General features: G+C 45.0%; 4 protein-coding genes across 8 annotated transcripts in view; 1 reads left to right on the forward strand and 3 right to left on the reverse strand.

Annotated features, from left to right (window-relative positions):
- The window catches only part of olfml2a (olfactomedin-like 2A), a 16,244-nt gene extending 14,052 nt beyond the window's left edge, over window positions 1–2,192 (forward strand). Inside the window, exon 7 of the mRNA XM_080500180.1 lies at window positions 797–2,192. Coding sequence (XP_080356306.1) covers window positions 797–1,401 — 605 coding nt within the window. The 3' untranslated portion in view covers window positions 1,402–2,192. The remainder of the gene's footprint in view (window positions 1–796) is intronic.
- A 33,887-nt stretch (window positions 2,193–36,079) lies between these two features.
- On the reverse strand, window positions 36,080–42,220 carry LOC308132542 (uncharacterized protein). Of its 2 annotated transcripts, XR_013936704.1 has the most exons (3): window positions 42,102–42,220; window positions 41,126–41,370; window positions 36,080–36,164 (listed from the first exon to the last, which is right to left on the reverse strand). XR_013936704.1 is itself a non-coding variant. In XM_080499684.1 (2 exons), the coding sequence occupies exons 1-2, from the start codon at window positions 42,217–42,219 to the stop codon at window positions 41,222–41,224; spliced, it is 267 nt and encodes an 88-aa protein (XP_080355810.1). In that variant the 5' UTR covers window position 42,220; the 3' UTR covers window positions 40,014–41,221. The 2 variants fall into 2 exon arrangements, 1 of the variants encoding a protein (XP_080355810.1); XM_080499684.1 differs by lacking the exon at window positions 36,080–36,164 and having other exon boundaries at window positions 40,014–41,370.
- Window positions 42,221–48,796: 6,576 nt separating this feature from the next.
- rpl35 (ribosomal protein L35) lies at window positions 48,797–50,681 on the reverse strand. The gene is made up of 4 exons (XM_080499699.1): window positions 50,618–50,681; window positions 49,999–50,135; window positions 49,379–49,460; window positions 48,797–48,987 (listed from the first exon to the last, which is right to left on the reverse strand). The coding sequence occupies exons 1-4, from the start codon at window positions 50,618–50,620 to the stop codon at window positions 48,838–48,840; spliced, it is 372 nt and encodes a 123-aa protein (XP_080355825.1). The 5' UTR covers window positions 50,621–50,681; the 3' UTR covers window positions 48,797–48,837.
- Window positions 50,682–53,420: 2,739 nt separating this feature from the next.
- The window catches only part of golga1 (golgin A1), a 23,264-nt gene continuing 6,301 nt past the window's right edge, over window positions 53,421–70,383 (reverse strand). The window contains exons 3-24 of one of the 4 annotated variants that reach the window (XM_080498800.1): window positions 69,533–69,623; window positions 68,035–68,109; window positions 66,348–66,445; window positions 66,219–66,251; window positions 65,902–66,030; window positions 64,624–64,793; window positions 64,389–64,500; window positions 64,224–64,307; window positions 62,737–62,862; window positions 62,327–62,422; window positions 61,530–61,625; window positions 61,339–61,434; window positions 60,804–60,944; window positions 59,689–59,763; window positions 58,595–58,684; window positions 58,388–58,490; window positions 57,258–57,418; window positions 56,367–56,525; window positions 55,550–55,609; window positions 55,232–55,456; window positions 54,829–54,915; window positions 53,421–53,535 (exon numbers count right to left, since the gene is read on the reverse strand). In XM_080498800.1, coding sequence (XP_080354926.1) covers window positions 53,455–53,535; window positions 54,829–54,915; window positions 55,232–55,456; window positions 55,550–55,609; window positions 56,367–56,525; window positions 57,258–57,418; window positions 58,388–58,490; window positions 58,595–58,684; window positions 59,689–59,763; window positions 60,804–60,944; window positions 61,339–61,434; window positions 61,530–61,625; window positions 62,327–62,422; window positions 62,737–62,862; window positions 64,224–64,307; window positions 64,389–64,500; window positions 64,624–64,793; window positions 65,902–66,030; window positions 66,219–66,251; window positions 66,348–66,445; window positions 68,035–68,109; window positions 69,533–69,623 — 2,388 coding nt within the window. In that variant the 3' untranslated portion in view covers window positions 53,421–53,454. Of the gene's footprint in view, window positions 53,536–54,567; window positions 54,916–55,231; window positions 55,457–55,549; window positions 55,610–56,366; window positions 56,526–57,257; window positions 57,419–58,387; window positions 58,491–58,594; window positions 58,685–59,688; window positions 59,764–60,803; window positions 60,945–61,338; window positions 61,435–61,529; window positions 61,626–62,326; window positions 62,423–62,736; window positions 62,863–64,223; window positions 64,308–64,388; window positions 64,501–64,623; window positions 64,794–65,901; window positions 66,031–66,218; window positions 66,252–66,347; window positions 66,446–68,034; window positions 68,110–69,532; window positions 69,624–70,383 lie in introns of those variants that run through there. The other 3 variants (XM_080498799.1, XM_080498801.1, XM_080498802.1) reach the window with 3 other exon arrangements.

A 70,383-nucleotide genomic window follows, 5' to 3' on the forward strand; every position in this document is an offset into this window, starting at 1 on the left:
AATTTAAGCTTTATGGGGGGTTTATATTAATAAATGTTGATATTTTCGCAAAACCAAACAACTGCTGCCAAAAATGCGTCCAGTCTCAACATGACGGCTATTTAATGAAACCTTCTGGTCGCAAAATACAGTAAATGAACATGAAGCCAAGGAATAGCCGTCATTCTTGGAGCACCATACAGGTTAAAATAAGTCTCTGTATGGAAGTGGAGAAAGAAACGATTGTGATTGTTGTTTAGTCCCCGTAGCTTCGCAGCCGATCCTGATCGTCCATGAACTCTTCACACTGGAGGACAAAAGACCAAGCAATAGGAGGATATATCATCAATCATGATTATTCTCTTGTTTCTTTCCTTCTGTTTAATACCGTGAGGGGAAAAAAATAACTGTGATCGGCCACGACTCTCTTTTTAAAGGTTACCGTCAGAAGAAGTCGACATGCTTTTTGATATGATAGGCAGAGGGGGGGGGGAAACATTCTCTTTCCGTGGAAATAATTGAAGCTTTAATTGTGTTTAAAACAGCCCTAGCAGAGGTAGAAGGAAAAAAAACAAAACAAAATCCCTACTTGGATGTGAGGTTTGATGAGAATAAGTCTTGACGGGTCCTAAATACAGCCGGGCTTACCTTGGATCATGTTGGAGGAGTCACTGGGGATAATAAATACTTCAAGTTGTTGACCTTAACGGAGGCCAGATTGCGTCAGGGGGGTTGGAGCATCGATACGTCCAAAACAACAGAGTGTATTCGCTGGCAGATGACTCACCCCATGGCTCACGTAATGTCCTTGTTGCAGGGCGTTGGAGCAACCTCTTCAAGCTGCCTTACAACTGGATCGGCACCGGCCACGTGGTCTACAACGGGGCTTTCTACTACAACAGGGCCTTCACCAAGAACATCATCAAGTACGACCTGAGGATGCGCTACGTGGCGGCGTGGACGCTGCTGCACGACGTGGTGTACGAGGACACCACGCCCTGGAAGTGGCGGGGCCACTCGGACATCGACTTCGCGGTGGACGAGAGCGGCCTGTGGGTGATCTACCCCTCCATGGACTACGACTACAACCAGCAGGAGCTGATCGTGATCAGCAAGCTGGATCCGGGGGACCTGTCCCTGAAGAAGGAGACCACCTACCGGACGGGCCTCAAGAGGAACTCGTACGGCAACTGCTTCATCATCTGCGGCGTCCTGTACGCCGTCAACGTGTACAACCAGAAGGAGGGCGAGGTGAACTACGCGTACGACACCCACACCTACACCGAAGCCGTCCCGCGCCTGCCCTTCACCAACGAGTACGCCTACACCACGCAGATCGACTACAACCCCAAGGAGAAGGTCCTGTACGCCTGGGACAACGGCCACCAGCTCACGTACCGGGTGCACTTCCTCGACGAGTGAGCCGCCGGGCCGGCTCGGAGACTTGTCCGCCGGCTCGGCACACGTCGGGAAAGGAGATCCTCAGTATTTGACGGCCTTAAGGCGCAGCCTTGTTGGACGAAGCAGGACAAAGGACGAAAAAAAACCTCCACCGGCCTTTCCAGGAGACAATGCATGCTATTCAAACCCGCTGACCTCATAATGTACCAAACAAACATGCCTCAAAAACCAGGTGTCGGGACCGTGGCTGCACGACGCGTCGATGTAGATGAACAGTGGAAATAATCTCACGGGTTGAGTTAAACTTCAAATTGCTTCGGGTTCTCGCGTGAATCGTCAGCTGGCTGGCTCGTTTTGGAGTGCGTTTTGGGGGGGGTCGTCTTCTGCATCACTGTGTTTCTGGGTGAGAGTGGCGTACGCCGGCCAGTCGGGAACTCTTCTAAACAAAAGCTTCCGCCAGCTTCGGATCGTGTTTTTAATATTGTATGTACAGCATGGGCCTACATGTATTTTGAAACAGTGACAGATAGTTTCACTTGGAAAAACAATCCCAACATCCTGTGGCTGATATCCGTTTTGACTTATATCTACTCAGTACAAAAAAATAACAGTACTGACCTTAAAGTTCCAAGAAATGCAAAAACTTTACCATGAAAATGTATTTACATTGTAAAAAAAATACAAAAAACAATCGTAGTTTATTTATTAAGAAGAAAAAAAAAATCCAAATTAAATGTGTCAAACTTAAGATTAAAATTAGAATTAAATAAATAAATGCAACACAGAGACTTTTTCTATTTTTCGAAAACATACACGAATCAGCCATAACATTATGACCACTGACAGTCGCCATGATGAAGCCATTGTCACTGTTTTCCATTCCCTGCGGCCGCGGTGCTCGTTTGCAGTAGCAGCGTTTCAGAAAAGTTGCATTTCCCCCCCTTTTCCAACGGAGATGAAGTCAGAGCATTTAAAAAAAAAAATTCTCTTTTCAGTGGCTCCGAACACTCCGGTCATTCAAACGGACTCCAAAAACGCCACGAAGAGAACGGACGTAATACTGGAGCTACTCTGGGAATCTTTTTCAACACTGCTGTTTTTTTTGTTAATTAGCTAACTGTGGAGCAAATTCGCGGTTTTTAATCTTAAATACCACCATTTCTATCCGTGGCACAATTTCCTCTCTGCCCCTTCAGCATTTAACTCAACCAATGAGATTATTTCTGCCTTTAGAGGAGTTTCTCGTTCTTGTCTGTCAGCCGTAGTTTCACTTGTCCATTCACTCCATCCTGTCACCGAGCACTTTGATCATGAAACTGCGTTCATCGTTATTCCGGCCTCGTAATGCTTCCTGTTGTTTTTATTTTTATTATTATTGTTGTTGTTGTTGATGTTGTTTTGAGGGACGTGTTGAATATAATATGAACTCAAATCCACCAGTGTCTAAGATGTTTGTTTTTTGGTTTTTTTTGTATTTACATGAATTAATTTGAAAGTATCATATAATTCTTTCCATGCATCTTTTTTTCAGTATGCAGCTTTTGTGATTATTAATATTTGCATAACCACTACATTTATTTGTATTTGTTCACTATTTGAACATTTTCAGATCAGTGGAGATTAATAACGTGCAGAGGAGCTCTGCTCAATCGGCCTGATGAAAAACATGAACGTTTTGTTCGGGCTTTTTTTTTTTTTTTAGGGAAATGTAAGTTTTTAAGACTCATAATGAAACACTTACAAAACTTTATTGTTTTGTTTGGATCTTGCACAACACGATCCAAAACCACATTGTTGGATTATCAGGAGTTCATTCGTTCTAATAAAGCAATTTGTCCAAGTCCTTCCACAGAAATAAAGTCGTATAACGTCACGCAGCACTCGAGACATGTCGCGCATGTGTCCGTGCCATGAAATAAAGTTTCCATTACAAGAAAGCGTCTTGTGAGCCTCATTAATCAATCCCAGTGACCCAGTAAATGCCAGGGGATGGCAGGACTGGCCTGGCCTGGCCCAGCTCGTGTTGTGAAGGGATGATGGCCGGTGACTCAGATCTTCTGATTCTGGATAAAATAACTGTCGGGTAAAGGCCGTCACGCTCCGCTGCTCCACGTCAATCCCGGGATACACGAGAAGGAGCGCCGGGGGTCACGTTAATGAAAGGCTCGGCTGCCTGCGTCTTGAGCCCCGGTCACAGTCGCGTAACCAAGTAACCAAATGTTTGGGCGTGGCAGCGTGGCAGCATGTGGTCCTTCATTTATTAACTTCCCCGTTTTTTCCGGCGGATCCGTTACCTCGGCGCTCTTCGTCTCTCACACACGCATAACGAACGGTCATCGGCGAAGCTGGAGCGTGACGCTCGGGGGGGAACGGCCGAGCGCTAATGGCGTGCCCAATCATGAACTCTGTCACGACATGTTGACATGTTGCCGCGGTGGAACAATGAATTCCACGCCGGCTGCGGTGATGAACCCTGACAACTCACATGACCTATGCCGCCGCAGTCCCGGTGCCTCACGGCCCGACACAAAGGCTCTCCTGTGGCTAAACCGGTACTCTACTTCATCCTGTTCACATCAGCAGGGCCTCCTGTTCAACGCCAACCGCGCACTCACCGTGTACCACGCCGCCCTCTTCGTGCCCGGGCCTGCAAAGCCTTTGTTCCCCGTCTTTACGTGCCACTGCGGAGAGCCAGAAGCCGCACCATTGAGCCATATCACTCATGCTGAAGGAGTAATTGGGTTTAGTGTAAGAAGGAGCGCTCCTCGCGGGCCTCCGCTACGCTCCGGCGCTGAGGCCTTCCCCTCGCTCAGTGGGGATCTCCCCCGTTGCACGATCCGCCCACACGTTCCCAGATACAACACCAGGCTCGTCGGGGGGACCTCTTGTGTGTTTGTCTCATTAGTACCGTAAAGGAAAGAAAAACCTCCACATACGGCCAAGAACAGCCGGTGAATAGTGAGGTGTGTGCTCTGGAGTTACTCTGATGATCGTCACCTTCCCAAGGCACATGTACAAATAAATAAAAATAAAATAAATGATGTGTCATAAAGAAGTCCTATAAATCCTTCCTGGGCTTGGTTTGGTTGAAAGGAACAGCTTTGTGGTTTTCACAGGGTTTTAGAGTGTGTCCATAGACTCCAGGGCTGCACGGTATATCACAAATGTATCATGGCGTAATGAAAGGACTAAATGAACTGCAATAAATGGTTTTTCATGCACTGTCAACATATCTGGCCCGTGGGATGGCGTTGAATACGTGATTGGTTCAAATCACAAAATGTATGAGGAGAAAGAGCACTGTCATTCAGAAGTGCTCGTCTTCATCGCAACACAGTTTGCCAGATATTTCGCAGCCCTTATTCGATCTATTGACAAAATATTCCAGCCGTCCAAGACTGGCAGATACCAAAGATCAAGAGTAAAATCCTCCAGAGCAAATGGTTCTCATGCTTCTCACAGACCATACGATGAGGTTATTTTAAAGGGGTCATATTATTCATATTATGTTGGTTGTATTCAAACTTTATTGCTACAAATCCAGCTTTTCTCCCATTTGACTATTGGATCATAGGAGCTGCATTCAGAATCTGCTGTGTCCGTGTGAGCTGGACTGGCTCCACCCACACATGTCCATCTATGGGAAGAAGAGGAAGTGCTTCCTCTCGTGGCGCCATGTGCCAGAGCAGAGCTGCCTGAGTGTGGGAGGAGTCAAAGCGGGAGGACATGAATCTAATGAATTCTACCATTAACTTTACACTTTAACTTCCTGAAACCTTCACCAACAAGCCATAAAATTGGAAGCAGGTCTTGTTTCGGATATCGTTCGGATCACAGCGACTCGCCGCCGTCGGCGGAAGTCGTTTTGTGCAGGATTTTAGCTTTCTAAAAGTTTATGCATCCAAGCTTTGTGAACAAACACCTCTACAAATTCCCAACCCACAGTTTTTAAAAAGTGAATCCGACTCAAGCACTGCAACAGCGAGGCGGAGAGCTTCCCGACGCTCTGTAGCTCCGACTAGTGGCAGCTGACGGCACAACAGGCAAACTGACTTGTAACATGCACAAAAAACCCAAAATGGTTTGACTCATTCCTGTAAGAGAATCAGACAAGATAGCTTTTTATTTGTTTCAACTGCTTTTCCACATAACTCAAGTCCTCTTTTGACCTCGTCTGGGTTTCCATCAAGCACTGATCCATTGCAGAAATTGGCCAAAAGGATCAGATTTTGTGAGAAAATGGGACAAATCTCCATCAAGTGCATTTTTGTTGTGATTCGAATTGACCGATGACATCATGAGGTGGTTCTCCTCCTGACGTCTAGATCCCCTTTTATTCTTTAGTGTGGGCAATTGATGAAATCTGTCCACCACTGCGAGGGCTTTATATGTTTTATGAGCTCTTAATGAGTTCACAGATGATAATATACCACTGCTAAAACTCAAATGAGAATATTAAGACCATCAAAGCGCATTTTTGCGGATGATAGACAACTAATGTTGTTTAACATGGATCATAAAAACCCTGAAATGCTGTCTGCCTATATTACTTTTTTTTTGTGAACTTGAGTGAGAGTTAAGTCTGTTTGGAGGCTTTGGGTGTTGCGCAGGCGCTGCTTTATCCCCGACTTCATGGCCTCGACCGAAGCTTTTCTTTTCTCTTTGTCTCGTCGCCGTCAGAAAGTAATGACGTGACGATCGAAAGAGCTTGTCGTTCTGATCCGCTGCCAGTCACACTGTCACGCTTTGTGCCTCGTATGCTTTCAACTCGCTCCGATTAAAACAGCTTCAAAAGAGCGACGCTCTCTGTCACTGGGATTTCAAAGCGATTAGCAGGAAGTTTTAATCCTCCTTCGATGACATATTGCAGACACATTAGCAGCCCGCGATGAAGTGTCGGAAAACGGAAGTGGGACTCGCGGCAGCTCGGGCGAAGAGAATGTAGAGACCTTCGGCGTGACTTCAATTGAGACCCGTTGGAGGTGATTTCCTGTGGCAGTCGTGTGTGTAGAAAAGGGTTGGCTGAACAGGATGTAAGAGCCCAGACCAGGACAGTGAACAACCTTTTTTTTTATTTCAGAGCCGCATGCAAACCGACGCTTGGCCGACCTTCTGTCAATCCGTTGAGCTTCATCAAAGCTCATGTGTAAGGTAAGCCCCGAGGGTCCGGCGCCCAATAACAGTCCAATTATGAAGCGCTTCGCTCCGAGCTCGTCTATGGGAGCTGGCACACGCTCAATGACGTCCCATGTTCTTTCTCGGAGGGGGCTTTCCTGAGGTTTAGACGAGCGCCGGAGGAGCGGCACCAAAGAAGGCCTTTGTGTGGGATACAATGGAGTCCTGTGGACGTGACGGAGGAGGAGAGCTTGTGTCGGGACCTCACATCAACATTATGGAGCAGAGGAGCAGACAAAGACGCCGCCCACAGATTTTGTCATGCGATCGGAGCAAAACGCCGCAAGGCTGTAAGCAAATATCAACAATCATTATTCATGCAGATCACGTAAAATCCCGAATCCCGGTTAAATGGTGACCGCTTGGTCTCCCCCGTCATTTGATGGGAGTGTGTTAGTCAGAACGAAGAGATAACAAGTAGTGCAAATGTAAATCTAAGAGGCTGTTTTATTGTTTTGGCAATGAAATGAGTTCCATCTGTTCTCTATGGTGACAAGAAAGAAAAAAAACAACACATCTGTCAGCAATCAGGAGCCCTCTGTTTGTTTCACCCAATAAAATATTCCATTTATAGTCACATCAATGGAAAGGAACTCTGAGCTGCTAATCTTCACATCCACATTCAGACGCTTGTTTTCCAGAGGTGAGAATGGCCTATTAACACTTTATTACTTTGATTACTTTCTGTGGCTTTTATGTTTTTACTTCCTCCAGAAAACAAATATCAACACTCTCGACCCCATACGTTATTGAAAGTTTGACCCCGACAATGACGGCTTGACGTGTGAGACTGAAAAAATACAGAGAAAGTCAAGAAAGAGCCAAATCCATCACCAAGGCGTGTTAACTCAACATGTTCAAGTGACAATATTGAAGCATTTTGGGTGTGTGTTTACACGAGATCTGTGCTCGGAGACAGTGAAAACACGGGTTTTTCAAAAAGGTCGAATTTCTAAAGGAGTCATCCGTCAGAAATCCAATTTTTCATTGTCAAAACGTGTATCAGTGTTTGTACTTCACTTGAAACTTGCCTGGAAATCTGGAGTTTGAAAGTGGCTGAGTTGTTTTGTCTGGGCTCCCGGGCATCCCCCCCCCCCCCTCCCCCCCGAAACAGGAGGTTTTGATTGCGCTCCCGTGTTGTCGTCAACTCAGGAGGCGGATATCATAAACCCACCTCTGTTAAATTTAGCAGTTAGCCGCTAACCGCTAGCGGGATTAGTATAAACTTTGAACTCCATGTGATTCACAAATGACCCCGTGTTTCTTTTTAAATCTCCGGGTTGTGTTGCCCTGAGGCGTGGATTGTTTGCAGAAGGCTGGTTTGTTATTTTTATTTTTCGTGTGAGCAAAGGACTGCTATGCTACCGCTAGGCTATCGCTATGATTCACAGTTCCTGTGGCCAATCAGCATGTGCCTAACATCCATAAATTGCATGTACTATTGTGAGAGGAAATTACAGTATGGAAACGTGGTTGGAGCATTTTCGAAAAAGTTCCACTTTCAAAAAGCGGCGTTTTCAGTGGCTCCGAGCACCATTGTTGTGTAAATGGACCATTTAAACACAATAAAATTATTTCAGTTTCATTTGAAAATATTGTCATGTAAACAGGGCTTCAGTGAAACCCTTTTACCGTTTACTCAAAATACTCTGAATTTCCTGTAAAGTTGTATTCTTTCAGGGGAATTTTGACTTTCTACTCTTAGATTCATCACTTCCTGCAGTTTCAGCTGCTTTGATCATTTCCCTGTAACGCTGAATCGTCCTCGGCGCGAATATTTGTCTTATTATGAAAATCTTATAAAATCGACCTTTAAATAAGAGTAACAAAGTAGAAATACTTTGTGCCTCCTCCGAGGATCGTACAATCCTTTAACATGTGTTTCAACTAATCCCCTGCGCACTCTGAACTCCACCAATATCTCAACAATCGAGCACAGCGAAGCATTTTTATCGCTAACCACCTCTCTGATCCCTGCTGGCTTTAATAAAAACGCTGACTTTCCTTTACATGAGTGTGTATGTTTTTTTTCTTTCAAACAATGTTTGTCTGTTTTTTGTTTTTCCAATATTTGTATTCAACCATTTCTTCTCACTGCGTTTGCTTCTATACATCTAAGCGTCGTAACAATGTGGTGTTTGAATTGCGGGCTGCGGTACATTTAATATCCCCCCGTCTGCTCTGTTATTACTGTTTTGTTTTCGCTCTGCTCCGGCGATGACCCATCTTCCCCAGAGCAGGATTCAAGTTTCACCCAACCTCCAGTCCCTGAACTCCTCGGGTCCAGGTCCACTTCACGTCTAGATGTTGTTGTTTAGGGTCTCAGTTATCACAGCCAATCAGTGACTATAAGCAGCGTGCAAATTTAGTACTTGATTACTTAATCAAACTGAATTAATGTCATTTTTCTTTAGAAATGATACATTTTCCTTAAAATCCCCTTTAAATTGTTGCATTTCACAGAAAACTGCAATAAATATGTTTATGAAAAAAGCAAAGCATGTTTTCTTTTGATCCAAAACACACACTTTTATGGAAATTTTAGGCCCGGTTGAGTAAAAACTGAAAACTTTCATGGCGTTTTGGAGTCCAGGTGCACGACGATGGTGATCGTAGCCACTGAAGATGTGACCTTTTGAGGCGGAACCTTATGAAAATGTTCTTACTTCGTCTCTGTGTAAACGCCGTTGCACGTAGTTGTGCACATGCTCAGTAGATGAGCGTCGATATTCTCCTGGGACTTGTTTTTATTAGTGAGACTCAATCCAACTTGTCCGTCCGCCCTTTCTCTGGAAACAAACATCGTTTTCAAAACTTTGCAGTGTAAACATGACGCCTTTCCGAAACGAAAATGTGAAAACGATGACTTTTCCCAGTTTAAACGTCCTGCAAACAAGGCGAAGGACGGCGGAAGATGATATTGACTTGTGAGAAATAGCAGCAGTGAAACACTAGACGGCTCTTATGAATGGAGGCTGACCTTGATTTTTTTCGGCTGTTAATGAAAAGCTACCGTGGATAAAGTTATGTTGAATCGACCCACGGAGGAGCGTCTGTCACGACTCTGAGAGTTACTTCAGGATTAGATAAGAAATGATTGTTTACCAGCCCCACTTAATAAGAGGTTGACGAAAAGTAACTGTTGAGACGACAGCTCTGGGTGTCGATGATGCAAACAGTCAGCTTGAACTTTCCAGTCCACACGGTTTGTTACTTCAATTGTAGAAGTTTACTTGTATTATTTACACGGTTATATAACTTCAGCCTAAACCCTTCGGTCACAAATTGTTTCTGTTCTCTGTGTTTTGCTGCATTGAGGATCTTGTTCACCGAATAAACTTTGTCTTTAAAAAAAAAAAAAAAGGCTTTATCGTGGAAGTGACAAAAGCTGAAGACAAAAATATCAAATATAAGTTGCACTGGTGTTTAAGACATACATTTTTACTTTTATTTCACAAAAATACATAAAAACGAATTTTTTTTTAAATGATGTTCAGACTGTTCCGTTAAAGAACCAAATTCATTCACATATTTTTTAAAGTGTGCAATCTCATTCCGCATAAGTCCACTGAGCTTTTCACTCGTCGGCAAGCCAAACAAACATTGGCTGAACTCCTGCCACTGCATAACAAGCAAGAAATCAAGAGTGTCTCCATGAAATTTGTTTTTACTCTCAAAGAATCTAGTAAAGGAGCATTTTTGTGGCACGAAAAGTTCCAAGTGGTGAAATTCCATCTGTAAATGCTCATTAATATAAAATGACATGATCAGAATCAGTTACTGGACACTGTCCACTCTCTCTCTCTCTCTCTCTCTCTCTCTCTCTCTCTCTCAGTCGCCTCTGTCCAGAAGAGTTGACATTCTTCATTAGTCTGGTCCCGATGGAGAGAAATCAACTTGAGAAACAAACCGAGAAATGACTTCCAGACCACATTTACACTGGCAACACCTTCTGTGTTTATTTTTGAGAAACAAAGGAAGAAATACAGTATTTTTTTTGAAGGAAGAACCGCGGCTGGGAAACCTGACGTTGTGAGGGTTGTTGGACGACGCTGACGTAGCTGCAGGATGCGGTCGACAGGAATCCCCTCCGGGGTCGCTCAGCTGCCCGTTACCGGCTGGTGCTGCTGGAGCGTGGGCACCGGAGCCACTCCGGCCTCAGTCAGATCCGTCACACCGCCACGCCCAAAGCACCAGGCGCCAGATATCAACACCAGTCTGCAGCTGTCGAGCCGGAGTTTTTTTGGGGGCGAGGGTGGGGGGGCGAGGGTGACGAGGGTCGAAAATGGCCACACCTCGTCGGAAATCGGCGTTTATTTGTCCCCCGAACGTCAGAAAATGTTTCACAGCTGCCGGGGAGCTGTCTCCCCAGAAACCGTACACAACAATTCAACCCGAGCTCCTTGTGGAAACGACCTCGGCTGACTCAGGTTGGAAGCTCCTCCGCCAGGGCGGCTCAGCACCGGCGGGAGGGCGTCAGCTGCTCCTCGGGCCGTTTAGAATAGAAACACGAGAAATTAAATCTGAGACGAGCTCAGCACGTCATATTCGGGGGGAAATATTTGATACCGTGTTGACGCTCTTGTCAGTTTCACTGCGTTGCTCCTTTACATGAAGACGATCCACCGAACAAGTTTTTTTTTTTAATTTTCATCAGAGAGAAGTGACACTAATTATCCCGAATTCACACATCGAAGCACTGAAAACACTGTAGTTTGCTTGTTATGCTTTTAGTTGCTTTATTCTGTGGATGATGGTGTAGTAAATGTACTCTTTTTTTGAAGAAGAAGCACTATAAAAGTTACTCTACCAGAAAAGAAAAAAAAAAATCTTTAAATTATTCTTCACATAAAAGGTTTCACTTCTGCACAGAGAATAAACCAATCCACAAAAACAAGACAATTTCCACTCATTTCCATCCCACAGTTGCCTAAATCGATCAAACAAACCAAGATTTGTTTTTCTGGGATATCAAAGATGGCGTCGCGGCAGCTCAAGTGAAAATCTGAATATTTTAGCGATTCAACACGAAAAAAAAAGTCAGACTTTCTCAAAGAACGAGTCTTCAAGCTTGGAGAATAGCCTTAAATGTTGGGTTCTCTCACCTCGTTTGCATGAGAACCGAAACTCAGCTTTTCAAGGAGACCAGAGATCACTTGTTAGAGCCGGTTCAGGATTCACCTCGTACAGCCATTTAAAGGAGTCGTCACCTGGAAATCCAATTTTTCCCACGTTAAAACATGTATATCGTTGTTGGACCTCAGTTGAAACGTCCATGAAAGTTGTTTGTTTTTTTTCATTTGGGCTCAAACCAGAATTGCCCACAAGGGAGCGCACTCCAAAAACCGGAGATTCTGCTTGTCGTCAAAACAGGAGGTGAAAATCATAAACCCACCTCCGTTAAGTTCATCGACGACAACAATGTCCCTGCGACTCTCCCAGCCGCTCTTCATGTCTGTGCTTCACATTGAGCCCCTGAATGTGCCACTAATTTGGGAACGACACCAGGCGGTGGGCCAACGGTCGTTTTTGGACACGTCAGAATACCAGAGGACGACTCCTTTAAGAGTCGTCAACTAACCGCAAACCTTAGATCAGGGGTCGGCAACCTGAGCCTCCGTCACTACGCAACAATAATGGCAAAGGTGGAGCGCCGACAATTCCTGGAGGGTTCACTGCGGACTTGTTGAGAGTGACGGCAAATTCTAGTGAATTACAGAACAACTACAGGACATTGAAAGCCACACTGCTCACACTCATGGTTCTAAAAATCCCAGATCTCCCACATTTATCTTCCATTTCAATAATGTGTAGCAATAAAGGAGCTGATAACTGCAGTGCATTATGGGAGTTTCTGTCTGTCGTGTTTTAAATGTAATTATTGGGGGCTATGTTAGGTTTGTCGTGTTGGTAATAATTGTGTTGTGTTGTGTTTTTGTTGCTTAGTTCATGTATTTTAGTTTATTAGTTGTAAGTTGTCAACCAGCAGTGAAGGAGGTTTTGTGTGTCGTGTCCTCCTGGCATGGTCCGCATGTGGGAGTGTCAAAATAAAATATGTGTGGCTCTCTGGGTGTTGTGTTAAGTGGGAAATGGAACCAACTGGCTCTTTGAGCATTAAAGGTTGCCGACCCCTGCCTTAGACTGTGGAAGGTAAACCTGAAGGAGCTGGAAACTCAAGCACACAACGGGGAGAACGTCCACAAAGAGAGGCCCTTGAGGCAAACCGCAGACATTGTCAGTGTGAGAGTACCGACCACAACTGACCCGACCATCGATCTCTGTCACTTTAATTTTTGTGTTTCTTGCTGTTTGCATCGATGGCAAAAAGGGTGCGGACATCTTGCACCGGGCGACTCTTCTCGTCCAGTCTCGCACAGCTGCGCCCTCTGAGTTCTGTGTATTTTGTACGTTTGCCGAAAAGGAAATGTCACAGTGCAGAGGCTTTGATGGGTCCTTTTCCTGACAGCGCTGTACAATCCCAGACATACTTGACATTCAGGACAAAGCCGATGCCCCCGGACCGCCTCACCCCCGGGCCTGGAGGAATGCCGGCTTGGATGCAGAATCCCAAAATCTGGGCTAATAAAGAATGTGACCATTGTGGATCCTGTTTTTTCCGTCCAGCGCCACCACCGCCAGTGCCACAGGCAGCTGTTGTCTCCAGGCCGTGACACATATTTTCCCGTCGTGCACACGCTCACACAGGGCTGCATTGATGGCACAGTACCGGAGGGGAGCGCTGGAAGGGATCCGGCCACTTTGTGAATCATTAATAGGGATTATCAGACGTCTTAGGAAGTATAAAGAGTCTTTACTTCGCGGTGTTCGGGGCGAGAAAGGGGAAGCTATTATCATGTCTGCCATCGGGGGGAACAGCATGATGGGAGTCATGTGTTCCTCCGCCGAGTCAACCCAAGCCAACAAAAACAACAGAGTTCCTCTAAAGTCCGAACCCGACCAGCCGTAACATCGCTTTACATTTGGCGTATTATTCCGAAAACAGATAATCATCTTTAATTTCCTTCATATAAAACTTGCCTTTTGTTCTGAAGAATCTCATTGTAGAGTTTGGTTTTAATACCCGTCATGCCCAACAAAAAAAAAAAAAAAAGAAGTTTGGGATTAGAATGAAGTTACTTTTCTAAACAAAAGCTCCTCTGATCTCGTCAGCGTAATGACTCAAACCACTACAAGCAAGACGCTAAAGAGGATTTAAGTAGCGGCAACACCGGAGGGGATTACTGTCACTCACCCTGCAGCTCTGCAGAGACTTCAGGCATCCAGACTCTGGCTGTTTGGTCTTTACCGACCACAGCCGGGCTCTCTGAGTGTTTTACTGAACAAACACTCAAGAGATCAAAGTGTTTACCTCAAAGCTAAGAACAGAAGCGAATATTTACACAAGTCATATCAGCGTCACATCACAGAGGTTCCATTACTTTTAGTCAGTAATGGGCTAGTAACTTTTACTCTTGAAAGCAAAGACGACCTGCAATCAATATCGGGCAGGGTCAGAGATTTTACGTCCGTTTTTATTTGTTTTGTTGTCAAATGACAGGCGGTCACAGTAAATGCTAATGTAAAAATGCCAGTAAATGTTAACAAGTACTTGGTTCAAGCTCCCGGAGGATCATTAAGCATCCAAGGTTGGCCTTTCTTTCCGAGCCTCGATATCATCCATATTTACTTCTTTTTTTTTTGCAAAAAGTGCTCCATCTTTTATTACTATTAGTAAGTTACGCAAAAATAATACACGATAAATAGAAAAAAAAAGATAACTTTGTGAGAGTCAACATGCTTTAGCTTAAAGGCCCTTTTTTTTCTCCTTAATAAAACAGGAAATTCTTTCCATAATCAGCTTTAACTTGAAAGTGATGTGAATAGTTGGAGTTAATAGCAGCCGAATATCATTTTTAGACGTAGCAGGTGAACCAGACGGGCTAATGCTAATGCTAACACTGCTAATGCTAGGTGACTAATAAAATATCAACTGTGATATATATATATATATATCAAGGGTCGTTTGGTGCTAAAGGAAGTGGGAACAAAAGGAAAAAACAGAGCTTTTCTCACCCACCGAGTCACTGTGTCATTTCTAAAATGTCTGATATTGACCCACATTTGAAGAACGCCACGAGTCCATGAGAACATGACAGCGAACATGATGCATCGAAGCCAACTGCAGCTGAAATCAGTCTGAAACCCTCCGTAATCCCCCAACCCCCCCCCTCCCCCGCCGGGCCAGTTCACACCGACATCTGCCCAGAGCCGGCGGATCACTTTCACCGCTGGACGTGCCGAGGTCGGGCCTTCTCAACGCTCCTAATGCCTGCAGCTCCGCGGGGACGTGTCAAGTATTCAACACTTAACCCTGCCTCTCACAGATGTCAGATTACCCGGCAGTCCGAGTGGCCGTGTTGTGGAAAAACAAGAGAGGTGTGGGATTCATCGGCGGTGACTCACGCCGTGTTTAATCCATCGCGGAAGCTGACGTAGCTCGCCATCCGCGCTCACGCTCGCCGTCGCAACGAAAGGACAGTTTTACGCTCGTCATCATCTGCACTCAAGATGTGGTGGTAATAGAATTAGACAGGAATGTCCGCGACACCCAGAAAACACAAAAACAAAAACCCGAATCCTCTCTGGTGTTTCATGTGTGACCTCACGGACGAATCGTCACCTCGTCAGCAAGTTAAAACAATAAATCATGAATGAGTCACGAGTTACTTCTTTTAAAAGGATTTGGTCACTCGTGAAGTTTAAATGGAGGTAGAGGAGGAAGATGCTCTATAATCTGGATTTTAGGAGGAAGATGCTCTATAATCTGGATGTTAGTGGAGGAAGATGCTCTATAATCTGGATGTTAGTTGAGGAAGATGCGCTATAATCTGGATGTTAGAGGAGGAAGATAATCTATAATCTGGATGTTAGAGGAGGAAGATGCTCTATAATCTGGATGTTAGTGGAGGAAGATGCCCTATAATCTGGGTGTCAGAGGAGGAAGATGCTCTATAATCTGGATTTGAGGAGGAAGAATCTCTATAATCTGGATATTAGGAGGAAAATGCTCTGTAATCTGGGTTTTAGGAGGGAGATGCTCTATAATCTGGATTTTAGGAGGAAGATGCTCTGTAATCTGGATTTTAGGAGGGAGATGCTCTATAATCTGGATGTTAGGAGGAAGATGCTCTATAATCGGGATGTTAGTTGAGGAAGCTCTACCATTCTGAGAGGATTTAAAAAGAAAACAACAAAACCTGTAACTCCTTCTGTGGCGACGAGAGACGGGAACAAAGACGCCATGACGTTTTCCGGCAAGGCAACGATTTCACCCGAGAGTCTGTCCCTGCCAAGCACATCAAGGAGAGGAATCCACCTCCTGCATCCTGCCAGGCTGCACACGGAATGACGAATAGATTCAGAAATATTCAGAAGTTAAAGAACTTTTAAAAACGTGTCCAAAGGTGGTACTTTTTCCAACGCGCTCCGACTCCGTCTCCACGGAAACGAGGGGAAACGCAACGTTTCTGACACGCCGCTACTGTCGAAAGTCAATCGTAACTTTTAAAAAACCCTTCTGTGCTCACGGGGTGGGTCAGACCCCACAAGTGTAGTTTGCCGAACTGTTTTGAACATTTCAAAGTGGCGTAAACAAAAGAACCTCTCATTAACCGACATTCGTGTCCCGCAAACTAGCGACCAGAACCACAACCACCACCTGCCCCACAACAACAACCCTCATCTCAGTGTAATTTTAAACTGGTCTCCAACAAAGGAATATCATTTTCTCATCATGACTCGGCTTCGTCGTCACCAAGACGACAACGTCTCCTTCATCTCGCCGTCACGCTCGAGGAGTTCTGTCTGGTGTCCCGTGTTTCTTCACGTCGCGTCCCTCGTGGTTCGCTAGGTTTTAAGCCTCGTCCCGAATTAAGTCAATCATGTGTTGTGGTTGCGGGTCGAGATCGGTGGTTTTACTCTTGTTAGGTCTATTCCAGGTATTTTAACCTTTCGTGAGCAAATCAGTTATTTGTCCACTTTTCTCTGCCGTATTAAATGAATTGCTCTGTAAAAATGCATGGAAGCTTCCAAATCACAAGAACACAGTAAAGAAACAAGCATGAATAGATCTGCCATGTGGGGTTAGGGTTAGGGTTAGCTCGAGTTAACCTTAACCCTGAATTCCCAGCCTGTTAAAACGGAGGATTCATAAAGTGGAGGATTTTAAAAGAGCTGAGATTAAAAGATCTCGCGAAAGTGAAGTGCAGCACATGATGTCCAAACTAATAACAACCCACTGACTCCTTGCTTAATTTTTATGATAAATCCAATTAAATTTTAAATTAAATTAAATTAAATTAAAAAAACTAAACTAAACTAAATTAAATTAAATTAAAAAAGCAAAACTAAATCAAACAAAACAAAACAAAACAAAACAAAACAAAACAAAACAAAATAAAATAAAATAAAATAAAATAAAATAAAATAAAATAAAATAAAATAAAATAAAATAAAATAAAATAAAATAAAATAAAATAAAATAAAATAAAATAAAACAAAACAAAACAAAACAAAACAAAACAAAACAAAACAAAATAAAATAAAATAAAATAAAATAAAATAAAATAAAATAAAATAAAATAAAATAAAATAAAATAAAATAAAATAAAATAAAATAAAATAAAATAAAATAAAATAAAATAAAATAAAATAAAATAGAAACTTGCAGAATTGCAAAAGTGTTTAATCACTTGTTTAGTGACCATTATTTATTTCTCACAGTTAGTTTGGAGGACAGGAAAGTGGAATGAAAGGAGGGGAATGTCAGGAGCGAAGGGGAATGTCTAAAGGACGGCTGTCATTTTATTAAAAACCACAATAACTCGGGCAGTTTATTTTGGATCGCAGAGCAGATTCGGATGCAAAACACACTCGCTCTCACTCGGCTCTCCGTCAAGAAATCATGACCTCGACTCTCCCCGCAGGGCTGACCTCACAACGAGAAATAAATCAGGCCTCCAAAAACTTTATTTTCCCAGCTTGCGTGATTAATGTACAAAAGCACTGCTTCCTCCTGGAAAATCAACACAGTGACACTCGTTTTTCTCTTCATGTGTTTCTCGGGGTGGGAGCAGCGACGGGCGCTCACTGTTTCCTCTAAACACACTGATGCGAATGTGAGGAAACGCTCGCCGACTCTGCTCCTCCCAGGAGAGACGTCTTTCTGCACCAATAAAGAAAAAAAAATCTGTCCTCTGCAACGGCAGCTTCCACGGAGAACTCTCACATTCCCTCGCCGTCCGTCAACGCCGCTCCGCATTCTCAGAGACCTGCGGCCAAGTCGCTCCACGCAGCAAGTGCTCACTTTATGTGGTGATGAAAGTAAACGTTTGTTTGACTTGTAACACGGTGATTCATGCTTGTAATATTCAAAAATATTACTCTGTGGCCGATGCACAAGCTCCTACTGATGATCAACCAAAAGAAACAGTTCTTGGAATGGATTCTGAAAAGAACAAGAAGAACATGACGACCAGACGTAACAAGAAATGTTCGTGTTGCGCAAATTCTGCAGGATTTGATGATGTAATCTTTTCCAAAAGTAGGGAAGTTATGTCTTATCAAGTGACTAATTCCTCAAAACAAAGCAGTTGGTTGGGAACGTGATGCTTGTATTACCCAAAGTGTGTCCAGAGTTAATGATGCGAAAATATCTGTATTATTACTACAGTGGTGCTGCAACACAATGAGCAGTCAACACTTGTTCAGTTTAGGTGAAGCCACGTCAATCAGAGGGAGGAAGATGCTCTATAATCTGGACGTTAGATGAAGGAAGATGCTCTATAATCTGGATGTTATTGGAGGAAGATGCTCTATAATCTGGATGTTAGAGGGGGAAGATGCTCTATAATCTGGGTGTTAGAGGAGGAAGATGCTTTATAATCTGGATGTTAGTGGAGGAAGATGCTCTATAATCTGGATGTTATTGGAGGAAGATGCTCTACAATCTGGATGTTAGAGGAGGAAGATGCTCTATAATCTGGATGTTAATAGAGGAAGCTGCTCTATAATCTGGATGCTAGAGGAGGAAGATGCTCTATAATCTGGATGTTAGAAGGAGGAAGATGTTCTATAATCTGGATGTTAGAGGAGGAAGATGCTCTATATTCTAGATGTTCGTGGAGGAAGATGCTCTATAATCTGGATATTAGAGGAGGGAGATGCTCTATAATCTGGATGTTAGAGGAGGAAGATGCTCTATAATCTGGATGTTAGTGAAGGAAGATGCTCTATAATCTGGATGTTAGAAGGGGAAGATGCTCTATAATCTGGATGTTAGTGAAGGCAGATGCTCTATAATCTGGATGTTAGAAGGAGGAAGATGTTCTATAATCTGGACGTTAGTGAAGGAAGATGCTCTATAATCTGGATGTTAGAAGGAGGAAGATGTTCTATAATCTGGACGTTAGTGAAGGAAGATGTTCTATAATCTGGATGTTAGAAGGGGAAGATGCTCTATAATCTGGATGTTAGAAGGGGAAGATGCTCTATAATCTGGATGTTAGAAGGAGGAAGATGCTCTATAATCTGGATGTTAGAGGCGGAAGATGCTCTATAATCTGGATGTTCTCTGAAGTTACATCATTTATTGGGGCGAAAGTCTCACCCGGTGATGTAACTGCAGCTGAACTCACTCCGTCATCACGAAACACACGTTTTTCACTCCGTTAATTCATCACAGCAAGACTCCAATAACAAGAACCGTGTTTATTGATCTCCAGTCATAGAAAACCATGTTTATTTTCAGCGCCGCAGCCAAAGTCATTATCAGGGGAAGTATTTTTGTAAAGTGGAAGATCATCTGTCATCACGAACCCCCCCACCCCCCCCCCCCCACCCCCCCCCCCCGTATTGTTAAAAACATGTTTTCAATCGTGTGATTTTGCTGAAAACAGAAACGGCACCAATGTGCCACTCCTCTGCCTGCTGCTCTGTTCCAAGTTTTTCATCGTGTCCGACTGCTCTCCGGGGCGAATTTCACCAGATTTCACGGCGCTGCGCCGCCGGCGCTTTGTTACCCAAAACCTGAAGCAGCCGAGAGGGTGGGGCAGCGTTTCCTCCCGGGCTGAAGTCACACCGGCTCACAAGAGGTGTAATGAAACACCTCGTCAGCTTAGCTGGGATCCAGCAGGGATGGGTGGGGAGTCCTGGCCGCCCCCCCACCCCCCCTCCACCCACAGAGAGCAACACTTTGGAGATGCTGAGTCTGAGAAAAATGTGCAGTGACATCATGGACGAGAGCAGGAAACAGGAAAACCCCTCCGATTATCAAGAGAAAGGACGGAGCATGAATGTCTTCAAGACAAGAGCCTCAGTGTGATGAAATGTTTCCACAGTCTCACGTTCTGCTTGCAGGAGGGGGGGTGGGGGGGCTTCACATGGGGTTTGGGGGGGGGGTTTAAGGAGAGAACACGTCAAAAAAAAGTTCCAGTCTCCAGTTGTCATTGGGGAAATTCCTGGCGACCTCTCAGCTTCAAATGTCAGATTTCCAATTAAGATGAATTGTTAATCCCCAATGAGGGCGGTTTCCATGTTATGTCCAAATAATGCCTTTTCTTTGGAAATTGGTTCTGGAAAATACAACACACAGCATTTTTTGTTGTTGTTGTTGTTCAGAGTTTAGATATCACCATATTTTACTTTTCTCGATTAAAGCGTTGACAAATCTCTACAACTGCTTGAAGCTGCTCTTGTATCCAATGTTGCCAGATATGGCAGGTCTCCCCCAATCCCCCAAATTATCTTCCCTTTTAACTGTGTATTTCCTGCATTGTTTGTGTGTTCTTAAACATATAGTTTGACGGTTTAGTGTTTAATATGTTTTTATTAACTTTTGGACAGAGATATAGAAACAACAACTAGAATTTTTCAGAGTTACATATGAAAAGACAAAAACAAAAAACTCCACCCCACACAAACAACAAACTCCTTGCCCCTACTGTCACTTATACCAAAAAACAACCTGTAAAACACAAATATTATAGACGTTCAGTGAGTCATACAGCCAGAATACTGAGTAAAGAATCACTCCTGCACCTTTGTAGATGGATTGTTAAAAAAAAAAGTGAGAAAAGGCCCCCACACCTGATAGAACTTCTTTTCAGAACCCCTCAACACAAATCTAATTTTCTCCCATTTTAAATGATACATGATTTCTAACCAGGCTGAAATTTTTGGCTGGTTTTTATTCAAAATGTGGTTTTTACACTATTTGGGGTGGGGAAAAAAATCAAGTCATATCTGGCAACCCTGCTTGCAAGCATGGGCGCCATCTGGAGGCAGCAGCAGCAGCTGGGACGTCGGGCGGGAAAAACTCACGTTCATCGCACTTACAACATGCAAAGGTAAGGACACCGTACATGAGCGGCACGTTTAAGTACGGCCTCCGTAGGACCATGTGGCAAATCGCACGGATATCGTACGTTGTAAGCACGTACGACTCACTAACCACGTACGACTCACTAACCACGTGTGCAACGTACGACGCACGCAACCGCTCACGGGCAGGCGTGGCGTGCTGGCTAGGTACTGACACCTTGCCTTAACGTACTCCCTCCCTGCTCTTGCGACTACGTTTTTAGAAAAATCCTAAAAAACGTACGGACTAAAAACACACATGGTGGGTTGTGACCAGTAGTTTGTAGATCACGGAAGGAAAAAATAAAAAAAAACAATACAATTATTCCTCCAACGTCTATTGGCGAATACGTTTGCAGAGCTCTGCAGAACGCTGCATCCGGCATTGACTGTCTGACCTTTTGCCGCCAAAAATACTTGCCTTGGTGGGACTTTGGTGACATTTCCAGACAACATGAGAAAGAAGCCACATTCAACACTCACACTCGTCCATGAATGGAAGGATTCATGAGAAATGTGCTGAAGTAGGAGAGCGCGGCCTTCCTGAAGAATGTCCGATTCTCTGTGCTGTGCTTTGTCGTAGCATTTGAGTACAGCGTGCGACGTGCAGGTAACGGGCCGGGAGGGGCTTTTAGCGTGAGTGAGTTTTATTCTTCTACTCTTGTTTATTAAAAATGGTTGTTTTTTTCTGTGTGGAAACAAGCACTAAAAACATTCCATGGCACATAATAGGTGTACAATTGTGACAAATAAAGGACTTTACTTACCGCGATGTCAAATAACGTCTTTAAAACGAAAGGACAATTCAGAAAATTATACCTTGGGAGCCGTTATCATGAACTTGTGTTTTTAGTGGCTACAAGCACGGTTGCTATGGAAACAGACACACCGAAACGCAAGAAAAGTTTCCCCGTTTTCACTTGAAAACGTTGTTCTGTAAACAGTTGGACATCATCGGCATGTGACATGTGACAATCATGATCATGATGTCATGTGTGATTCTATTGTCCTATCCTGATTTGCTGCTGCTGTAAGTTTCTCCATCTGTGAGTTTGTCTTGTCTTGTCTTGTCTTGTCTTGTCTTGCCTTGCCTTGCCTTGCCTTGCCTTGCCTAGCCTTGCCTAGCCTTGCCTTGTCTTAACATTCATGTGCATGGACTCTCATGCAGATAATCTGTTTCCATGTTTAGATCCTTCATTGAAGCATCTTTCCTTCTAAAAGCCACACGAGTCCACCGGGACCCCAAGAAAGGAGGTCGACCACGACTAAGAACTTTCAAGTAAACAATTCCCACACACACACACACACACACACACAAATACCCTGTCGGTTGTATTTTTAAAAAAAATTCCGATAAGTGAGCGATGATTGTGGCTCTCACGTACTCGCAGTACTCTAATGAGGATTCATGAGCAAAATACGAGCGTTACCAGGGTTTCTGATGTCGGGACGACAGCAATCCACCCGACTCAGCTTTAATGGCGTGTGCGTTCACGCAGGCTGATGATCTGCTGACAGTTTGACAACGGGTGGACGTATGCAGTCTGGCACCGCCGGGGACTTTCACTCCACATAAAAGACGGTGGAAAAGAGACTCTCCTTTCCACACAAGCAGGGCGTGAACACGCGTCAGGCTGGATCATCAGAGGTTCTATGTGTTTATCCTTCCGTCTCATCGCGGACGATCCGACTGGATCGAAAATAACAGGAGCAACCGAGACAGCGAAGGGATTCTTAAAGTCCCTCCTTCTTTTATTCTTTCTGACATGTTTATAATGTGTCATGACTCACTGGGTTGGCTTTCGTGGGCTGAAAAGGTTTTGCCATGAGTCCATTCTCCGTCATGTTCCATCAAACACACAGGAACATTTTATTAACGGCTCTCAAGATATATATCGGTGTGTTCATTTGAGTCAAACAAGCTGCATGCCTCTTAAAATCATGGCTGGTATTGATTATCGCCACGCTGTAAAATCAAGTTGTTCTCTCCCAAAGGAAACTTGCTGCCTGACGCAAAATGCAAGTAAAGTCAAATATGCATTACATGTTGCAATTACAATATTTTTGAAAGCACAATATTTATTTTTGGTCAAACAGGGAAAATAATTGTATGATTTACAGTATTTCTATGTATATAAGCTTCAATGAACATTTATATTTTCCTTATGGAGAGTCTATAGATTGTTTTTGTATTTATTACTTTGAAAACCCGGATTTTTAACATTTATTATTCTTCAATGTTCTTTATATTTGTAATCTTTGTACATTGTGGAGCTGCTGTGCTGACTGACTTCCCCCTTGTGGGACAAACATTCTTGTCTTTGCTTCTAACTCTTCTTCATAATTATTTGTAAACATTGGGTTTTTTTTAATTAATAAATGTCTGAATTATGAGAGATTATAAAGTTTTATGGATGGAAAAAAACACAACTGTTGTGGATGAAATGAAACCAGCGTCGGTCGTGAGATACAGGATGCTTTAAGTTATCGGTGGGGGAAAGAAAAAGTTGTCATGCATCTCTAAACACCTTTTTTTAACAGCAACTTTTCATTATTTTTAAAAATCAGAAACTCAGTTCCAGCAGTCATATTGCCTGTCGGCTCACTTTAGCATTAGCATTGTTAACAGCTGTTGTCTGTGATAAACAATAGCTATTACTATTACACTGATCTCCTGTTTACTGAACTTACTGACATTAACAGCATTAGCTTCCTCATATGAACATTATTAGATTAGATTAGATAAGATTCAACTTTATTGTCATTGCAAGTACAACAAAATGCAGTTTAGCAACTAACCAGAAATACAATATCGCAAGTATCAGATGTTATATACACATACACACTCACATATATAAATAATAAATAAATAGGGAACAGTGTGAAGTTGCTATTGCTAGAATGTACATTATTTACATTATATTACATTTAATGGACTATGTGTCATTAACGTGCTTATCTTCTCAGATGTTTATTTTCTCCTGCTTCTTCTTAGTTCATGAATAGAGTTTTGATATCAATAGAGCATCTTCCTCCCGCTAACATCCAGATCATGGAGCATCTTTGTTCCACTGACCGATGTAACCTCAGCTTAACATCCAGATTACACACTGAGGGAGATTAATACAAGTAATGCCACACTGCAAACACCAATAAACACTCAGACGTGCTATCAAAGTCAATCATAGAAATTCCAAGTAACCTGATTCCGTGATGCTTTCAAAGCTACAGCGAGGCTGTGAGCACCGATTGTTTCTTTAACGCGGCGTGACCATCAGTCGGTGATTTGTGGGCGTACATTAAGAAGCGCCAGGCTAATCTAATAAACTGACCTCACAGGATTTATATCCTGTACCTCACATGGTAACGTGAACCCGGTGAGCTGGCCACCAAACTATTCGTTAGCGCCGTAGCGTCGGATTGACGGAGGCTCCCGGACCGTCATTGTGTCAACAACCGTTGCACATAAAGGGATTTAACTGAAAAGTGTAACTCAAACTGAGGTATTTGAGTGGAGCGAGAGGTCGAGGAGGGGAAAAGGTACGTCTTGCTTAAAAGGAGAAAGTAATTGATCTGCAAATGTTGGTTGGATGAATTAATAGAAAGTGGAGTGGAGGAAAATTTTTTAAAAAAGGAGGGAAAGAGGAGCTATATTTGCTGATACTGTTTGTTATTGCTGCAGCCTGATTTCCCCACAGGGATAATCAGTCTCTTCTTACAGCGGTTCCAGGAATATACAGTCAGATGACGACATCCCCGTCCTTACTGGGCGATGGCGGGCCTCGGCACCGCGACTCCTGCTCAACATCAACCTGCCCGGACGAGTCAATTTCCAGGTGGGAGACCCCGCGGAGCTCTCTGTGCGTGGCAGCAGAGGTCAAAGGTCGTGTGAAGCTTTACACACAGACGTAAAGTTAAGACTTCTACTCTAGAGAGATTCAACTCTTAAGCCATCACATCCAAGTATCCTAAACCACACTTTCCGCCCCTAAAACCACATCTTGACCTTTAAAAAAGAATGAAAACTCATTTGTTCCCCGGAAAAATGTTTGACCCCCACAAGGGTGTTGTCGTCTACTGTCCTGGACCCCACATGGTCGTAAAAACAAGAACACACACACAAACAAATGTATGTTTACGACCTCCGACAGACCCTTTAAAAACTGACATTAATTTCCTGCAGGATGATTACGTGAACCTTAAGCTACTACTTACCGGACACCAACCCCAACCTTAGTCTGAATCAAACCTTCACTTCAGAACGCTGCAACCTGCTTTTGTCTCACGGTGATGACAAAGTTCGACAAAAGGCGACTTGTGTAAACAGAGCTGGAGCTCCACAGCGGAGAGAAACACACATTGTGTCTGTGTGTTACGGGGACATTACATTGACTGATAGTCATTTCCTGCACAAGCACTCTAAACTCAACAATAACTCCCCCCCAAAACATTAAAAACTGGGTAGAAAAATGTTTAAAAAAACAATATCAGGCTCCATTTCTGCCACTGTGGCCTGGTGTGTAATCAAGCTCAGGATGTACAGAAGGAACAAGGCCGAACATGGAGAGATAAACATACTTGTGGTGTCACATGACACAAGCCTTCATCATCTTATATCATAGACCTGAACCTGAATTTACTTTATTCAGCCGCTTTCTCACCGGGACAATCTGGCAGCAGCTCAAACTGCAACCTGGAAACCTTCAAGTCTTCATTTGGTTTCAATCACTGTTGAAGGTGGACCAAACTGCTGAAACGAGGTCCTGCAGTTACAACGGCTGCTTGTTTGTGGTTTTGAGTTTAGTTTTTTTTATTCTCATTTTTCATTCGCTTTCCTCAGTTAGCACTGTTAGTTTGCTTTTTTCTTCTTCTTTGTACTATAAACGCACTGGAAATCACACTGGGAACCAGGTGCACCACGATCCACTTGCAAGGGAATTGAAATTCTCAAGCGAGTTTTTTTTTTTTCCTCAAATGAAAACGCATCATTTTTGGTTTGCGTTTACACAGCGATGTTTTTTTTTTTTTTAAAAGACAGAAGTGGAGAAAATATTGAAAACAATCTACCATAATTTCCGGATTATAAGCTGCAATGACGCTGCTAATTTTAATGATTTTTATGGGTTGAAGAGCTTCGTGCCACTGGGTGATGCATTCAGGTACATCACGTAACTCCGAAAGTTTTGTTTTTTTTCCTCTCTCTCTCTTTAAATTTGGTAAATAGTCCAGAAATGACGGTAGTTAATATGTCAGGCCATGAGTTTTGTGCCGTTGGTTGTTTTTACAGTGAAACCACACACACATGCAGCGGAGACGGACATTTTAGTGGACGGACGACCAAGTTGGATTGTTATTACGGCGACCGTCAAAATAAAAGTACCGAGAGTCAAGACACTCTGGAGGAAAACTTTTTTTGTCAATCTACTGAGCATGTGCACAACTGCTTGTTACCACGGGCGTGGCGAGCGTGCACGGTTAGCAGCGTTTCAGAAAGGTTGTGTTTTTCCCAAATTTATACGAAGACAGAGAGCATTTTCAAAAAGCTCCGTCTTGGGAGCGTCTTCAAAAAAGTAGCATTTTCAGTGTTGTGTGAGTGAAGTGACTTGAACGTTGATGGTGGATCTCTTTACGTTGCTTCACGTTCGCCTTTTGACGACTTTGACGACGATAGAGGGGCGCTCTAAAAACACTGGCAATTTTCGCATATATATTTATATTTTCTATGGGTTAAGCTTCATCAGGTTCCTGAAATAAATAATAGTAATAAAATGATGTCAATGTTGTGAGTTTATTCGCTCATCAGGCCTACAGTAGGCTAGGCCTACTATTTCCGAAAATCTCTTCTATGCAACCGCTGCGTCTCCCGTCGTGAGTCACGACGCGCGCACGCAAAAAAAAAATCTCACGCATACCTATTCTACAAACTTGAGAGGTCTGATCGGAAAATAGGGCTCCCCCGAAAGCCACGTTGTAATTCGAACCCTGACTCACACACACATTTCCTGCATATTGATGTCTTTGGGGACATTGCATTGGTTTGCACTCATTCCATAGGTCAGTACATTTTAGTTTCCAACGACACATCTGTACACTGTCAACTCATCCAAGTCCTGAATTCTACCCTGAATCCTCAAAACTGCAAAAGACCAGTCGTTTTTTGTTTTTTTTTTCTTCACAAGTGTCTGTTTTTATTGATAATCATAAAGTCAGTAGAAAAAAAAAAAAAAAAAGACTATCTTCCTGGACCATCTTTTATTTTGTGGAGTAAATCAGTTCTTTATGAAGTTTTAAGAAAAAAAAAAGGTTTTATGGGAAAGTTTCCTGGGCCTGCAGGTAAATCCATGAGGCGTGTGACCGGAGCACAGCTGCTGGGATATCTTGTTCTAGCTCTCCTGTTTCTCGTCCAACGAGAAATCGGCAAAATTTCTGCCGAGTCCCCGGATCCGTGGAGTTCAGGACGTTAGGAAAAAAAAAAAAAAAAAAACCGCAGCTCCTGGAGTTTGACGGCCGGCGTTCTTCCTCACCTGGATGTCATCAAACAGCCGGCGCTTGGCCTGCTGATGTCATCGGTGTGTAAAAGCAAAACGGCGCTCCGGTCCCGAGTGGAGGTGAAAGTGAAGACAGACGCAGCGCGAGTCTGCAGGAATTCCTCCCACACCTGCCGTCCTTTTTAAGTCAAATCGCTACGACGTGGCGATAAAAAGCCCCCTGAAATCCACTCAGTAACGCCGAGAGGGTTCCTCACGCATGACCTTTTGGTTTTCCTCTCTCTCTCTCTCTCTTTCTCTCTCTCTTTCTATCTTCCACTAACATCCAGATTATAGAGCATCTTCCTCTATTAACATCCAGATTATAGAGCATCTTCCTCTATTAACATCCAGATTATAGAGCATCTTCCTCCACTAACATCCAGATCATAGAGCATCTTCCTCCACTAACATCCAGATTATAGAGCATCTTCCTCCTCTAACATCCAAATTATAGAGCATCTTCCTCCTCTACCAGCCAGATTATAGAGCATCTTCCTCTATTAACATCCAGATTATAGAGCATCTTCCTCCTCTAACATCCAGATTATAGAGCATCTTCATCCATTAACATTCAGATTATAGAGCATCTTCCTCCACTAACATTCAGATTATAGAGCATCTTCCTCCACTAACATCCAGATTATAGAGCATCTTCCTCTATTAACATCCAGATTATAGAGCATCTTCCTCTATTAGCATCCAGATTATAGAGCATCTTCCTCCTCTAACATCCAAATTATAGAGCATCTTCCTCCTCTACCAGCCAGATTATAGAGCATCTTCCTCTATTAACATCCAGATTATAGAGCATCTTCCGCCTCTACCAGCCAGATTATAGAGCATCTTCCTCCATTAACATCCAGATTATAGAGCATCTTCCTCCTCTAACATCCAGATTATAGAGCATCTTCCTCTATTAACATCCAGATTATAGAGCATCTTCCTCCTCTACCAGCCAGATTATAGAGCATCTTCCTCCATTAACATCCAGATTATAGAGCATCTTCCTCCTCTAACTTCAGATTATAGAGCATCTTCCTCCTCTATCATCAGTGTTCTCTCTCTCTCTCTCTCTCTCTCTCTCTCTCTCTCTCTGTCTCTCTCTCTCTCTCTCTCTCTCTCTCTCTCTCTCTCTCTCTCTCTCTCTCTCTCTGAGTTATTGCCCCGGCTGATAACGGTTCACGACTCGCGTCCACGTGGATCGCTGGATGTTCAGATTCTCCTCTTTGTCCAACAGCTGGAGTCACTGACGGTCCACGCGGGATTTCTCTCACACAAATGGGATCATGACCAACATTTCTGATCAGACTCTAGAATCTGAGAACTGTTCATGTCAACACATGTCATGTCAGGTTTGAGAACAAACAGATCTTTCTTTTTTCTTTTTTTTCCCCCCCATAAGCGGAACGGCCACAGATACTATTAATAGAGGAATAAAAGTAAGAACCGAAGGACGTGTGTCATTATGTAACCCGCTGAATTTCCTGTTCTAACTGCCACAAGCACTCAAATAAAATGTTTTTAAAAAAGAACGCGGTCCATGTCGTTTAAATAAAACCAGTCAATAAATCTCGTCTGATATGAGTCCATGAGACTTAACTCAGAAAACTGCACTCGAATAAAAAGTAAGACGATCTTCCGACGTCCTCGTCGTTAGAATCTCAGACGGGATCAGTGTCTCTGAGGAAACAATGTCAAATGAACCTCAAGATTTTTATGCAATAAAAAAAAGCTTTCTGGAGTCTTTGCAATTTAATTTATTTACACTGATAACAGTCACTTTTACAGAGAATAACCAGAACAATTCCATGGAGGAGACGGTGGGAAGGAGGAACCCGTGATAATTGGGAGTTACGATAGTCCACTCTTAAATTGTTATTTATTTATTTATTTCAAAAGTAAAAGTAAAATAAAAATAAACAGCCTTCGTTGCAAAACCTCCAATTCTCATTTCGAACGAAAGGAGCAGAAAAGAAGATTTACTGTTATCGTGCCCCTCAATACCGTCACAATGTTCAACATTCTAAATCTATACATATTTACAGATATTTCTTTGAGGTATTCTATGTACAATATACAAAAAAATTATACAAATCAAAAAGATAACCCTCATTTTCATGTTTGCTCAGATCAAATATCTAATATCTCGTTATTATCTCATATTGTAAATATATATATTGTGATTACTGCTTATATTTAATTCTATTTTTCATACTTTTGTAACATTGCTGATTTTATGAGTTTCTTGGATGCCAGGAGAGTTCCTGATTCTTTTATTTCTTTCTGAAGTTCCATAAATGTATTCCCGTCACTGTGACACTTCGTTCCATTACTTTGGAATTAAAGCTGGTTTTTTTTGCTGTTTATTGGTTAAAATCTTGTTGTCGGTGCATCCCTCGTCACTTCCCCCCAAAAAAACATTTATTGGCAGTAGCTGGTGAATTTTTAAAGAAGAAACTGCTTCCTGTAATCAAATACTAGTTTTCACCAACACTGAATCGCACAATAGGAGAAAATCTGCCTTATGAGCCTGAAGAATTTGAAAAACAAACGATTTTCATACAAAAAGTAAAGTTTGATCCAAAGTTCTGGAGTCTGACCTTCGCTGTGGACAAAAGGTCAAGATAGTTAGCCTCACAGACACATTGGCCTGTAGCTCGTTTTTTTTTTTTTTTTTTTAATACCTCTTCTCTCCTTATTATAGTGATGACGTATAAGACAAGTTTTCAAGTTTTTGGCTCAATGGACTTTTCTGTAACCTTTCGGGTTTTTTGGACACAAGAAATGACGGTGGGGGAAAAAAACGGTGTTGTTCTGTTTGGCTCCCGTGAGCGATGGCATCTTTCCTATTACCCATAAACCCTTGCAAGTTAAGGATTTTGTTTACGGCGCTCGGTTTGGATTTCAGTTTCACTCTTTAACAACTTGTACCGCAGCTCTCTTGGCACCTCGCAGCTCGCAGCAGAAATGTTCCCACCGAACGACCTGAGGGGGGGAAAAGGGGGGGGGGGGGGAATAAATAAATTAAAAAAGCAGAAAATACGAGGTCTCACGCTGGGCGTGAACGCAACGCCAATCAACGCCGTCAGCCGCTTTCACACTATTGTCCGGAGGAATTTCAACACGGCAACCACAGAGCAAGACGGCCTCGTTAAAATATCAACCATTATGTTACTGTGTCACACACAAAACCCGGGCCGGTAACTATGACAGAGGAGAAACTATGACACCCTCCTCCTCCTCCTCCTCCTCCTCCTCCTCCGGCGGCGGCCCTACCAACCGCAAACAAAACCCTGAGAGTGAGCTCACGGCGGATCGGCGGCAGCTGAAATCAGCGTCTTGGGGTGTGGACGAAGTTCTCGGAGGAGCGTCGCAGAATGGGACTCCAGGCAGCGAGGCCCTTTTTAGGGAGAAGTGAATGAGAGCAGGTAAGAGCAGACGCTTTTATCAGCGGCCTGATGGACTGTAACCCTAACCACACACACACACACACACACACACATGCTTCTTGTTACCTCCTCGTCCGAGTGGCCGAGACCAAACGGGTCTGGATCGGTTCCAGAGGCGCTTGTCTTCTGTTTCGCTTTAAAAACGTGTCAGGCCGTTAAAATGGGCTTGTAAAAAAAAATCCGTGTGAACGGAGCGTCGGCCAGGTCTTCTCACGGCGTTCACACACACACACACACACACACACACACACACACACACACACACACACACACACACACACACACACACACACACACACACACACACACACACACACACACACACACACACACACACACACACACACACACACACACACTTGTTCCCCCAATCAAGCGCTCAATCAGTCCGATCGCCCACCGACACCGTGACAAACCATTTTCCAGAGAATCCGTGGTGTTTCTTCGCAGGATGACGCAGAACAACCGAAGAAAAGTTATTATTTGTGTGTTATTTTGTGCGAAATTGACCAACTGACCTCCTTGGATTTGCCTCCATGATTCATCTGACTGAGAAACGACCGGGGCCAACTTCCTGTCAGCGTCGAGAAATAAACAAATGTTTTGGTTCTGGTCCGAGAGCAGAGGGGATCCGGGGATTTTCCCAGGGTACCTTCTTTCTTGCGATTTCTTTTCATTCCCGAGAAGATATAATGTTGGATTTTTTTTTCCAATAGAGTTTTTTATTTTTAAATAGAGTTGTTGTGAGGATAAAACTAGCAAATGTTTAAACTGAATGTAATGTAACAAAGCAAATTGAAATCACAAAATTAACTTTAAGCCAAAAATATGATGAAAGCAGATACGGAATACGACATGTCAAAGTCAATATTTCTACTTGTCTACAAATTGATGAAACAAATACAAGAAGGACAAATCTAATGCTGTTCAAGTTCAATCGATATTTAGTAATGATCATAATCAAACTTTAAAGGGGTCATCTGATGCAAAATTCACTTTCTAAAAGTTTTCCAGCAATAAAAATCGTCTCCACATCTGGAGCGACGCCCCAGAGGTGAAGAAAGTGTGTCCTCTCTCTCCCTGGGTTGTTCCAGGTTTTAAAAAGTGTGTTGCTCCAAGCAGCCAATCAGAAATCAAACCCTATATAGTGTCATCGGGGGGTTTAGCCAATCACAATCAAGGTAGGCTCCTCCCCCTTTGACTCCTCCCACAATCAGCCAGCGCTGCTCTGGCACATGGCGCCACAAGAGGAAGTGCTTCCTCCTCTTCCCATAGATGGGCGTGTGTGTGGGCGGAGCCAGTCCAGCTCACACAGACACAGCAGATTCTGAATGCAGCGCCGAATCCAAGATTCTAATGGAGGGAAAATCAAGGAAATGCCAGAAACTTGCACAATACGTTTTTGGACCAACAAGACATGTAAAATTGTTGAAAAGCTGGATAATATGACTCCTTTAAAAAAAATAATTTTTAATTGCACCGTGTGGATGATCGGCTAAAAATAGTTTATTGTTTATGTCATTCATCTGATTTTGCCAGTTTTTATCCCACCCTACCTATTTAACATCATCAAACATATTGTACCTCTTTCTGCTTTCATCACCATTACAAAGCTTTGAAGTGCTTCTGAGGGGAAAAAAAAGTTTTCTAGCTTATCAATGGGTCAGAAAACACCATAACATTAGTTTATTTCTATTACTGGAGAAAGTCCTGGAAAAAATCAGCTTGAATTTAAACATAATGAAGTTCTTGTACCTGACGGTATCAAAGTGCCCCATGAACTACATGAACCTACAACCAGAAAGATAATCATTTGTGTACATCACAGCCAAACTACACTTCAGTATTGAACATTTGTGCACACATTAGTTTTTTTTGGAACTGGTGAGACAATCAGAGACCAAGAAACTCTTTCCCACTGTGAGGCCCGGTGCTGGAAATCTTCTGATTTGGGGGTTTTCCTCCCTGCATGAGCTCGATTCAGCTTTGATTTCTCCTTTATAAGGTGTTTTTTTTTTTATTCTATTCTTTCACGCGCACAGGTAAATTCCCAGATTCAGGACAACCTTTGTTGTGTTGGGAACTGAGCTTAAAGCAAAAGCGCTCGGGAGAAATTACAGGGCTGCTGCACGTTTTTAATGCGATTACTCACGACCAGCATTGATGCCGTGTGGTTTTGGAAAGCGGTCCACTTGGCGGCAAAAGTCTTTGCTTGCAGACACTGTTATAAAGGATATTTACAAGGATACACATTGGATGACTTTCGCTCCAAACAACTGTAATTGTTTAGGTGGGAATGTTCGAAAATTAACATTTGGAGATTCCAAAAAAAAAACAAAAAGAAAACAAACCACACTTGATGCACACATGGTTCACACACACATAAGAGAACTCACACAGTGCATTACATATTGTAGAAAAATGTCCCGGCCTTTATATTAAAAATCTACAAGTTCTTCGTTTAAACAATCAAAATGGTTTGGGGTGAATTGTGTGGTATTCACTGTTTTTTTTCCTCGTTCTCTCTCTTTGTGTGCGGCGATGTAGGCTCCTATAAAGAAAACAATTTAACCTCTGTGAACGGCTCTGAAAGAACAAGTCTGCTTCCACTAATACAATAAATTGCATTTGCAGTGCAGCTGTGGTGGACCTGTAAGCTGGGCAGGAACACAATAAGTTCTAAGTTAAGAAGCACAAACGATCTGCATTTAATAAATCTTTTAATACAAGTTGTTTATTTATTTTTTAAATGAGTTTTCCCCCTCAAACAGGTCTTTTCCTTCCAAATTTGGGAGGGAAATTATCTTTTAATGGCAGGCCGTGCACTTTAGATGTTTATTAATTCCAGGATTTGGCAAAAAAAAAAAAAAAAATTAACATTCTTTCCTTAAAAAGAAACTGGTAAATGTCAAAGGACGGATTCAATCGCTTTACTTAAGTGAAATTAAAAAGGACAAATGTTTAAAATTGACTGTCAGGGGATTGCAGGTGGACTCAAACGGAAAGTCGCCAAGTAGTACAAAAAAAAAACCCCAAAACAAACAGAGTTTAAGAATTAAAGGTCCAGGTAACAGAGAACGGGAGGCTTAAATACACTGGGAAGGGGTGGAGCAGGTGGAGCAGGTGGAAGTCGGTACAGAGGGAGGAGGTCATTGGTTAATTGGAAACATGAGGTGAGACTCAGGACAAATTGTTTCTACAGGATGACTTTTAGAACCTGTTTTTTTTATTTATTTTTTTTTTAGATTTTGTTGCAGGTCACGCACATAAATTAAAGCTATTGTATTGTAACACTTAAAGTTTTAGCTTAACAGCATAAAAATCGTATTATATAAATAATAAATAATAAATAATATTAAAATATTCTACCCTAGCAACAAGCGACGGAAGAAATATGATTGGATGAAAGCTCTGATTTTAATCGTTTGAACCTGGCAAAAGAATGAAAGGTATTCGATGGAAAACATAGACAGTTGACAGACGGGGTTTTACAAAAATAAAACACTGAAAATAAAAACAAAGAGGCATAAAGCTTTCTGATTGAGTACAGCTCAGATTCTGCCTCAGTATAGCCTAAATAAATATATGGGATTTTTTTTTAAACTTTTATTGTACATTGCACTTTATTGTATTTATTGTATTCGTCCATTTTTAGTAATATTTACTATAGTGGCTCTTCATTGAACGTTCTTACTTTGGTTTATGTTAGTGACTGCTTTTTAGCTTTGTAAGGTTTTATTGTGTTTTTTTTAATTGTGGTTTCTCTTCATCTATCTTTGATCTTATCTTAATTATTTATTGGAATTTTGACCTCTTGTAGTCTGTCTTACTTCACTCGACCAATTATTGTTATTATCACCTGCTTGTTTGGTTTATTGTGTGTCTTTATACGTCATGACGTGCCAAACGACCACAAAACCCGCCAAACAAGTTATTTAAGCGATTATCTCCGTTTCTTTGGAGACGGAGCCGTTTCAAAAAGCTAAGTTTTTCTGCGTATCCATGCCAAGCGTTTTTGAAAAGCTTTGTTTTCCCCTGTTTTCAGGGAAACGGCGTCAGAGCGTTTCCTAAAAGTTGCGGTTTTTTCCCCCCCACATTTCCACAGTAAAATCGTTTTTAAAAAGTTGCAGAGAAAGTTTTCTCTTCTCACTTGATAAAAAAAAAAATGGAGTTGCAGGGTGTAACCTCCCTTCACCCAGTGTCAGCTGGGATGAGCTCCACCCGCCTTAGTGTGTAGAAGCAGTTGTTGAAGATGGATAGATTTTTTTTTAAAACAACGTTTTTTTTAAAGAGGATGGGCTGGAGGAAAAACAAGAAATGGCCGCGTTGAAGGCAACAACTTCAAAACACTTTCTTTCCGTCCGCCCTTCATCTCTATATTTACAGCTTCTAAAAGTTCTCCCTGGGAAAAGCGCTTCCTGTGCGCCGGCCAGAGATCCTCCTCCTCCTCCTCCTCCTCCTCCTCCTCCTCCTCCTCCTCCGGCCATGTGTTCGACACACCATGTGAACATATTGACTCCGATGTAAATCCTGCTCTCGCTTAAGGGACGCAGATTCTTTCAGGAATGTTTCGGGCCGCGTAACACTAAAATCCGGAGCAGATTCTCAACAGACACTTTGAAGTCTTTTTTTTTCCCTCTATGCAATACATTGGTTCCATATACCGAGAGGGAACGCCCGTTTTTTGTAAGACGTCAACATCTGAGGCTTCGCAGGCCTCCCCAAAAAAAATGCAAAGAGGCTGATTAGAGGTTAAATATTTTTACCCTCCGACTGACTGCAACACGAGCAGACCAACGCACGAGTGACCGGGTGGCTGGACGCCACGTGTGTGTTCGCAGCGGAACATGCCGGATGTGCGATGAGCGACGGGAGGAAGCGCCGGGACGAGTGCGGCGCAGATGGAAGCGCGTGCGACGGCGACGGCAGGCGGCGGAGGAGGAGCGTTCGGTCCGGGGGGTTCGGGGGGATTCCGGTGAGGCCGGCGACCTGCGGAGACGCGCGGCCGCCGGCGTGCGGACGCTCCGAGCATCCGGGCCTGCAAGGTGACCACGCGTGGCCCCCACCGCCCCCTAAACGCAGAACGTAGGCCGGGCGCGGGGAATGTTTTTAATGTGACACGTTTGTATCCTCCATGTGAAGCGTTCACACGCCGGGGTCGAGTTTGTAGGGGGAAGATGTGGAGTCTGTCGGCTGTCAACCAGTCCAGCTGCTGACCAATCACGGCTCAGAGAGAGAGATAGAGAGAGAGAGAGAGAGAGAGAGAGAGAGAGATTAGAACACTACTTGAATCTGAGCAGGACAGAAAGAAACTCAAGGTTTTAATAACTAATCCATTGTAGTCGTTAGTAGTGGAGTTATTTTACTAGTATCTGCAATATAAAAGTTTTTTTTTTTTTTATACAAAGAAAGTAGATCTCTCGCAATGTATCAAAAAAATTCACTTATTAAGTTCCATCAGTCAGTGGGAGGAAGATGCTCTATAATCCGAATTTTAGAGGAGGAAGATGCTCTATAATCTAGATGTTAGGGGAAGATGCTCTATAATCTGGATGTCAATAGAGGAAGATGCTCTATAATCTGGATGTTAGTGGAAGATGCTCTATAATCTGGATGTTAGTGGAAGATGCTCTATAATCTGGATGTTGGAGGAGGAAGTTGCTCTATAATCTGGCTGGTAGAGGAGGAAGATGCGCTATAATCTGGGTGTTAGAGGAGGAAGATGCTCTATAATCTGGATGTTAGAGGAGGAAGATGCTCCATAATCTGGATGTTAGAGGAGGAAGATGCTCTATAATCTGGATGTTAGAGGAGGAAGATGCTCTATAATCTGGATTCATGAGTCTCTTTTATATTTTCATTTAGTTTCTAATCTAGCTTTATATAAACTGTTTTTAACCTTTTTCATTAGAGTGTTTAATGAGGATTTGCTCGGTAAAAATCTTACCATCATCTCTGTATAGACTTTGAACCCTGCAGCTGATGTGGTGTGTTTCCCTCCCAGTGCAGGGGTTCTGCTGCCGCCTCCAGCAGAGGCCCGGCAGTGGGAGGGGGGGACACAGGGGAGGACATGGGGGGACGGCGCCGAGCAGAAGGGGAGGAGACGAGAAGCTGCCGGCTGTGGGCGACTGGACGTCTCCGGACATCCAACCGGCAGGTGAGTCCGTCACATGTTCATGTCTCCACCCACCGCGATGTGGGTGGAGACGTCAGGGCCACGTTGCCGTGGGCGACCGTCACCTCGGGAGACACTTTCTCATTGCCGGTCACTTCGCAAAGCTCCTGGCGAATCCCTCCTCGAAATGTCCTCTTTGTTGCCCCATCTCGGTTCGTGAGCGATCTTGTTGTGATCGGGTTTTTAAAAAAAAGGCGGGGTTACTATTGTGAAATCCGTACTCGTAGTGACGTCACGCCCCCGGCCAATCGGTGACCTGCTAACGTCACGCAAGTACTGGAAAGGTACCCAGTATCAGGCACTAACACTGAAATGAAAAAACCCTTAAAACTGAGGCGACTCAAGGCCAGTGGAAAAGCTCCATTAGATATATGAACAGAATGGGAATGGAACCTGCAACCTCCCAATTGAGAGACAACCTGCTCCACCAACTGAGCCACGGCCTACCCCGATGGCAATGGGATTATGAAGTAACGTAGGGTCATTTGGTCACAGATTGCTGGTGTCCAACGTAGGGCCTGACGCTACCGAGAGGGCTAGTAAACTAGCATTAGCCTCGTAGTCACGCTATCGCGGTGACTTTGTGAAAAGACCCGTAACGCAACAGCGCCAGGAGAGGTTTTTCTGGACATTTCACCGTATTTTAGGTTAATATAAGGTATTTTTCCACCAGACAAACTAGAACTGAAAGAGAGCTAGCTACTTAGCTAGCTAGTTTAAACTGAACAGCGACACTTTACTGTTCCCGTTGCCTGACATTCCACTTCAGAGACATTCATGCTTCAAGTCCCATATAAAAGCCAACTGTTAGAATAACCAGTCAAAACCAAAAGCAGATTCAATTCAATTCATTGGGCTTTGTTTCGTCTCAACTGGTGCGTCTGGTACTAATATGTACTCTTACTTTTCACGATACGGACCGGGGGCTGCTGTTTATTCACACCGCTGCCCACTTGAAAGGCCTTTTTGATCAACGCAAAACCCACTGCGACACAACAGCTTCCATCTGGGCCGATGGCGTCCAGGCCGAGCGCCCGGATGCCGATACAGAGACCAGCGACAGCTGTGTTTGTGGCAAATAATCTAATTTCATTGCCAACTGACATGAAAGACCCCACTCCCCGCCCCCCCTCCCCCATTGTCCCCGGTATTGGTGGATGTGTTTTCTGTTGTGCTGGAGTTTTGGGGGGAATCGCCCCCGCGGACATCCTCGGCTGATCGGCAGACAACAGTTGTTCAGAGGTAGTTCTGCTCCGACCCCCCCACAACCCCCCCACCCCCCGTCCCCCGGGGGTTCGGGTTGTTGGCAGACCGCGGCAGACATCTGTACGGTGGATGTGGCCGAACCCCGACGCTTACATCCCTGCGAGTGACTGACTCCTTCAAACACATTTCACCTCCCCCCACCCCCCCCACCCCCCCCCCTTTTTTTTTCAGCAACTCCCACCACCCCCAGCGACCGCCACGGACCTCCTGGCGCCACCCTGGTCCCGGAGCTGCATCTGTATCTGCCTTCGCCGCTCTGGGACGGCGAGGACGAGGAGACAAGGTACGGGGGGGGTTCCCCTGGTGGCAGGGGGGGGGGACCATCTGCCGTCCGGTTCACTGTGGTTTTCACCCCAGTCGGCCTTCCAGATAAACTCCAGCCCAGATCCGAACGCTCTCCAGCGGTGATGTCAGTCGGAGGGGTGGGGGACGCGCAAATATTTTTCCCAAGCAATTAGAGGGGGGGGGGGGACGGACGGGGCCCGCCCGGTGGGTCCGAGCCGGGGATCGGTTACACCCGTGGAATCACTTAGTGTAACAAAAGGAGGACGATGTTCTGTAAATCATCAGTGGAGACACGGCATGGATGAAGAGGAGGAGGAGTTTGGAATCATCATTAAAGACCCCAAAAGCAATGAAATCGTTAGAAATTCCCCTTTTTAAAAAAAAAAAAAAAATCTTTTTGACCTTCTCTCTAAATTACAGATCCTCCCCTACTTGATGTCTGCTCCCAGCGCAGAGTCAAACTAAGACCGGAAGCACCAAATGATCCATGACAGCGTCACACACCCTCCGAAACGGTTCTAGTCTTCGCATGGCAGTAATCGCCAAATTACACATTTTAAGTGGTGTTCGTGTTAATCTGCTCAGGATTTACGAGAACCTGCGGTTTTTATTTGCGTCGGCGTCGCGCACAGATGGTTGTTCGACCTTTGCGTGGAGAGCTGTGGGGGAAAGCTGGGTGACGTGAGTTGGTGTGGTCACTGCTGCAGGACGGAGGAGGAGGAGGAGGAGGAGGAGGAGGAGGAGGACGATGACGCCGGAGCGCCGGGAATGTGACGGACGACGACCCGGACTCCGGACCGACTGCAGGCCACAGCGCAGATTTTACCCCCCCATGAAGAACCTCGGGAAAATTAACCAGCGAGGGAACAGACTTCTGCTGAGGAGGCCCTGCAGCTGTCCACGGACTGAGAACACACACACACACACACACACACACACACACACACACACACACACACACACACACACACACACACACACACACGGCCTTCAAACCAGCATCTCCTAATGACACGCTGTAGAGTGTGTGCGAAGTGTGAAGGTGGTGTGAAGGCGCCTCGCGGGATCACAGGAGAATAAGTGTTTATGTACCGCAGGGCCATGCGGGGGGGGGGGGGGGGGGCGCACGCTCGAGTAATAAGACCCCCTGCGGACAATTGACATGCTCGTGCAACGCAAACGACTCGGGGTGGAACAGGTGTATTTGTTTCAAAATGCTAACGGAGGTGAGGAGCAGCTGCAGGGAACCGTGAGGGGAGGAGGAGGAGGAGGAGGAGGAGGAGGAGGAGGAGGAGGAGGAGGAGGTGGAGTCATTAAGAGAATGAACGTGACAAACAAGACATGATCACATGACTGAGAGTCTAAAATATCCTAACGTGTGGAATGATGACACGAGGGATGCACCGATAAAGTATCAGTTAACTTTGCAGTATCGGACCGATACTGGTATCGGTATCGGACTGATACCGGTATCGGACCGATGCTAGCATCGTATCGGACCGATATCGGTATCGGACCGACACCAGTATCGGTATATCCCGACAAATTAAATGATATGTAAACTACGATGGTGTTTTATATTTCTACCTCTTGACTTGTGTTGTTTTGTGACAAAATGAACTGAATCTAACAATCACATATAAGAATAATATAAACAATGGTTCAAAACTGTGACGTCAGTTTGAAGAGTCCGAGTTCAGTTTCAAGATTCACCAGCTGCTTGAATATAATCGAAGCCAGAATTTGTATTTGATTCCATGTGGATGTAATTTCCTAAATCCTTTGGAAAACATACGCCATGTTCTCCGCTGTATCTCTTGAAAAGCTGTGAAAACTTCAGTCGTTATTTCTATTCTCACTCAAAGGTAAAATTATCTTGTGTTTTTTATTTATTTGAATGACACAAGAAAGATTTTAAGTCCCGTGGATATCTGAACTCTTTGGTAACTTTTCATCAAACGCTTCTATAAAGGAAAATCTTTGATTTGTCAAGTTTTTCACTTTGTCAACAAACGTCTTCAGCTGTTCGTCCCACAGACGCATGTTCCTTACAGATGCACCAACAGAAAAAAAAAAAAAGAAGAAGAAGCTTTCTGAAGTTAGAAGATTTATTACCAGGAGACATTTTTAGAAACAAATAAATAAACTTCCAAGTGTTTCTTTCATTGTGTGCATGGTTTAATAACCGGAGCCGAAAGCGCACATTTACATCAGCCAATCGCAAATTTATCTTTTAAATACCTTTCTCTCTAGCTGAATAAACGGTGAAAGGTTTTCCTCTAAAGTGATAGAATAACTCAGTGAGAAAACAAATAACTCTTTAAATGTTCTTTTTTTTAATTGTTTCTGCTGCCCCCAAGTGGCGGAACGCGGCAACGCACACAATACTTCATTTACGTGTGTTCAGCCTGAGCGGAGACCTTGAATTTATGCAAAAACCAACAGACCTCAGCACATTTCTGACATTTCCCTCGAGATCCAAGGTGGTGCTCTGCCTAAAGTGACCCTCCTCCTCTTCCTCTTCCTCCTCCTCCTCCTCTTCATCACTCCCCCCGGCTCATGTCGGTGTATTGCGACGCTCTCCTCTGCGGCCTCTGCTCGCTGCAGTGGTAGCAGATCATACACCACACGCTGTGCTCGGGGGCGATCTGCACCCCACCGCTGCTGCGGGACGGCCTCAGGGCACAGGAGCCTGCAAGGGGGGGGGGGGGGAGTGGGGAGTGGGGGGGGAGTGGGGGGGTAAACACAGGCCTGGCTCGTCCGGAACGTGTAACAGGAAAAACTCAGACATCTGCAGCCCTCATGAGGCTCTGGAGCTGCTCCCTTGAAGCTTGCACGTTTAAAGATGTACCGATATCGATACCAGTATCGGGCGCCAGGTATCGGCTAGTGGAGATTCTTTAGTCGTCATGACAATCAACAAAGTAAGACGGAGTTTCAAGGCAGGAGTGGTTTGTGGCGATACGAAGCCGCCACGTGTCGTTTACCCGTAAGAGAAAACTCAGTGGTTTTCAATATGTGCTCGGTATCGGTAAGTACATAAACGTTGGTGTTTAAAAAAAGCTGTCGCCGTGCATACATAGTTAAAAATGTTGAATTAGTTATACAATTGAGGGACAAATTATACGAAAAAACGTCTAAATTCCTCTTACAATATTAATTGTTTCAATGTTTTCCTTGGATTGTCGTGGAATAAATGTTCAGAGAATTTGGTTTGTCTGTTTCTTATCAAATTTCATCACAGATTGTTGGATCATGATTTGAATTCTGCAAATGTGGTTTTTTTCCCCCTGTGCAGTTTGTCTGTTCAATCCTCTGAGTAAATAAACACTTTGATAGTCGCCTCAGTTCATTTTGACGTTCCAGGTTTTTGTTTGTTGTTGCAGCTGATGTTTCCAGATGTTGCTGCACAGTGACTCTCACCCAGGATGAAGTAGGCGGCGGCGCTGAGGCAGAGGATGATGAGGAAGATGGAGCCCAGGCCCAGGTCTCCCATCACGGAGCAGGCGTTGGGACAAGCGCAGCGGCTCTCCACCCACATCTGCAGCGGCTCCGCCGAACTCAGACTCTCCTGACGGAGCTCCGGCTGCAGACGAGTCGGGTCGCAGTGGAAGTGAACGACGGTGAGAGGACGAGGGAGGAGGGCCGGAGCAGGAGCAGGAGGAGGAGGAGCTGAGGGAGGAGGAGGAGGTGAACGATGGTGAGAGGATGACGGAGGAGGGCCGGAGCAGGAGGAGGAGGAGCAGGAGGAGCTGGGGGGAGGAAGAGGAGGTGAAGAAGTGAATGATGGTGAGAGGACGAGGGAGGAGGGCCGGAGCAGGAGCAGGAGGAGGAGGAGGAGCTGGGGGGAGGAAGAGGAGGTGAACGATGGTGAGAGGATAAGGGAGGAGGGCCGGAGCAGGAGCAGGAGGAGGAGGAGCAGGAGGAGCTGGGGGAGGAAGAGGAGGTGAACGATGGTGAGAGGATGAGGGAGGAGGGCCGGAGCAGGAGCAGAAGGAGGAGGAGGAGGAGGAGAGCCGGAGCAGGAGCAGGAGGAGGAGGAGCAGGAGGAGCTGGGGGGAGGAAGAGGAGGTGAATGATGATGAGAGGATGAGGGAGGAGAGCCGGAGCAGGAGGAGGAGGAGGAGGTGAACGACGGTGAGAGGACGAGGGAGGAGGGCTGGAGCAGGAGCAGGAGGAGGAGGAGCAGGAGGAGCTGGGGGGAGGAAGAGGAGGTGAAGAAGTGAATGATGGTGAGAGGACGAGGGAGGAGGGCCGGAGCAGGAGCAGGAGGAGGAGGAGCAGGAGGAGCTGGGGGGAGGAAGAGGAGGTGAACGATGGTGAGAGGATGAGGGAGGAGGGCCGGAGCAGGAGCAGGAGGAGGAGGAGCAGGAGGAGCTGGGGGGAGGAAGAGGAGGTGAACGATGGTGAGAGGATGAGGGAGGAGGGCCGGAGCAGGAGCAGGAGGAGCAGGAGCTGGGGGAGGAGGAGGAGGTGAACGATGGTGAGAGGATGAGGGAGGAGGGCCGGAGCAGGAGGAGGAGGAGCAGGAGGAGCTGGGGGGAGGAAGAGGAGGTGAAGAAGTGAATGATGGTGAGAGGACGAGGGAGGAGGGCCGGAGCAGGAGGAGCAGGAGCAGGAGGAGCTGGGGGGAGGAAGAGGAGGTGAACGATGGTGAGAGGATGAGGGAGGAGGGCCGGAGCAGGAGGAGCAGGAGCAGGAGGAGCTGGGGGGAGGAAGAGGAGGTGAACGATGGTGAGAGGATGAGGGAGGAGGGCCGGAGCAGGAGCAGGAGGAGGAGGAGCAGGAGGAGCTGGGGGAGGAGGAGGAGGTGAACGATGGTGAGAGGATGAGGGAGGAGGGCCGGAGCAGGAGCAGGAGGAGGAGGAGCAGGAGGAGCTGGGGGGAGGAAGAGGAGGTGAACGATGGTGAGAGGATGAGGGAGGAGGGCCGGAGCAGGAGCAGGAGGAGCAGGAGGAGCAGGAGCAGGAGGAGCTGGGGGAGGAGGAGGAGGTGAACGATGGTGAGAGGATGAGGGAGGAGGGCCGGAGCAGGAGCAGGAGGAGGAGGAGCAGGAGGAGCTGGGGGAGGAAGAGGAGGTGAAGAAGTGAATGATGGTGAGAGGACGAGGGAGGAGAGCAGGAGGAGGAGGAGGAGAAGCTGGGGAGGAAGAGGAGGAGGAGGAGGAGGAGGAAGAGGAGGTGAAGAAGTGAACGATGGTGAGAGGACGAGGGAGGAGGGCCGGAGCAGGAGCAGGAGGAGGAGGAGCAGGAGGAGCTGGGGGGAGGAAGAGGAGGTGAACGATGGTGAGAGGATGAGGGAGGAGGGCCGGAGCAGGAGCAGGAGGAGGAGGAGCAGGAGGAGCTGGGGGGAGGAAGAGGAGGTGAACGATGGTGAGAGGATGAGGGAGGAGGGCCGGAGCAGGAGCAGGAGTAGGAGGAGCAGGAGGAGCTGGGGGAGGAGGAGGAGGTGAACGATGGTGAGAGGATGAGGGAGGAGGGCCGGAGCAGGAGCAGGAGGAGGAGGAGCAGGAGGAGCTGGGGGAGGAAGAGGAGGTGAATGATGGTGAGAGGATGAGGGAGGAGAGCAGGAGCAGGAGGAGGAGGAGCAGGAGGAGCTGGGGGAGGAAGAGGAGGTGAAGAAGTGAATGATGGTGAGAGGACGAGGGAGGAGAGCAGGAGGAGGAGGAGGAGAAGCTGGGGAGGAAGAGGAGGAAGAGGAGGTGAAGAAGTGAACGATGGTGAGAGGACGAGGGAGGAGGAGGAGGAGGAGCTGGGGGAGGAAGAGGAGGTGAAGAAGTGAATGATGGTGAGAGGACGAGGGAGGAGAGCAGGAGGAGGAGCAGGAGGAGGAGCAGGAGGAGGAGGAGCTGGGGGAGGAAGAGGAGGTGAATGATGGTGAGAGGACGATGGAGGAGAACCAGAGCAGGAGGAGGTGAAGAAGAAGAATAAAAACAAGTCGTGTTTGTTTACGTTGGCGATGTTTGTCTTTGTTTTCTTTGTTTCATTCATATTCGGTTTTTTTTTAATACGTTTTCTTTGTCTTATTGATGTTTTTGTTTGTGTCGTACGTCACCACGGTACGAGACGGGCACATTGTGTTTGTTGTTTATGTTTTCTTTGTGTTCTATCTCACCAAAGAGAAGGTGTGTACGTTTGTTTGTGTTTTTGATTTGTGGTTGTGTTGTCTCTCACCAAAGTGTGTGTTTGTGTTGTTTTTCCCTTGCATGTGTGTTGTTTAGATTTGTATTTTAGTTATAATCGTGTTTGTGTCTCATTACAATATGAGGCATACAGTGTTTGTGTTGTGTTGTGTTGGGTTGTGTTGTGTTGTTTTGTGTTGCGTCTCACCATAGTAGGACACAGACAGAGTGTTGATCGACTGGTTGTAGTGGAACTGATTCCCTTCATGCTTTCCGTAGTTGATGTATCGACTCTCAGTATCGAGTCCCAGACGCCTGTTCACAAAACAAACAAACAAACAAACATCAAATCAACAAACTGAACGTGAATTTAAAAAACAACAACAAACAAACACATAAACAAACGCATCCTGAGAGATTATTCAATCCTAAACAGTTTATATTTTGTTTTTAAACAGTGACTGAACCTCTGACGCAGTGTGGAGGTGTGGTGCGCCCTCTGGTGGCCACTCTCCAGACTGCAGCGCTCACTTTATTAACCCTTCACTTCCATCCAGAGATTTCTCCTGATCAGAACTCCTAAACCGTCGAGGACATCTTCAAGAATGAAACCGTATCAGAAAGTAGGGAGACTCCAGGTTTGTGTCACGAAGGTTAACTATGAATAAGCGCAGAGAAATAACTTCTTCGCGGGCATTAGTGAGGCTCCGTTCTTAATTAAATTAAATTAACTCGCGAAGACCATCCAGTGGAGCCGCCTGTCTTATTCTCGGGCGATTCACGTGGACGAAAACTAAAGTTGTGACGTCAAAACGGGTCAAAAATTCCCCTGCGGACGGGGAACTTGGCGCTGAGCCCTACCTGACCAGCAGACACGCCGCCACGTCGGTGCACTCGCCGCCCCGCAGGTCCTCGGGCTCGGTGAACAGCAGGCAGGGGCTGAAGGTCAGGAGGACCTCGTCGTCCTCGTCCCCGTCGCCGCCGGCAACCAGCGGCTGCCACCGCCCCAGGAAGCCGTCCCGGTCGCCCAGGGCCCTCAGGTTGATGACGCCGCTGCCGTCCTTCATGATGCACTTGCAGTGGTTGACCTTGAGGCAGCCGGACTGCTGAGAGGAGCGAGGCGGCGAGCCCAGCAGCAGGCCGAGGAGGAGGAGGAGGAGGAGGAGGAGGTGGAGGAGGGGGACGGCCTGCAGCCTCATGGCGGCGGAGGAACTGTGAGGACGGAGGACGGAGGACGGGGCAGCTGGCGGCCGGGTGGCGGCGGGAAAGTAATTAGAATAAAGGTGATGGTAATTCCACACATTCCCGAGGCCGACTGTTGCTGTTGTTGTTGCAAAGCTGCAGAAACAGACGGCCGGTCGGCCTGGAAAACTAAATAACACAGAAATAGAAGCAGATTTGTGTCCATATTGACACGACGAGACCAAATAAGACGCCGATTGATTAAGACGTTGGCGTTCCGTTCCTCTTCGCGAGCCTCTAATTCTGCTGGAAGTCACGTGATCCGGAGGTCACAACCCTCCGGTCGACGGTGGCGCCTCCACCTGCTCAGGACACGTCAACAAGGAGAAAAAACAACGTCTCAACAACTCCGAGCTGCTGCCGCGTGATTGGCCGATTCCAGATCTGTCCGGTTTCCTGACTGGCGTCAGAGAGACGTTGCGCAATCGGTCATTGCATGACTTACATGATGTGAGTTACCAAAGTAATAATCTGCATTGAACAACTTGAAATCATCTAAACTCCAAATGTGCTTTTTATAGGCCATTTTCCTTAAACTAGTAGTTCTTTCCCACGGCAGACCTCGCCATTAGTATGACGTCACTAAGTGACAGTGCCACATGAACGTGATCGCCTTCAACTAACTCCTTTAGGAAGCCTCCTAACACCTTTCCTTAACTCCTTTAGGAAGCCTCCTAACACCTTTCCTTAACTCCTTTAGGAAGCCTCCTAACACCTTTCCTAACTCCTTTAGGAAGCCTCCTAACACCTTTCCTTAACTCCTTTAGGAAGCCTCCCAACACCTTTCCTTAACTCCTTTAGGAAGCCTCCTAACACCTTTCCTAACTCCTTTAGGAAGCCTCCTAACACCTGTCCTTAACTCCTTTAGGAAGCCTCCTAACACCTTTCCTTAAATCATTTTGGAAGCCTCCTAACACCTTTCCTTAACTCCTTAAGGAAGCCTCCTAACACCTTTCCTTAACTCCTTTAGGAAGCCTCCTAACACCTTTCCTTAAATCATTTTGGAAGCCTCCTAACACCTTTCCTTAACTCCTTTAGGAAGCCTCCTAACACCTTTCCTTAACTCCTTTAGGAAGCCTCCCAACACCTTTCCTTAACTCCTTTAGGAAGTCTCCTAACACCCTTCCTTAACTCCTTTAGGAAGCCTCCCAACACCTTTCCTTAACTCCTTTAGGAAGCCTCCGAACACCTTTCCTAACTCCTTTAGGAAGCCTCCTAACACCTGTCCTTAACTCCTTTAGGAAGCCTCCTAACACCTTTCCTTAACTCCTTTAGGAAGCCTCCTAACACCTTTCCTTAACTCCTTTAGGAAGCCTCCTAACACCTTTCCTTAACTCCTTTAGGAAGCCTCCCAACACCTTTCCTTAACTCCTTTAGGAAGTCTCCTAACACCCTTCCTTAACTCCTTTAGGAAGCCTCCTAACACCTGTCCTTAACTCCTTTAGGAATCCTCCTAACACCTTTCCTTAAATCATTTTGGAAGCCTCCTAACACCTTTCCTTAACTCCTTAAGGAAGCCTCCTAACACCTTTCCTTAACTCCTTTAGGAAGCCTCCCAAGACCTTTCCTTAACTCCTTTAGGAAGCCTCCTAAGACCTTTCCTTAACTCCTTTAGGAAGCCTCCTAACACCTTTCCATAGGTCCTTTTGGAAGCCTGCTAACACCTTTCCTTAACTCCTTTAGGAAGCCTCCTAACACCTTTCCTTAACCCCGAAACGTCTTTTTTTCTTCTTTTCTCAAATAAACGTGTACAAAGCCTGACTTGTGACCGACCTTCACACACACACACGCCAAGTGTAGTCTAAGTAAAGGGGATAAACTACAAGTATCGATCTCATTGCACTGGTATCATTAGATACCAATACCACTGTGTCAGTAAAGTATCATTATCGATATTTGGATTAATCCGCCACTACTAATGGAACATTGACAGACAGGATCTTGGGCCCACGGGGTCGAAGGTGAAGGGCTTTATGTGTGTTTGTGCTTCAGACATGGTGATGGAGTGGCTCATGATGGGGGGGGGGGGGGGGGGGGGGGGTCAGGCCTGATATGGGGGCGGGGGCCTCTGAACACACCCGGCATGATGCGGTTTATGTGGCCTGCACTCGTGTAAATGTGCATCAGAGGAAGTTGCACAAAGGTGTAAATTACATCAAACAACTTCTCCAATTATAGATTAAAAACGTCTAAAACCAGATTTTAAGACGGCACCTGTATCGTCTCTGAAGTCGGTTTTCTATTCGAAGGTGTCAAAAGAAGTTAAATGACACCTCGTGTGAAACTAACTTCGTTATGATGGTTGTGCTTGGAGACTTTAGTTCATCGCTGATGAAAATGTCATTTTCACAAAAACAAATACTATAGAAAATTACTAAAACCGCAACATAAAAGCCCATTTCAATTCAACTTTCAGGTTCAAAACAGGTAGATGTCCACAAATCTTCTATAACTGTTGCGTTATGAGTGTTTATTCATTTCAACATTGTGATTTGACGTGAAGCAGCTGGAGGTTTATTGATCTTAACGCCATTCAGGCACGTCACAACCCAGAACCTTCAGTTCCTCTCTGGTCTCAGTCTTTTGGTAAGCAGTTGTAAGATGCATCAGCAAACATCAGCTCAACAACATCATCACTGACCAGAGAATCACTGGAGCGCCGGGCGGGACTGAACTGAACTGGCGTTACGTTTCTGTCTCTCTAAATCTCGCACACAAAAAAAAAAAAGTAAAAAGACTCACAAGCCCCTGAATGGTCTTTTTACACAATTTTATTTAGCCGATAGAAAAAGCCTCTTAAGCTTTGACAGCGAATTTGCGCATGGAGTAGAGCAGGTCCTTCTTCTGCTGCTTCTTGGTGCGCAGACTCTCCTCGTGCTTGTTGAGCCGGCGCCGCAGAGCTCGGGTCTTCTTGGGTCTCAGGTCCAGGGGCTTGTACTTCTTTCCCTGCAGGAACAGAACCGAGAACGTCACCCAGTGCAGCGGCTCGTCCGGTCTCTCATCAAACCGGACGGGAAACCAGGCGGATTCAGGGACTCGGCAAAACAAGCTTTAAAGAAAAATGTCTTGTATTTCTTTTAAGCCCGTAATGAACACACATTTGATTGTACAGGGAAACTTGTGTGTTCATTTCCCAGGACTGAAAAATTTTAAAAGAATCGGAGGTGTCACGGCGAGGATCAGCATTCAGTTCTCAAGTCTCAGTCTTTTGGTAAGCAGTTGTAAGATGCATCAGTAAACATCAGCTCAACAACATCATCACAGACCAGAGAATCATAGGGGGTGGGGGTGGGGACGGGAATCAAACTACAGAATCAGAGGTGGGAGTGGCTGGTACCTTGTAGAACTTCCTCAGGTTCTCTTTCTGTGTCTGGTTGATGACCGTCAGGACTCGGGCGATGGATTTACGGACGACACGGCTGAGGAGAGGAGAGGAGAGAGGGAGAAATGTTAGAAAACTGTTTAGGTTTGCTAGGTTTTTAAAAGACTTGGGGAAAAACTCCACTCCAATCTAATTGAAAACACTTTATAATCTGATCAGTTAATCCATCACGTCTCACTCGCATCTTGATCTGGAACTTTAGAGCTGAAATGAGGTTTGAAATACAAAAAGCATTCAAATGGAGCTCGTGGTTTAACACTGAGGGGCGTTTGAGTTTCAGCTGAGGAGCAAATATCAATAGAAAAAGAATAATCTCTCCACTATCAGTTCATCTGTGTCTAAAAGGTACAGCACAATTGGCGAGGCCAATTGTGACTTTTATTACAGTTCAATTTAATCTGAACGCTTCCACAGTTCCTGGAAGTCTACTGCTATTAGCAAGTCACCTGGCTCTGAATTCACGTGTCGATGGAGCTGATCGGCTATCAGCCGCATGAATATAAGGGAATATGGAGCTGTGATGGTTGACCTGCTCCTGCCTCCTCCTTAACACACGTTTTTCATGCAGAACTCACATCTTGGAGAGCTTGGAAGCAGCTCCTCCGGTCACCTTGGCCACTCGGAGCTGAGACAGTTCATTCTTCAGGTCGTCGAGCTGCTTCAGCAGCTCTTCCTTCTTCTTGCCCCGCAGATCTCTAGCCTTGATCTTGGCCTGAACGGTAGGTAAATATATAGAAATGTCAAGATGGGGGGGTGGGTGGGAAAGATGCATCGTAGACGAGCACTGTCAGGACTGCTGCTACTGCTAAACACATGTCGACCGAAGCTAACACAACTAAATTATATTAACACAGCCGCGAATCACACCGATTCCTAAAATATAAGTACCGTCACTTACTCACTACGGTTGTTTTACTGATAAAAGCAAGCTACACCTTTTCTTACGGACATTATTGAGCCCCTTGTGAGCTAGCTTCGTTATTAGCATTAGCATCCAGTTGGCAGCGCAGCGTAGCCACTCTCAGCGTTCCGTATAATCAACATATTACTCCGCCGAAGCGGCAGCCTACCTACAAATACCAGCATGTATCAGTGCATTAGAAGCTTATGTCCACGTACGACGTGAATTTAAGCGGCTGTGTTGCGTTTTAAAGTCATTAAATGCAGATTTGTGAGCGGAGCGGAGCGACTCACCATGTTCGGTCTCTGGGCTCCGATGGAAAGGCCGGACGTACCGCGTGCTCACGGGAAAGAGCGCTCTTCTTCTGGGCGTTAAATGAAGATAGTGACGACAGCGTCCCCCGACGGAGAGGAGGGGTCGTGCAACAAGAGGCCGCCGTCGAAGTCGTCACAAAATCAACAAGTATTAAAAGACCAAATATATTTTTAAAAACGACCCAAAAAGAAAAACGCGACGAAATCTATCATATAAGACAATAAAAACAATCCGGTAAAGCCAATAAACTACAGCAAACAGCCTCAATGTGGCCATAAAATTGTAAAAACAACCAACCCCCCCCACCAAAGATTTATAAAATGATCAACAAGAGAACTAATCTATTAAAGAAGATATTAAAAACACTAAGATGGAATAAGAAATCTACAACAAAAAGGCTAAATGTGGCCATAAGTGGAAAACTAACCAATAACAACCCTGTTAAAAATATAAAACAAGTTTTACAGTAAATGTACAACTACTGAAGAGACACAAGATACACACAAATAAAATGTATGGCCTCAATGTGGCTATAAAATATTAAAATCGACATGGAATCTGAAATCTAAAATAAAAAGGCTTGGTGTGGCCATCAATGGCAAAATCCCCCCCAAAGGAGAAAAAAACCCCAAAACAAAACTTGTAGTAGAAACTCAATTATCAAATAGACAGACAATACACAAATTCACCCCCAAAAGAGTAAGATTTTCAGTTTTGTCTCATGGTTCATTGTCTAATATGCAACAAATGAACAAACTCAGCTTTGTAGTTTTTTGGATTTCTCTTTATTAAATGTGGGAAAAGGAAGGAAAAACAAAGCAACCCTGCTGTCGTTAAATCATGAAAAGCCAGAAGAGACAGAGGAGCTGCAGTCGTGATTGTACACTTGTGTTTGAGGATTTTTTTTAATCAGGTTAAAAAGTGCTTTCACCATTTCTTAGGATTCTCATGGAGACAGTATTTAACATTCACGTTCCCAGAAGACGAATCGATAACGAGGGAGAGATCGACGAGCCGAGGCCGAGACGTGACGATGACGATGATGAGAAATACTTGCAAACGGGTCACATCAAACCATTTACATCCAGATTTATAAAGTCAATGCATACCGTATGTACAGATCTCTCTATATAAATAGACGTGTGGAATGTACTTTTTTATTTACATCAGCGAAGGCAGGTAAAGGTAAAGCGTTCACATTGTGTCGTCCCCATCCACACCAGTGTTAAAGGACCTGCATGCACCCGACGAGCCGAGCCTCAACGGCTTCCTGTAAACATCCCATAATAGCCACGAACGGGAGGAGTTGTTTTTTTTTTTTTTTTAATGCTGTCGTGTTTTCATCACATGTCAAAGTTTACAGTGATTAGAGTTCAAATTTGAATGTGAAACCATGAGGATTAAACAAGCCGATGTCACAGATGACCTTATACGGTCGCGTCTTCCGGGGGCGAAGGCCTCGAGAGGCTGGTGTCAAATTACAAGAACTCAATTCCCCCAAAGGTGGTCAGGATAAGCACTCCTACAACAGAGGCTTGACGGCGGATGAAGAAGAGTTGGGCTTCTTAAAAGTCGATAAAGGGGTTTTTGTTTCGCGGATTAAAGAGGAAATCGAATCCGCCATTAACGCCAGCGAATGCTCACCGAGAAGTCAGCATTTACATTTCCTCACATGGGCAAACTCTTCCAGGAGAACTGGCAAAAAAAACCTGTGCTGCTGATGTCAAATTACAAACTCTTTTGTGTTTGCATGTTGAAATACTAAGTACTGGGTTCCAGCGGTGTCTTAAAGGGCCGGTACATGAATAACAACTTCGAGAACAAACCGACTCCGAGGCTGGTGTCAAATTACAACCAGTTGATTAAAAAGGCTTCATGGGAGCCAGCCAGTATGAAGAAAGCTGGTTTTTAGTTAGATTTTTTTCTAAAGATTCTGCTTGCGTCATGCTTAAATAGTCAAATGATGAACTATGAAACACCTAAATAATATTCCAGAATAAATAAAAAAAAAAAAAAAAAAAAAAAGCTTTTCACCCTCTGAATGAAAACAGTGCCAATATTCGCAGATATTTCAGTCTTTTTGCATAAAAGTTTTGCTCCAAACAGACGTTCCAGAGTCTGGTAGTAAAATATTGCACTGAGGTGATGCTAAAGAGTTTTCACGCTGCTACCGTAAAGTATCATGGAGGCAAAATTAAAAAGAAACAAAGCCGTTATATATGTGCCAATATTTGATGAAGAGCTCATCGAGTAAAATAGGTGGAGAGTTTGATTTCCCGTCGATTCCACCCCGATGATAAAAAAACAAAACAAAACCCAAAAAACCTGTTAATTGCGATAAAAAACACACCTGCTCACCTTGATATGTGTTTAGTGTTTCTATTTCCATAACAAGACTGTGGAAACACGTCAAAGTCTGTCCTCCAGGGAACCCGCGTGTTCAAAAAAGGGGGGGGGGAAAGACGGCAGAGGATAAAAACCACCTGCTTTCATGTGTCCCGCCACGGTTTCCACGGCGACCGTCCAGGTTCTTTAACACCGGTGTGAACCGCTCGGAGGTTCTCGTAAATAAAGCGCGACGCCACGGAAGCGACGGGACTCGGGGGAGCCCCGCGGTTTTGCTTCGGAGCGTCGGCTGTTTGAAAAGGCTTGTACTTTCCGTGGGAAAAAAAAAAAAAAAACAAGATAAATAAAAAATAACAGTCAGCTCTGTTGTTTCACCAACTTTGTTTTCGGTCAGAAAAAAAAACAAGACGTCGTCTGTGCCTCGGCGAGACGACAGAGTCGTGTGGCTCCGCCCCCCCCCCCCCCCCCATCAGCTCCAGTGGGACGGCGTGCCTGAGATGGAGGGCCGGGCGATGCCCTTCGGCGAAGGCTTGGATCCGAACCAGGACATCTGGAAGACAGAACCCAGAGGGGCGAGACGCTAAATACGACAGGATTGACCACGTGGGATGTTTTCAGCGCCGTTGTGACGCTTTTTAAGGAGTCGAGAAATGCATCTCTTGGGGGGGGTTTGCGAGATCTTCCTGTGGGTGCACGGGTTTTATTTTTATTTATTTATTACAGTTTCTCCACACAGTCCAAAAACATGGCTCCATGTCATTTCCCCCCAATAATCTTTAATCTTTCAATCATCACCTGGACTAAATTACATTGATACTTATATCATATATTTCATATGGCATATTGCATGTACATATACATATATTTATACATGTGCAAGTACACTACTACCATTGGTTATTATTATTATAAATATACTATTGGTATTATTATTATTATTATTACTGATATATATATGTTATTGTTTGTTATTTTATTGCTACCATATTGTTGTTATTTTATTGCTACCATTATTAGTAGTACTGTACACGAGTATTATACACTATTACACATTGTTATTATCTGTATTATTGTTATTATTATTATTATATAATGCCTACTTCTAATGGCTCTGCCACTGCACCTTACTATTTATTTATCTTGCTTTTATCTCGTGCGTATTTCTAAGTGCCCATGTTCCCTTCTGTGTTTCACTTTATGTCTTATACCCAGATATTTTTATATTTTTACTTTTATTTCTATTCTATTGTATTTTATAATATTCGTATGTACCAGATTGTTGCAACAAAACAATTTCCCTTCGGGGATGAATAAAGTAATTATCTATCTATAAGTCATTAGATTATTGGCTGTTTATGACACAACTGAATCGGCATTCATTAAAAAAGAAAGAAAGAAAGAAATGCTGGAAGAACACATTTTGTATTATCACTACAAATCCAGATACATTTGTTGAATAATGACTTAATCTCACTGTCCTGGTTCAAGTCTGGACTTAAAAACTAATTTTTAATCGCTCGGTTTTTATAAAGTGAAGTTATTTTGTTTGTTGTCGTCCTTTTTTCGGATCTCTGTGTTTCATTATAGTAAATTTCATTGTGGTTTTTAATGTAAAGCCCCATATAAAAAGTGCTATAGGAATAAAGTGAATTATTAAAGCACGTCTTGACGGCAGAGACGCATTAAGTCAATATTTTCTCATTTAGAATGACTAAACCTCCAATATCGCTTGCAGATCTAGTCTGAGTCCCGTTTCATATCCTGTCACATCAAAACTTCTTCTTCTCCAGTGGGAAAACCTAAAGAAACATCTGGACTGGGTGAGGAGGTGTGAAGGAGAGACCTTGTACTCCAGAGTCTGCTTCAGCATGTCCTCCTCCTCTCGAGTGAAGTTCAGCAGGACAGAAACGGCTCGTATGAGCTGGAACGCCTGGAGGGGGAGGGGCGACACGGAAATCTTTCATATAAATCAAAGCCCTATCAAAATACTCGTGGGCCTGAATAACTACATGGTGCCCCCCCTAGTGGTGTGACTCCTGGTTTCTATTCTCGTTTTATAGTTCATACGAGTCGTTATATAGTCGAGACTCGCCCCTGATGTTTATAGCGCATTGCGCAACAGCACCCTCCAGTGGCCCGGCATGCTAACTACGTCATTGTCAGTGTGTCCGCTGCTGCAGTGTAAACACTCCCTCTCTCTCTCTCTCTCTCTTTTTCTAAACAGATTCGGTGTTGCCACGACCCACCTCCGCCTCCCTGCAGGACATGAACTTCAGCACCACGTGCTTCAGATACTCGAAGTTGATCTCCCGCGAGTCGTTGAGGTCGGACGTGTTGGTCACCGTGGTGTTGGAGGTCGGGGGGCTCGGGGTGGAGGCCGGCGGGGCCTCGGGGCAGAGCCTCTCTGGCTTCTCCGCCCGGCTCTCCTGCAGCCTCTCCCTCCCGTCGGCCTCCGGCTCAGACTTCAGCTTCTGCAGGGAGAGAGTGGCGGGACAGTCAGGGTGACATCTGGTCCTCTACTTCCTCTTCCTCCTCCTCCTCCACCATCATCATCCTCCTCCTACCAGTTCTTTCTGCAGAGTCCTCTTCAGCTCCGCGAGTCTCTGCTGCAGCTGTTTGATGGTCTGTAAAGACAACAATCAATCAGTACATTCTTCAGCTTTCATCGCGGCCACGGTCACACCTTCCTGGGGATTTAAAAAACCTCTGCATTTGGGCATTTACACATAAACGCACCACAAACGATGACTCGGCATCTCCCGTTAACTCTAAAGGGGGGGGTAATTACGTCACAAAAGGATTCTGACCGGCTACTTTTATTCTACACTTTGCCCCCCCCCCCCCCATCATAGTTTAATTTCCTTGTATTTCATCTTACTGCATACTTTGCTCCCCTTAGAACTTATTATACTTTATTATAGTCTGTGATTTTTATCTTATTTTATTATTTTAGTCCCATTTTATTTTATTTATAATTACTTTTTACTGTAAATACTTTTGGCCCTTAGAGTTCTTGATAGTCATTGTATATAAGATACCTCCATTCTTATCTGTTTGCACATTTCTTGTCTTTCCTACTCATAAGTGTCCTCAAGAGTTGAATGTAACAAGTAAATGTCTCCTTTGTGAGATCAATAAAGGCTTATCTTATCTTATCTTATTGTGGCTTCATGCTTATTGTTGCACTGCCCCCTACAGGTTTGGCTGCTCATAGCAGCTCTGAACCAGGTGGACATGCTGGTTGTAAATGTCGAGGGAGAAATAGCCGTTTATGGTAAAAATCCAGGGAAGTGGAAACGTGGCCTGAAACTTCCTTTTGCTCTTCGTGTGAATAATAATAATAATAATAAAAAAAAAAAAAAACTCTTGTGGGTTACTGACCCTGTTCTTGTCACTGAGCTGCTGCTCCAGGTCTCTGTTGACCTTCTGGATGTGATCCAGGTCGTCCACGGTCACGCTGCCGTTCTGGTCCTCCTCACACACCTCGGGGCTGTGCAGCTGCTCCGTCAGTGTTTCCACCTCCACCTCCAGGTAGGAGATCTGCAGCAAACACGGACAAAAAAAGAAGAAAAAAAGGCCATTGGTTCGTGCTGCAGGTATATTTTTTGGGGGGTCTGAGGAGCGTGACACCCGGTGCAGGTATGAGGAGCGTGAAACCCGGTGCAGGTCTGAGGAACGTGAGACCCGGTGCAGGTCTGAGAAGTGTGAAACCCGGTGTAGGTCTGAGGAGCGTGAGACCCGGTGCAGGTCTGAGAAGTGTGAAACCCGGTGTAGCTCTGAGGAGCGTGAAACCCGGTGCAGGTCTGAGGAGCGTGACACCCGGTGCAGGTCTGAGGAGCGTGAAACCCGGTGCAGGTCTGAAGAGCGTGACACCCGGTGCAGGTCTGAGGAGCGTGAAACCCGGTGCAGGTCTGAAGAGCGTGAGACCCGGTGCAGGCCTGAGGAGCGTGAGACCCGGTGCAGGTCTGAGGAGCGTGAGACCCGGTGCAGGTCTGAAGAGCGTGACACCCGGTGCAGGTCTGAGGAGCGTGAAACCCGGTGCAGGTCTGAAGAGCGTGACACCCGGTGTAGGTCTGAGGAGCGTGAAACCCGGTGCAGGTCTGAGGAGCGTGAAACCCGGTGCAGGTCTGAAGAGCGTGAGACCCGGTGCAGGCCTGAGGAGCGTGAGACCCGGTGCAGGTCTGAGGAGCGTGACACCCGGTGCAGGTCTGAGGAGCGTGACACCCGGTGCAGGTCTGAGGAGCGTGACACCCGGTGCAGGTCTGAACTCACCCGGGCCTGGCAGCCGTCCAGCTGCTGCGTCTGGCCGAGCAGCTCCTCCTTCATCCGGCTCAGCTGCGACTCTTTGTCCTGCTCCGTCTGCTCCAGCTGCGCTCGCAGCCGCTCCGCCTCCTCCTGCAGCTGCAGCAGGGACGCCTGCCGACTCTGCACCTCTGCAACACACACACACACACACACACACACACACACACACACACACACACACGTCAGACTCCAGGGGGGCGGGGCAAGCACAAACAAGCTGCACGTCAGAGATTTCACCAGATGCCTTCAAGTTGGCAGCAAACACTAAAATACCTCGACACGTGTTCACGTGGAATCTGATTTGAAGAAAAACTGGGAGGATTTGGTTTGGAAAATCTGCTTCGTCGTCAACTTTGAGCTAAAAGGTTCATGTCTTCATTCATTTCTGTCACACAGATGATATAACATGTGGGTTTCTTTTTAAATGTTCAACATTTTCATCTTTCACTTCATCAGGAACCCTTTAAAAAAATGTTAATCTGCCGGGAAGAGGAAGAAGAAGAGGAAGAAGAAGAAGAAGAAGAAGAAGAAGAGGAAGAAGAAGAAGAGGAAGAAGAAGAAGAAGAAGAAGAAGAAGAAGAAGAAGAAGAAGAAGAGGAAGAGGAAAAGGAAGAAGAGGAAGAAGAAGAAGAAGAAGAAGAGGAAGAGCAAGAAGAAGAGGAAGAGGAAGAAGAAGAGGAAGAGGAAGAAGAAAAAGAAGAGCAAGAAGAAGAGGAAGAGGAAGAAGAAGAAGAAGAGGATGAAAAGGAAGAAGAAGAGCAAGAAGAAGAGGATGAAAAGGAAGAAGAAGAGGAAGAAGAAGAAGAAGAAGAGGAAGGAGGAGAAGAAGAAGACAACAAAACAAAGAGGGAGAAGAAGAAATGAGAACAAGGACGGGGAAGAGAAGAATAAGAAGAGGAGGAAGAAAAAGAAGACCGTAGGAGACGAAGAAGAATTCTTTAACATCTCAGCTTCAACAAATCTGAGTTGTCGTTTATGTTCTACTCGGGAATTAAACAATGGTGTGTGTGTGTGTGTGTGTGTGTGTGTGTGTGTGTGTGTGTGTGTGTGTGTGTGTGTGTGTGTGTGTGTGTGTGTGTGTGTGTGTGTGTCCATACCGTCTTGCAGCACTCTGACCTCCTCCTCCTTCATCGTGAGCTTCTCTTGGACCGCCGACAGATCGAGCTGTGACGTCTGCAGAGACGTGGTCATCGCTGCAACCTGACACACACACACACACGAACACACACACACACACACACAGGGCGTCAGTGACCATATGTCGGCCCCTGAATACTTGATGATGTGTGTGTTTGAGTTCAGACCTGCGTCTGCAGCTCCTCCCTCTGCCTCCGGCTTTCCTCCAGAGCTTTGGCGATCTCCGTGCTCACCGTCTGCCTGCTGCTCAGCTCCGCCTGGGCGCACGCACACACACACACACACACACACACACACACACACACACACACACACACACACACACACACACACACACACACACACACACACACACACACACACACACACACACACACACACACACACACACACACACACACACGGCACATCAAATAATAGGAAAGTGCTGAATAAACATTTACATTGCGTATCGTTTTAAAAGACGTTTGTTTTAATAGAAGAGACGTCAGTTTTGATCTCAGTGTTTTTTGTACTCATGACACACAAAAGTTAAAGGTATAGTGGAGGATTTTCTTCTTCCGGGTGGATCATCAAAATAACTGGTCCTCCCAATTGTCCATCATTCTGGTGATATATGACGTAAGCCCGTCGTACGTGCTCGTCCCTGCGTGCAGCTCACTCCACACGGTTCTCATCATGCCGGTGGCCGACCCGACGCATTATTCTCGGACATTTTTACACAGTTTCACCCCCTCTGGTGCAAATCTTCTTGTAAAGTGAGCTTATGTGAGCGATGCCGACTTGTGACTTGTAAACAGAGCGTGCACGAGGAGAACTGGGCTCGTGCACGTCTCTCGCACGCGTTTTAGTCGGCGTTCCGTCTCGGGAGCAGGTACAGCGTTGCGCATGCGCATTTTTTTTCCAAACGGTGGAGAGGGCGGTTCTTTCCTAAAATTCCTGAAAATCCTCCTGTATACCTTTAAGTTAAGATTTGGTCAATTCACTTATGGTAAAGGTGTAAAACGAGGCTTTAGCTGTCCAAAACAACAGATTTTCATTCGTTTTGAACCCGTTGACACGAGACCACCAGAGGAGCCGACGGCACCTCCTCCAATCCTGGTGTGTGTTTGTTCACACGATGCACTTTATCTGGAGTGGCATGAACTGGGATTGTTTCCTGTAATTCTACATTTTGATAGACGACTCGTATATTTACACGCCGGAGTCCCGGCAGTTGAGCTGAAACGTAAAGCAGTGAGTGGGTGGATGATAAACTCACCCTGCACTCCTCCAGCTCTTCATTTCGCCGCCTCAGGCTGGAGTTCGTCTCCACCATCTGCTTCTCCAGATCAGCCTAACACACACACACACACACACAAACACACACTCAAGTCAGTCAACACATTCGCTTCCCACTAATAATGTTAATTATACTAATGTGGCGTGAAAAAGTGAATCCCCTTCATATAAAAGTGTCTCGGTTCTTCGTCGCGCCACAAAGAGACAGAAAAACGGAGTCGCCTGGTCAGATTGATGGATTTTTAGAGGTCGTTTCCCTCAGGAGATTAAATCCTTCATATTTTAATCGGTGAGACGATTAGAAAAAGACGACATTGGTTTAAAATGATCTAATTTTGTAATTCTCACACTGTTACGTGAGCTCCCTCTAGTGGCATAAAGGGGGCAAGTCATAAATAAATATATGCTGAAATAGGTTTGTTTTTTTAAATATATATATATAAAAATATCATCAAAATAGTACAAATGATCAAAGATTGGAAAATAATCTCTAAAATAAGAATCGTCTGGTTAACGGCCGGTTCATTGAGTTAGCATTAGATACTAAAGGCCATGATTTATACGTTCAGCCTGAAGACGAGTGTTCGTTCTCATCATAGGTTTCTCATTTTCTGTTTGTTGTTTTTAACACTTCTGGCTCGATCAGCCGACTGCGTGCAAGTGTGAATGAATGAATGAACTGCAGCTGCTATTCTTAATATTGTCGCTTGCCATGTGTTTGAGAGGCAATTCATTGAACTATAGAATAATTTAACTGATTAAAATGTTTATTATTTTTGTGGAGAAAACATTATTGTGGAGAAAATCATATCTTCAACACAAAAAATGCTCTGACCACTGCACTGCTTCATCTAATAGCATTAGAATTTGCATTTATTTGAATGTGGCAGTGCAGCTTAATGAACTTGCTCATTTCAAAGGAAATTCAATTAAAGTCAATTAAACTTCTTTCACCGTCTCCTGATCCAGACCGTTGTTACCATAATGACCTTTACATCTTTTTTTTTTTGACAAAACTAATATCAAGCTCTGTTGTGAATAAGTCTGCGGCACTGAACTAAAAAAAAAAAAAAAAAAAAAAGCGAGTGAACGCACCACTCTGTCCGCCAGCGTCTGCTTCTCCGTCTCTAAAGCGCCGATGCTCTGCTGCAGCCGGACGGCCTTTTCCTGACTCTGCTGCTCCAGCAAACACAGCTGCTGATCCAGAAAGGCCTTTTCTGCACTCCACTCTCCTTGCTGCAACACACACACACACACACACACACACACACACGATTACACACACACAGCGAGACACTTTAAACAGATTGAGAGCCGCAGCCGGTGGAACATTTCCTTTAATGGACGTCAGCTCTCCACCGTGTTTCTCATTACAATAAACTACACGGAGTACTTCCACTCATATCGGTACTTGGCAGAGACAAGTAGCTAAAAGTTAGTACTGCTGAGTCAAATGTCTCTATTTTTTATATTAACGACAGGACATTTTCTCCCAGTATTTTCCATTAAAGAGCATTTCTGTACATCGTTGAGCAATGGAAACCTGCGATTCCCCAGAGTTCACTCAGTATTTTACGACACTCGCTTTAAACTTGTAATTTTTACAAGTCGTCCTAAAACTTCCCCCCACCAGTTTTTCCACGTGCTGCTGCTTCTCGGCGACCTGCTGCTCGGCACCTCTCAGCCGCTCGCCGCTCTGGGAGACCTGCTGCTCCAGGTTTGAGATCTGAAACAAACCCAGAAGCAGAGAGTTGTGACGAGAGGTTCTGAAAAAAAAAAAAATCCAGAGTTTCCCCCGGTGTTGCTGCGCGAGCGTCTCACCTGCGAGTCGGTTCTCTCTCGGTAGGCCCGCGACGAGTCGTCCTTGTGTCTGAGGAGCGTCTGCAGCTCCGTGATGCTGCAGCTCATCCTGGAAACCTGCAGACGGACGAGACGCCGTGTTTTTGTTTCCCACTTTCATTCAAAGTTTTCCATTTACACGGCAGAAACGCTGAAAAATATGCAGTTTTTCTGTCGGGCCACTAGAGGGTGCTGTTGGTTGTTGTAATAATGTTAGATTCTTAAATAACTCGCATTAACGTTGACATTTCTTTCTTTCTATGTTGAATTGTTAAATTTCTGGAATACATTTTTCAAAGAAATTTGATCTTTTTCACAAATTTCTGATCAGATTATGGATTTCAGAGTTCGGTGACATGAGTTGTGGCATCCTGGAAGTCCAATGTGGAGCAACGTCACTGATTGTATGATTATGTAGAATTATATTAAGAGAGAATAAAAAAAAAAAAGAGGAAATAACTGAATACACAAATACTAATGCTCTTAAAACTAGATGGTGTCGTCGTCATATTTCTACATTGACGATAAATAATCTTCAGCAATCGCTCAAATATGGTTGTACATTTTTTTTTTAAATACAGTTTATTATGCGATTGGAAAATTAAAACTGTATCTGCTTTTTTACATTCAAAATAGCCAAAATTACTATATAACTGAAAGGTTTTCCTTTTACAGTTTTTTTTTTTTTTTTTACAGTAATGATAAAAGAAAGCCAGAAAATAACAACAGAGGTAAATCACTGGGTACTAAAAGGTTAGTTTGAGGTTTTCCTGGTTCACCTGTGCTTCCAGAGAGCTGACAGTGTCGGCATGATTGGTCCGAACCGCCAACAGCTCCGCTCTGGTTTCTTCCAGACTCTGCTCCAGGCTGGACTTCTGAAAACAACAACAACAACAACGACAACACTGATTGATGAGTGTTTCCGCTTCTACTTTTCTCCTTAAAATTAGAATGGAGTTTAGACACAAATGTCTTATTGGACTGTGGGAGGAAAACAACATCTGGGGGGGAAACATGCAAAGTCCACACAGTGCGAGTTCCCAGCATTACAGCACTTCAAAGCCTCGTAGATCAAAGTGACTCTTTGACGCAGACGAGTCCCGTTTATGTAAGCTGCCGTCATCCAGGACACAGCGATCGGTTGATCGGTGGTCCCTCCAAAAGTGACGTTTGTGGGCGTGTCCTTCACCTCCTGGAGGAACTCCTGCAGGTGTTCGTCCTGGCTCAGGTTCCCTTGTAGTCGTCTTTCCAACGAGGCCGCTTTCTTCTGAAGCTCCGCCAACAGGCGCTCCTTATCCTCCTCCGTCACGGCAGCCTGACGACGGGACGGGGGGGAGAAAAGCGTTTATTTCTGTGGGACGATTCCGGATTCCACTTCCATTTATTTGTAAAAAAATGTTTTTAATTAAGCTCTTAAAAGAAGTCTGGAATGTAAATATTTTGTATGTTTTAGATGCAACAATTTCACAAAGTTTAGAGTTTCCCTCTAAAACGTCATCGATTGGTTTCTCAACTCCAGATGTTTACAGGCTGTATTTATGCATAAACAGATATACCGCGCTGTGGAAGTTACTGAAAATTAGCACTCAATTCAGTCGCTTCTTCAAATGTATGGCAGCTCCATTACTAGTTAACAGAAAAAAAAATGTGATTCAAAACGAAACTCTTCTTCATCAGTTATGATGATGAAGATTATGCTCTATAACCTGGAAACATCTGTGGCTAATGCTAAAGCTAAAGTTAGATCACGAGCAGGACCAATTGTTTATCACTAACATTAAAATCTATTGCTATGGATCAATGGCTCATATACTTATTCTACATATAAATGATATGTTTTATATTTTTTCATGCCAAGTTTTGTATTATTTCAATAATTTTATATATTTGTGATTTGCCCTGACCTACCACTAGGGGGAGCGGGCAGACCGCTGGTTGCACATGTACCACAGTGTGACAATCACAGACCGAGAGTATTGACGTTATAGTGACTGATGAGATATTTTCTGCCAGAAGATAAAAGTGTCCCAGTCACATTTAATTAAAAATACATCTCATGCTTCACGTTGACCATTTGATGTTTTATATTTCCCGTCTCTCTCTGGCGACGGTAGCAGAGACGAGAACACTGAACAAACTGCTGGACATTATGGACGACAGCAGCCATCCTCTGCCCCCCTTTCTTTTCACTTACGCTCAAATTTGGCCCCTTTAAACACGCTCAAAAACTCCCCAAATTTGGCTCGTGAAGAATCGCATAGAGCCGGTGATCATGTAAAAAAAATTCCCCACAAAGTCCAAAAATGGCTCTCTAGCGCCACCGAGACACACTAAATCGCCCGCCACGGTCTGTAGGAACGTCGTAGAGAGATGCAGCGAATACGAAATTTGTTCGTCTCGTCGAGACCTACAACTCACGCGCTCTAACTTTGGACCTAAATCCAACAGGAAGTCCGCTATTTGCCTTTCAAAGTAAGATTTTCGCCCCAAAAAAGCCCAAACGGAAAATCTAACTCATTTATTTTTTTTATTCTTTGCTCTCTGTGTTGCTGTTCCTGACTCCTGAGGGGGTCGTCCCAAGGGATTAATAAAGTCTGAATCCTGAATCTGAATCTGAGAACAACGATCCACGTTCATGAGACGAGTCCTCCCGTCCTCCCGTCCTCCCGTCCTCACCTTCTGCTGCTGCAGCTTGAGGGCGTCGTGTTCGCTCTGTAAGTCGTGGAGGGACGTCTCCAGCGCCGACACCATACTCTGAGACTGGAACGGCAACGAGTCACCGGGGTTAAGCGATGAGCGGGGCAGAACGAGAGCTGATGGGGGGAGGGGGGGACGACAAACCTTCTGGAAGTCTTCGGAGACCTGCTGGATGACGGCCTGCAGGTCGCGGCACCGCCCCTCCACCTCGCCGATCTTCTTGTCGGCCTCCTCTCTGAGCAGCAGCAGCTCCTCTCTGCAGCCACAAACGCAAATTTCACTTCCTCGTGGTCGTTTGCGAGGCTCCTCCTTCCTCAGATCTCTCTCTCTCCATCTCTACATCAATGAGTCCAGTGTTTGTGAACGAAATCTCCGGTACCTCTCGATTTCAAACTCCGAGTTGAGTCTCTGGCTCTCCTGGTGCTGCCGCTCCAGCGCCTGGAGTTTCCCCCGGGCCTCGGACAGGCCTCGCCTCGCCGACTGAACCTCGGCCTCCTTCTGCTGCAGCTCCTCCTCCCGCCGGCTCAGCAGCTCCTCCTTCCTCAGCAGCTGATGGGGGGGGAGACACCCGGCGAGGGACACGGGTCACAATACAAAGGAGTCTGGCGTGACAGGGGGGAAGTGCTGACCGAAGCCGGCTTCGATTGAGTCACATTGAAGAGCTTTCATACGCGTTTAAAATCCTAGTGAAATGAAAACTCAACCTCCAAAACACTCTGGCTGTCGCTTCTAGGGACATTTTTTTATGCTAACTGGTCCGAGGGTAAAATGTTAAAACACGGCAATCTGCGAGAAAATAGCCGATAAACAGCGGTATTTCCGCTGCTGGGCGGAGCTTCTGACAATAATAGAGTGACATCACGAGTTGTGCACACGCCCAAGTTGTGTTTACATTATGGAGGATCAGAGTTTTGACCACGAAGAGGCTGAATTTAACGATATTTCATCATCGTCGTCATTTCAAATCCAGTGATTGATGAAGAAGACACAGAAGGGTCATTCTGCCATCGGTGACCCCGTCTGGAACATGTTTGAGGAAGCAGAAGACGCTTCGTCCTCCATTCGTCCTCGTCTCCTCGCCTCAGCAGCCGCCAGTTTTCACCTTTGAGGCTTTGAGGCTCCTGACTTTTGGCAGAACAACCCCGCTTCGTGAATCAAACACGTCGAAGCACTTTTCCGAAGATGAGTCCAGGTACTACGTGATCGTCTACTAGCCGCCGGGGCCAGCGGCTCTCGCTAGCCGCGCGAGCTAGTGGCTAGCCGCTCCCACCGCCCGTGCTCCTTTTCTCCTCTCTCGGTCTCTTCCAGGCTCAATCTTTCGTCAAGGCTCATAAAACGCCGACTATAACTTCAAAACACTGTTAAAACTTTGATATTTAAGAGGGAAACAAGTCAATATAAACACAACAGATGGAGATCTGCACAACTCTTGACGTCACGCCCACGAAGAAGGATTCCCCCGACTTCCTTGGCTGGAGATTCAAAATTCAAATAACTTTGTTATGCGAGTCGGAGAAACCTTACAAGTAGAACCCCAACTATCATTTTTTTTGCAAAGTAGTGTTTTACATTTCACTCGGCCTTTAATGCTCTTAATAATTTAAAAAAGGCGCCACATTCCCAACCCTCTATGGAAATGTCTGCAGACTGTACGCACCATGTGCTTAACTTTAGCCAGCTCCTGCTGCTGGAAGCCCTCCAGCTCATCCAGGTCGTCCCTTTTCTGGAAGAGCGCTAAGCTTTGCTCCGTCATCTCCTCTATCCGGCCCGCCAGGGCGGCCTTCTCCTGAACAGACGACAGCTACGTTAAACCTCCACAACTACTCGCCACGGCCCGCGACGCCAATGGGCGACCAGCGGGAGACTGAGCGCCCCCCCCCCCCCCAAAAAAAAAACTTCCACCTAAAGCGGCCCGTTTTAAACCGCTGTGGAGCGCTTTCCACTCGAAATCGTGTAAAACGGAGTGAGACTTGCCTTTTCCGCATTCGCCATCTTCTCCGTCCATTCCTGCCGGGAGAGGAACGACAGGGGAGTTAAAAAAAAAAAACAACAACAAACAAACAAGTAAGCAAATCAGATGGTTGGGTGAAAGGTGTGGTTCACCTCGTCCTTCTTCTCCAGAGCCAGCGCCATCCCCTCGGCCAGCTTGGCCCTGCTGGCCTGGTGAGAGTCGCTCTGCTCCTGGAGCTTCTTGATGGACGCTGAGCGGAGAGACACACAGAGAGGAGGAGGGAAGATGGAGACGTCCGGAGAAGAAACGAAAAAAAGAGGTTTGTACGCAGCCGGAGGTTGCGTCAAGGAGGGGAGCTCATTCAGGCGAGAGACGAGCGAATGGATGGAAACCGGGGACGAGTGAAGCCGAAGGCGACGTCGCCGGGTTGGACGTAGAAAGAGGAGAGAAGTAAACCAGACTGAAAGCCCAGAAAAAGCCGCCAGCATCCACAAGAATCCCCCCCCCCCCCCCCCCCTGCTGGGCCTCACGACTCAGGAGGAGAAAGCGGGTCATATTCACAACCTTTCAAAATAAATGTGAAGCGTTAAGACGTAACAAACGTCACTGTGTTGGGCGGAGAGGTGGTGGAAAGTCAGCTCGCAATCAGTCAGTCATTAAAAAAATAATAATTATAAAAAAATCACGGACTAACTACCGTCATGCCGACGACATGGTTTTTAGCGTTTCTGCGGAAACGGTCGTCATTTTCAAAACACTGAAGTGAATCGAACGTTTGCACGACAAACTGAGACTGGCGCCAGACACGAGGAAATTAAAGTGTCCGGCACAAAGTACGGCGCCGAATGACGTCGGATCGATCATCTACTCAAAGTGGAATCGACGGACATGAATTTATTCAGGTTCATACTGAGAGTTTCTTCATAAAATGCCAAATAAAAGATCGATCGGATTGCAAGTGTGAGACAGATCGCTGCTATTTATTTGTTTTAAGAACAGTTTAGTATTATTTAGACACTGTAAACTCGTTTTATGTACCGCTGCCAGGATGCACTTGTAAAAGAGATTTATTAATCTCCTGAGTAAATAAAAGGCAAATGAGTTTATATACGTCAGAATTCTGCCCAATAACTTTCTCAAATTAAGGAAATAAAAAGGTCCTGGCAATTTCCCGAAGCACAAATGTTTGTAAATGTGAAAAAACAACAAAAAACCCTGCAGATTATTCAGCCTGACTCTAATAACGAGACGTAAAATAGCTCGTATTCACATGGCGACGCGGGCGAGTCATTATCCAATTAGCTGGAGAATTAATCCCGTGGTTCGGCTATGATTGTTCTGCGGAGGAATTATGGCCGCTCTTAATTTCACGCTTCAGAGACGGCGGGCCTTGACGTGGGAGGATCGCGGAGCGTAGAGCTATGACGGTAGAGTTCAGGTCAGAGGCGGTAGAAACGGTGTGGAGGAGCAGGGAAAAAAACGGAGAAACGTCCACAAACTTCTTACTTTGAGTCATTAAAGAAACCAAACCATGTCACAGAAAAATCAAAACTGAACAGTTAAATATCAGTAAACGTCAGAGTTACAATTTCTTTGTGTTTTCATAAAAATGCGTTGTTTTTTTTTTATTTAAAAAGGTTTTTTTTTCGCACGGCATCCCAATCTTTATTTAAACTCGTGAACGCCACGGCCAAACATTGGGTTTCTGAAGGAGAGAAGGTCTCTGAGGTGTGTGTGGTGTCCCGAGGAGGAAGAGGAGGAGGAAGAGGAAGAGGAAGAGGAAGAGGAGAAGGAGGAGGAGGAGGAAGAGGAAGAGGGGACAAGAGTCGAGGTACGTACAATCCTGATGCTTTTCTAACGCAATTTCAAGCTTCTCCTTGGTCTTCTGCATAATTCGCAGCTGCTCAGCGTAGTCTAGTGTGGGGTGGAAGGGGGGGGGGATGGGGTGGGACGGGGAACACACACACACACACACACACACACACACACACACACGAGGAGGACGAAGAGGAGGAGGAGGAGGTGTTGAACAAAAAAAAGGGAGAGGGAGAAAACAAAAGGGAAAACATGATTGAGAGATAATGGAAACTACGACTGGGCTTCTAATCCGAGAGCAGAGTCACTAAAGTCGCCCGGGAGGAAGTGACATCATGAAGTCTCCTCCAAAACAAAAGCCCCGTTTAACACGACAACGGGAAATGAGGGCAACTGTAAAACTTTCGGCCGGTTTCGGGGTTCGGAGTCTCGGCAACCGTCGCCTTTTTCAAACCGGCAACCCGAGGTGGAACTTTTCAAAACAGACTCGCGAGACACAAACAGCTCGGAAACGCTCGGGAGTTTCTTTAACCGCAGCCGGGGGGGGGGGGGGGGGGGGGGAGGAAATGTCCCGCCAAATTTAAATGCTGGAAATATACGTGTATCAGAGCGTAATGACAACGAGTTAGAGACGAACATCAACAACTACAACTGGCTCACAAATCTTACATGTTCCCTGTGTGGATTCTGTTCGAGGGACTTTAAATAAAATATTGACTTTCAGATCAAAAACTTAAATAGGAAATATAAATGTCCAACTTAAATGGCTTTTTCAAACTCACCGCATTTACAAAATATAACATTGTGCATTCTTTCATGTTCAAGTTGGATTTAAAAGACTATTACTTATGTTTCTAATTGTTTTAAACCACTGAAATCAGAGATTCTCTCATTATAATGCAGTACATAGAATGTGTCGTTTGTTATTGATGAAACAATGCAAACGTCCTGCAGCGACACCGTTCACTCTTTTCCACTTAAAATAATTCTAAATAACGTCCCCAATGCATTATTATCCTATTTTATTTCCTGCAAATCTCTAAATCAAAATAAACATTTAAATATTTTACTGGTATAAGACGCAACATGTTATCAAACTGTTATTTAAAAGGTTTTAAATTATTAAATATTTTACAGTTGTTGATCAGGATGGATTTTTTTTTTTTTTAATAGAGTTAAAAAATGTTTTTTAAATATATATATATTTAACATAATTTTAGCATGTGGAAATTTTTGTCCTTGATAATATACAAGAGTTGATAATTTTATAAAAAAAAAAAAAACTATTATATTTCCAAAATATGTAAAGAAAAATACATAAAATCCACTGTTAATCAGGTGAAAAGGGATTTTTATTTTATTTTTTTTTTACCAAAATGGACAAATATGGAGGTTTTTTTTTTTTTCTTTTCCATGAAAATTTCTATTTACAATTTCTTCTTCCACTCCACGTTTTGAGTTGAGGTGAGGATCGTGTGTCGGGGATTTCTGCGACCGTCTGACCTCTGACCTCCGTCCTTACCTGTGAGTTTGGCCTCCAGCTTCCGGATCTGGTCGTTTCTCCTGAGGATCTGGGCGGGCAGGTCGTCCCTGGAGCTGCTGCCGTCAGACGCCTTGGAGAAACACACACGTGTCGGATTACAGAACACCGACGGATGTTTTAATGCGACGCGCCCGGACCACCTGAACCTGACCTCACGTGGTCGGCATGCGACGACGAAGACGCGGGAGGAAATGAAAAGAGCCGCTCACGGCGGCCATGTTTCCATTGTGTTCAAATCTCAATGTCACAAACAAGGCCGTGCCGTGTTGCTCCTGGGCCGGGGCATTAAATTATTTAAGCCGAGTGTAACGGAGACAACGCCGCGGCCTCTGGGAGTCTGGAAGTGGGAGACGAGCCAACGTGAAATACAGCCGGCACACAGAGACGGAGCCGCGACAGCAACACAACCATTTAAAGACCTTAAAGTCAAAGAAGGAGGAGATAAATTGATACAAATTCAATATATTCAGGGTGGAATTAGCAGTAAATTAGCATATATTTCCTTGAATGCTGGTTTTTTCTTACATGATGTATTCCACATGTTTTCATTTTCCTATTATTTAAAGAGGCACTTACTGGTGAAGCGCCTCGACACTTTTTCTTTTTTTGTCCACAATTATGGAAAATCTTGAAAATGTAAACTGGTGTGGATGTGCCCCCCCCCCCTCCCAGAACGACCCTTCTGTGTCTTCTTCATCAATCACTGGATTTGAAATGATGATGATGATGAAATATCGTTAAATTCAGCCTCTTCGTTGTCAAAACACAAATCCGCCATAATATAAACACAACTTGGGCGTGTGCACAACTCGTGATGTCACTCTATTATT

The sequence above is a fragment of the Blennius ocellaris genome (assembly GCF_963422515.1).
Source record: "Blennius ocellaris genome assembly, chromosome: 7".
NCBI lineage: Eukaryota > Metazoa > Chordata > Actinopteri > Blenniiformes > Blenniidae > Blennius > Blennius ocellaris.

Excerpts from the sequence above, each read along its gene's own strand:
- rpl35 (XM_080499699.1), bottom strand. Across the intron at positions 49,461-49,998 it reads GCTTCCAAGCTCTCCAAGAT|CCGTGTCGTCCGTAAATCCA; the intron begins GTGAGTTCTGCA and ends TCCTCTCCTCAG. Across the intron at positions 48,988-49,378 it reads ACCTGAGGAAGTTCTACAAG|GGAAAGAAGTACAAGCCCCT; the intron begins GTACCAGCCACT and ends CTGTTCCTGCAG.
- LOC308132542 (XM_080499684.1), bottom strand. The coding sequence starts at position 42,219 with ATGTGGGTGGAGAGCCGCTGCGCTTGTCCCAACGCCTGCTCCGTGATG. Across the intron at positions 41,371-42,101 it reads CGCCGCCTACTTCATCCTGG|GCTCCTGTGCCCTGAGGCCG; the intron begins GTGAGAGTCACT and ends CCCCCCTTGCAG.